The sequence below is a fragment of the Dromaius novaehollandiae genome, chromosome 2 (genome assembly GCF_036370855.1).
Source record: "Dromaius novaehollandiae isolate bDroNov1 chromosome 2, bDroNov1.hap1, whole genome shotgun sequence".
NCBI lineage: Eukaryota > Metazoa > Chordata > Aves > Casuariiformes > Dromaiidae > Dromaius > Dromaius novaehollandiae.
In genome coordinates this window covers 118,462,868-118,523,089 of record NC_088099.1, presented here as the reverse complement: position 1 = coordinate 118,523,089, position 60,222 = coordinate 118,462,868, and the positions used below count along the sequence as shown (strand labels likewise).

Below are 60,222 nucleotides of genomic sequence, written 5' to 3'. Positions count from 1 at the left end.
CGCACCCTTCCTGGGGCAGGCTCTGGCCTCCCGTTTGGGCTGCAGCCTGGCGAAGCCCTTAGCTGCCTGGGCCTGGTGCAAGACATTTGCACTGGTGCAGTTACGAAATGTGTGAATGTGCCGGTGGAGGAGTCTGCAGGTCTGGTTAGGATGTAGATAATCTTTCAGGGAAGCAAAGTTCCAAAAGGGGGTTCATTGAAGAAAACTTTTAAATGTCTTAAGTAATACACTGTCTATCAAGCCATACCACAGCTAATTTTCTCTGCAGAGTAGGCCTGTATCTATCATATGGGAGGCTACAAAATAAGAATGTTCTGGGAGTTGCCATTAGTTTTCAGCTTAACTAAAAATAGTCCTTGAAGTCCCTGAAGTCTATTTACAATATTCTAATGAGTTTATCTTGCTGTTTTCAAACTTTGCCTGGGAATTAAAGCCCGATCTGTGAAATCAGGACCCCTTTAGTATTTCTGTTTCACCTCTTAGAGCTGAATTCTGTGGGGTGCTAAATTCCCTCACTTCCTACACCCATCACCATCAGCTAGGACTAGCCTCTAAATGGACAAGAGTAGATGAAAAAAGTATGCATAAGCAATACTTCACACCAGATGTGTCAGAACGGGAGGCAAAAAAGAGACAGAAAATCATGTTGTTAAAACATGTTGCAGGGCATTGCTCAAACTCATCTGAAAGAAAAAAAGGGTCAGTGAAAGAGACAGCAGATTTTCTTACAGATTTACAGATTTATATTTACTTGATAAGCTAGGTAGAGTCTTGCTAAAACATTAAAGACATTTTTGTACTCAGTGTTCACATAATGATGTGGAAACAGATGCCAGAAACAGTCTCAAGGGAGGAAAAAGAAACAGTGAACTAGGAAACTAGGCTCCTGTTAGGGCAGATAATTAGAATATCTGAAGAGTGACAAAATTCCAGTGCCAAAACAGCTCCATTTCAGATCATGAAGGAGGTACCAAGAAGATGGGATATAACAAAGACCCCACAAAAATGCCAGTTTCTGTTAAGCTTGTTGTGAAATCTGCTTCACAAACATACTCTCCCTTTTTGTCTTTCCTCTTTATTTAGTTTGTGCTTTCTTTAGTTTATTATCTGTCCTTTCAAACATTTATAATTTTTTTTTCAAAAATTTTACAATCCCTGTCTATCACAGGGATTTACAACACCTCCAGCAAATGAGGGTTTAGGTGCACCAGAACTAAACTACACACAAGAACCAGAACAAGAACAGCACCAGGACTAACCATAGACAACTGGATTCCTGCGTGGCTGGGACCTGCAGGAGATCCACTCCTACAAGTTTGCTGTATTTTGCATCTGGGAGGGCTGAGTGCAACAGTTACCCTGCATGTAATTCCCCTTCAGGACAGGAGAAGCCTGCTGGTGCACATACTCTTTACACGGGGTTGTATAAGGGAAGAGGAAGGAGGAGGCATCTGGCAGCAAGGAGCAAAAAAGCAGGAAAGAACGGATGGGGCGGGGGGGGGGGGGGCTATTTTGCTCTGCTCCATCGAGTAGCCCTGCCCTGGTCCATTTGTTGTGCGATTTAAAACTGCCTGTCAGCAACATTATTTATGGCAACGCACAGGCTGAGTCTCAGAATCAGGAAGCCACAACCAGCTTCCCTGATGTCATTCTCCACCCAGGCTATTATTTTTAGCCTGATTTCCTAAGAAAATGAATCTTACACGATTTTTGCAATCTGTTTGTACACCCATCTGTCTTCTATCAGTCTCTTCCTAATAACTTTGTAATGCAATTCACCAATTTCAGTCAGATTTGACAGAAGAGCACAGGGCTCAAAGTTGTTTCGTTCCCAAACACTTGATTGAAATATTTGTCTAAACTGAGACGAGACCTAAAGTATCCGTTCCTCAAGGCAATGCAGACTGAGCTCAGCCTTTGCTCATCCTTAGACTGGCCAACTGACCAGTCCTCATGTGTGCCCTAGCTGGCATATATGCCAGTCCAAGCCAGCCACAGCTTGTGCTGCCAAAAAGACTTAGGGGCACCATAGGACATTTGGGGGAGTTATGTGTATTGCAATGACGGAAAGCATGGGGAATGTGAGAGGAGGCATGGGGCAAAATGGCATGTTCATGAAGTCACAAAGAAGAAGAAACAGGATGATTCACTGAGATACATATAGGAGATGGAACACAAGTCTGTGGTGACCCAGGTCCAGCCCTTATAGAACAACTTGGCCACTACAAGGCTCCTGGACCCAGGAGAGTCTCGCATACATCCAGCTGAAGCCAGAGAGTAGTACTGATACATCAAGAGCAAAACTGAGCACACTTCATGACATTCTCTTTATTTCTTTGCTGGTGGGATATCAGACAAAGACAAAGAGCACTGGAGATAAACCAGATGGTGCATAAATTCATAGATCTTATTTTAAAAAGATTAAAGAAATAAGGCTTTTGACTTTACTAAAGAATATATTCAAAGGAACCTTAGGGATGGAAATAGGAATAAGAAGGGACCAGAGACATGCCAATAGCAGAGGTGATTGCATTCCTAATAATAAAACAAGGGGCTCTGACTTAATCTATGGAATGACCAGACACAAAAGGAATTCAAATGGAATTTTCCTGCCTGCAGAGCAGTAGATTGAGCATGCAGAATAAACTGCTGAGCAAGAAGAGCATAAGCATTTTGAAAAAGGTGTGGTATGCAAGTATGGGCTAAAAAGTATTATGGAATTTATCTAGAAATGCTGAGAGAGGCATGCTTAATTAGAAAGGACTCCTAGTTTCCTTTGGTCCTAAAATGTCTCTCGTTTGCTATTAGCAACTCAGCAGGGGTTGTATGATACAATTACTCATTAGGTAAAGGAATTTCAAACCTTTGCCCTAAGAGGAGCCTAAACTTGTCACTCAAACTCAATCTTGCATCCTTTTCATGAGCTTGAGCAGTCCTTAAATGAGGATCATAGAGCCAGGCTCGGTTTTTGTGTTGTCTGTGAGTGCTCAGAGTTTGAAATCAAGAGTTTGCCTCTAGTTCTATATGCTGTGCTATAATACAGCTCTTGCGCACACACAATCCTCCTGCTACATAAGGCTGAGACAGACTAATTTTATTTGTGTAAGCTCATTTCCCTTGTGAGATACATTAGCTACAGCCTCTCCTTTTCTAACAAAATCACTAACTGTGATTCAGTAGCCGTATTTTATACTCTGGGTAGAGGGAAAGATGCAGACAATCAAGTTACATAGCTTTGTGGCCATGTCGCCACTGATGATTAATCTGTATTGTCATACTGTTGTTGCTGCAGCTTTTATGGTTTAAGGGTACAAGAAAGGTACTACTTTTTATTGGATCAATTGACTTAACTGGAAAAATGGGTGAAGCTTTTAGATTTGTGTCCTTTTTTCAACTCTGTCGGCTGGACTAATAAAAGATACTTCCTCCTTCTACAAATCTTGCTTTTCTGATTAAATCTCTACAGACTAAGTACTGCACTGACTTACAACACTTTCAACATTATTCCTGTGTCACTCTTCAATAACTAATAAATAGAAATATCAAGTTAATGTACATCAAAGGTCTTTAGAATAAAATCTTCACATTAAACAGGAACATATGTAGCTCACATATCTTTATTTGAATAAAGAATATGAAAAAACTAACAAAGTGTACTATTTCAGCCAATCTGTTTTCCTCAGAACACTTTGCTGAGTAAGATACTGAAATGTTAAACTTTGTTGCTCTTTCCATTTCTGTTGCTTAAGGAATTTTCTACAATACTGTTGAATGTGAGTTGGGAAAATAACACCGTCTTAACAGGTCTTTTGTAAATGACTTTGGTTCTCTTTTGTTATGCCAGAGATTTAATGTTTCTTTTGACATCATAAGGGGTGCTTTTGCAAGGACTGCCTGGGACAGCAGGCAAAGTCATCTTGCTCACTTCCATTCTCATATACAGAACAAAATCTAATGGATACCAAAAAGTTCTGACATATCTTAGGTAGATAACGAGGAACTAGCAAAATCCCACAAATTCTCAGAAAGAGACTGAAAAAAGGAAGCAAAGTTATCCAGAAATAACACCGTTTAATCTGTGAACAAATCAAAGAGCAGCTTCTTAGGTTTCTCTGAAGCCACTTCGTGGGCTCAGGTGCTCCTATGGGGCATATTCTGCAAACCAAGCTTTTCCATGAGGCTTGTGTGTGGGAGTCTCTTTGTTTTCCTCAGTGGAAATACCACCTAACCTATCAAAGGACTGGTTATTGCCTTTGATTTTTCAGGGATTCTTCAATGGGCAAGGGAGCTATTTCCCCTAAGAAAGTGGATTATCTGTCAGTAAGTGAGCCATTCCCCTGCAGAACACCAGCTCTTTTACAACAGGACCCACTTTTGTGGAATCCTGTCATTTCAAATGATTTCCACAGAAATCCCCACAGTAGATACCTGAAGAGCTGACTGATAAAGTTCTTTACTCAAAATATCAAAACCCAAGGCTGAGTCTGGAGATAGGTACTTTCCACCCCTAAATACTTTCGTCTGTACAACTGGTTACAGAGGTGTTAGGATTTAACTCCCTCGTGACTTCCTTACAAGATTACTCTAGTTAAAGAGATGTACACTAAAAAACTGAAAATCAGATTTTGCTCTTTGGAAAAGAGGTTCAAAAGTTTTCTGCCAAAATGTACTATCTCTGTAGTCCAAGTAGATAGAAAAAAAGCACATTTAGAAAATATGCTGAAGAAAACAGTCAAGCTGGTGGCCAGAAGAGTTCCACTGGGGTTATGGAAAACATGACAAGGGGCAGAAATATCTTTACTTCAGGCAGTGTATAGGCAGTGTAAATTCTTCTATCCTAACCAACCTGAAAGAAGCTAAAATTCAAGCAGTTATTGCTGCATTATGGCAAAGCTGAACAGGCCAAGGTTTTGCAGATACTCTGGGTTACTTGAATGACATACCTACTATGAAGAAACTAAACAGTAAGGTGAATGCCTCTGTTCTTCTCCAATTATAGACTTGGTATGTTTTCAGACAAGAAGAGGTGTTTACTTTTAATTGGCTCTTACTGCTGGGATAAATCCTCTAGTCCTTACTCAGATTTGTTGTGCATGGTGTTTTGCTGGCCTAGGATTAAATAAAAACAAAATGCATCCTGTGCCAAGTGCTTTAGAGAAACAGAAGACATCAACCTTACTGTGATCACATCTCCTTATTCAGCAATGCTATGTGGCCCTTGTCACTTGCTAGCATCACAGTGCAAGCATTTATAGGCAGGACATAGGAGAAAACATGTTGTCCAGTTAAAGAAAAAAGAACACTTAGACAAGAAAGATGTGTTTACCTGTATAACAGCATTTGGTCAAAACTCATCTCTTGTGAAAACGGACTGCTCCTGCATGGGTGAGTGCACAGTATGGTCTCTCATCCTATGGCTAATATTGCTGGCAGCCCAACAAAACTCATACCATATTGACCTCTTGACTCAAAGGGATTAATAAAGGCTATAAAAGGTCTGATAACTCACGAGCACTTCTCCCAAACCTGAGATTTCTCCAGGGAAATCTCCCTCCCCAGACAGTCCTATCTACGCCATGCAGACAGGATCAGCACAGCTTCCTCTGGCTTGGAAGCATTAGCTGCAGCTCTCAGCAAAGAAGTGAATCACCCCAACAGTTCTCTGCCAGTGAAACTGGAAGATGATTTAGAGAGAACATTTGAGGAACTTCTGATCGCCTAGGCTATGAGAATGTCTTGCAAAATCTGCATTGGCAAACACAGCCACATAACTGAATTCCTAATATAATTGCCTCCAGTTGCATATGCAAATACAGTTTTCATAAACTCACAAAATGGAAGCTTTCTGTCAGCATCTCTCTTTCATTTTAGTATCGGTTTCTTGGCTACTTGGAGCACAATGAATAAGAAATGGAAGAGCAAGACCTTAGAGGACCCAGCTGATAAGTAAGAAATAGACAGATTATGTGTTAAGGATATAGACTTGGTATTTCTGGCAAACATCTGCATTTAAGCAGACTGTTCACATGATATGGATAAATGCTGTGAGCTGTTGACAAAATTAATTTTTTCTTTTTTCTCCGTGACATGAAAAATCCCTTTTCTATTTCTGCAGTAAGTCCAAACACTAAGCTTACACTTAGCAGCTAATGCCATGTAATTGCAAGCAAACATTACAAACATAAGTTGAGTGAAGTTTACATGGTGATTTTATTTATGAAAAGAAACTGCTTTAAATGCACATTACAGAGTGAATGCAACAGCTCAGCTGCCCCCACTTCGAAAAATGTTGATATATATTTCTTCTTAATATTGACCAATGTTGAAATAAGTAGATTATGAGGCTTTATTCTCTAAACTGCTCCCTGCTCTGACAACAGTTATAAGTCAAGATACACAAAGGATCAGTGAACACTTTGCATGACTATCTCAGTCCTAAATAATATTTGCTGGATTGCCAAAAGCACAGCCTTTTGATGGGGTTACACTGGCAAGGATTCACCTAGTACAGAGCACAAACCCTGATGATAAACCATGATTGATTGCCCATGGCCTTTAGGCAGAAGATAAATCATTTTGTTGAAGTGGCTTCTGTCAAAATGTCTCTACATTCACTTCTCTGAACAGAAAAGAAATTTTGTCTATTAGCTCTGAAGCTAGGACAGGAGAAGGTCTTCTTTTAGCTGAAGGGAATAGAAAGAGAACTTTCACATGTACACTTAAAAGAAGGAGCAAATGAGGTACATATCTTTCATTTCTACTTCTGTTATTCAAGAAAACTGGAAGTGGGTTTTGGGCACAATCTGACATTAAAACAACTCATATTTTCTAATATTGTCATGTGTCACAGGGCATGATTTTTTATTAAATTTTTTTCAGTAGATGTTCCACTCTGAATTTCATTTAAGTATGTACATTTCTTCAGATCTTAAATCTGTTCCTATATATGTGAAATGAAGCCTGACCTAGATGCTACTATACTTGTCATGTGTAGTAAGAACAGAGAGGTTATATGTGGTTTTACAGGTGGTAAGTCCTTTGTTAACACAGTGACATGCAAAGTGAAGTAGGGAGCCTGCACTACTTAAGTGATGACATCTCTCCTATGAACCCAGTATTTACTTACCCATGCAGCTATTTTAGCAGAAGCATTTTAAATAGATGGGGATTTTTTTTTCTCTCATTAATATGCATGTAAACTGTATGCGTGATACAGAAGAAACAGCTCTGATCTGCTTGACGTCTCAAGTCATGGAAACGTACAGCTGTAAGAAACTTGCAGTAAGACAACATGCTACCAAAAGAAATGTATAGATGTTATGAGACTGCAACAAGGAACTGTGGCAAAGATTAATAATGATTTTACTGAAAAAGTGAGATCTGAGTGCTCTATAGCTCTACAGCATTATGTCATTTGTTGGGGAGATAGGGAACTGGCATCATTTATCCCTTTGAGGCTTTCGTGTTCCTAACGTGAGAAAGTGTTTCCCATGTAAAGATTTCAGCCAGTGACAGAGTGAACATCTTTGAGCTATGCAGGCTGAAACACAGACTTTTCTCCTCTGCTCCCCCCCACTGGATGGTTTACACAGCTGCTTACCTAGCTCCTGGTTATTGGGGACCCTGGCATGCTTGCCCCAGTTGCTTGTCTGTTTGATTTCAATAGAATAAAGAGAGTATCTCTCACCTGCAGTTTGTTGCCTCCACTAGCAGCTAAGGAGAATGCCTAAATCTGGACTTTTAGGTAAAGATTTTGTTAGCAAAGTATTCTTTAAAATGTGTTCGACACCTTTGAACTATTCATTGCTTTTCACTGCCACTGAAGAATATGTGAAGAATATGGTTTCATACTTAATAAACATCAATTAAGAGCTTTCCATTCTTGTTTAAATAGAAGTAAACTTGAAGACCTTGTCAAAAGAAGTAGGTTAAGCTTGACTAATCAGCCTGGACTCATTCTATTAATAGTGAAGGCAGCATCATTATTCCATTAATCTTTGGCTGAAATATTGGGGGCAGGTACATGTTTCCACACATGGGAGGTTAAACCAGTGAACTTTTCCAAAGTATCAGTGAACTTTTCCCCAAATAGCCACTCCATGAAATGTCAGGAAGAGATCCAGCATCAAATTCTTTTGTTAGGAGATGAGCAAGAAATATTATTTTGTGCATTTATTAGTCAAAAGAATGGGTATTATTTCCTTATAAACAATGGCATAAGCATCATTTAATGGAAGGCGCTACTTTACTATCAGGAAACTATAAGTTGCAATTCTGTATAGTAAATATTAATTAAATGTTGCTTGATCTTGAAGAAAGGAAACCTAAATTTTGAATTTTATTTTAGGTAAGATGCGTACAAGATATTTAAGAATTTCAAGCCCTTTTATCTATTGAATTAAATATACTGGCTAGATACTTTGTTTTCCATCAGGTTTCCCAAGAAAGACCCTTTCTTCACTAAAGCCTCCTCCTTTAGACAGTGACAGCTAAGGAGACAATTAAGTCCAGGGCAGAATCTCACGGACGCAAGCCAGAACAGGAGGTCTTTTATTTGATAACGCAGAACAGTGGCTAGTGGAACGACAGTTCACCCTGGAGCTATGGCTCTTAAACTAAAACTACAGATGAGTTCCTGTGCAGTTTCTACAAGTGTCCCTTGGGTTCATCACCCAGTTAGTGAAAGTTTTTGTTTTGAGTATCACAATATGGTATATCATGCCATGTCTGTTTTAGCGTGCATCGAAACACACCTCCTAGACTCCCGGTCTCCTGATCATGCAGGCTGAGGACCTGAAGACCCCTGCCAGGGTTCAGTGGACAGAGTGAGATGGCTAGTTGATGTGGGGATCTAATGGGTTTAATGTCAAACTGAACGCAGTCTGGACCCAGAAATTGGAAGTGATAGCTTGCACATTGCCCGAGCATCCTCATCTGCAATGAAAACAATACTTCTCGATCTGAAAAGACATGCAACTCCATAGTGATCTAATTCTCTTTCAACCACAGCTCTGAACTATCAGGCTGAAGCTTATCTGTCCTGACTTGTAATAACAACCAGTCTGGTAGAGTGGCACCAAGGACCACAGAGGACTGGCTCGCAGGTCTGGGACTGGGAGGGGGGCAGAAGAGAAGCTGTCTGCACAGCCGACCACAGGCGACTCAGCTCCTAGGAGAAGCTTGCTGGAGGCAATTTCTAACATCTGGTTTGAGAAACAGCTGTGATTTGCTGATTTACGTAATTGAGATGCCTCCCTGGAATGAAGTGTCTCCAGGGAAAAATCAGCATCTGGGCAAATAAGACAATCAGGAAGGATGTGGTATTGTGCTATACGGAATACCTGATATATACATATCAAGTTTCCCATCTCTCTCTCCGTGTGCTAAACATCTTTCTTGAGTGCCTCATTTTTTCACAGGAGATTTACAATGGGCAGTGTCAGTACTGCAGCCTCCTGGGATCGCCGTGTGGAAGTTAGTAGCTTGTGACTAATCCTGTGTCTCTAGTCATGGAATTTGAGCTGACAGACATGCATCCATCTCTCTGTCGGTGCAGAATCCTTGCCCAGGACGTGTTTTCCAGTCCTTTGTCCAGTCTGTGTCTTCAGAAACAAAAATTTCCCTTTGGACTCTATTCCAGTCCAACAGTGCCAGGATATTTTCCCTTATGCTTAGGCTAGTTTTTCTCTGCATTGATCTCTTTGCACTATACTGCACAGTCCTGCTCTGTTCTCTGCTGCCAAGCCCAATGGCGTTGTTCCAACATTTCATTCTACACTCTTGTATCAAATGCTCAATTTCTCTGGCAAAGCTTTTCCTTGAAAAAGGCTGTTTCCTGGCCCCTAATCAATATATATTTTTGAATGGACTCTATGTGAAAGCTTTTTATATGTATTCCTGATAAATGCTTTTCCAGTCCTAAATGTTGTTTTGAGTAGTGAGAGGAACAGGAGAGACAGAAGAAGCAATAATCAGGAGAAAGGAAAGAAACAATACTAGAAATATTTTACATTCCTCAAAATGCATGAAACTGTGCCTATTATTTCACAATTAAAAGTGGGATTCACCTATCTATCCCCAGAGCATTTTGAAATGACAGGCATAGTTTTTGCAGGTTGGTGAATATTAAGACATTTCTAAAATATATCATAGAGCAAAGTCAGCCTTCTCTGGAATTTTTTACCAAGATAATTTGCCTTGCAGCTTATTTCCTATTAAAAAGAAAACGTATCACTTCTAATGGTCTTGTGTGCATACCTGACATACATGAAAACTGGCTTTCAATCCTATGTGCCAAAGATGTATATTTTAAGAAAAGGGAACAGTTACCAATAATATAATTGAAAACAAATACAAACAAAGCAAAACTCACAGACACGCGGGGGAAAAATTCCCTGACTTATGAAAGCAGGATTTTTTCTTAGCCACAGGTAAATTTTCCAGAACAGTCATCTCTCTCAAACACACACAGCCCTGCTATTGGATCAGCTATAGCATTTTAAGTTCATGTATGTGAACTTAAAGCACTCGGTGCTTCACGTTTTCCACTGCTCGTTCACTCAAGCATATCCAAGTGCCATGAATGTGGTCTCCTCTGCTTGCTAGTGCAAGAGGCTGAGTGAGACCTTCAGTTCTGTGTGCTAAATGGTCTTATAAACCCCACAAGTAATTTTAGGTTACTCATCTTCACCTTCTGTTTGGCCCAGGCTAGGTAGCAGAAGACAATCCTGGGTACATCTCTGCTAAGCACCTATTAATTCAGGGGTCCAGCTTGTGCTCAAGCCTGAATACCAGATTGTCCGCACTGCCTGCTTTACTGTTCAAGCTCCGGTTAATGACCAAAGCAAGCTGGTAGGCTCACAACTAGAAAAATTCAGGAACACGGGAGGAAATGGCCCTCTCCTCCAGACAGTGTAGAAACAAGCCTTTTGAGCCACACAGATCAGCAAATTAAAGTCCAAATTTTGGCACGACTAACAAAGACAGAAAAGATTGAGCCAAGGAGACCTAGGCTCTGGAAAGGAAATTTTGGGTGGTTAGCACATCCGAAAAACAGGCCCTTTGTCATCATGCCTAATTAACCATGTTCCTCCCTAGCTTAATAAACCCATATAGAGAAAATTGACCCTAATCCTTATACACTTTAAAATTTTTGATCTCGCCTATGGAAATTTTGAATTGCCAAGTAGAGTGAAGTTTTATCTCAAATTACTTGTGCCTCATAAAGTCCTGAGCATTTATATTCAAAGGATGGAAAGTGCAGAAGACAAATCTGCTCACAAAGACACAAAATCATTATATGCAAATCTCGCTGCTTCTGACTATGCATAAAGATAATAATATTGCAAAAGGAAGTTGTCTAGATGTTTATGTTATTGAAAATTGTAAAAAAGTGAAATATTACTCATTCATCAACTAACTTTCCTAAACATCTTATTATTTAAATGGGGATATTTAAATGCCAACCACATAAATTCTACCACATAAACCACATTGTCCTATTACAATGCTGACTTATTACATATGCAAATATGCATCTATTTATCATTGATCAAATATCATTTCATAAACAAGGACAGAAAAATTGCAGCTTAGTATTTAGCAAAAAGCTTAAAATTTAAACTAGGATCACCTCAGGGTTATGAATGACATGGGCATCTTAAACTGTGATAATTTTGGGAAAGTGCACACTTAATTGCTCCCAGCATTCTGTTGTGAGTTGGGGCTAAAACTAAGAGCTGTCATACTGAAATTTGCAGGAGCTCTGGCTTAAAACTACAGAAAAATATTACTGCAATGAACTGGATCGTTGGGGTTACACCAGCTGTGCTTCTGGCCCTAAACATGTTTTTTTTCTCATTCAAAATCTTGCCAATACACATGTAAACTATGTGGGCTGATCTCAGTTTTGTTTCAGGAAATGGACACACTGTGGTGAAATAGCTTTTCTCCAGTGCTTTACTTCTGCAGGGGCCAAACCCATGGTAAACATCTCTCCTATAAGTAACTTTCAACACTTTTACCTTTAACAGGCTTTTCATAGAGAAAGCTGAGAAGAATATATCATGAAGATATATTTATCTAATTGAGTGTTCACACATTTAATTCCTGTGAAGTCCTTACCAGTCCCTTTTGAATAGCTCTATTTGTGATCACATAGGTATAGGTACTTACTGCAAGCTGAGCTGCATTCTTCTTATATTCCTGTTGACTCTGACGTATGCTGTAGATTGATTTGAAGTCCCATCCTTGCATAGTGAAGTCAACAGGAGCATTTCCAGTAACTCTGATGGGCCTTGATGGGCCCAAGCCTAGGACAAGAGTATAGTGTTTAAAGCCAGCAAAAACTGAATGAGATCATCTAGTCTGATCTCCAATTAAATACAAGACATGCAAGTTTTGCCCAGATATGCCAGTACTGAAGGAACACTGCATCCCTCAGGAGACTATCAAGCGTGTGCCACAGAGAGGGGAAACTGAGGTGCCTTCGTCACTGCAGGGTACCTGGACTGCTGGGACCCGATTAGGTGAGCTATTCCCAGATGATTCTAGCAAAAAACACTATTCTGTTCAGCCCAGAAGGAAAATAAAATCAGAATAGCCTAAGGTTCTTGTCACCAAATCTAGGGGAGGATTTCTTCTGGACCGTCAAGAAGGCTGCTGTGTATCTAAGCAGGTTATCTGCCACCTGACGGCACAGGCCCACTTTCTTCCCGCTCCATTGCCAGTCACGGCCGAGTGGCTGACTGCCAAGTGCTATACAAATTCGCTTCCTCAGTCCTGAAAGAAATTCACAGAAACACAGAAGGGTGAGGCTTGATCATAACCATTACCTTGATGCAAAACTGCATATATCATAGGACTGCTGAAGGAAAATTAATCCATGCTATCCATCCTATCAAACTTACAAACAAGTAACAAGCAGAAGTCAGGCTGACATCTTTTACAGCCACAGAACACTAAAATCATTGCCCAACCTAACTATGTATGTAACTATGTGTGTGGACACATAACATACTATGAAAAATAAGAATAGCTGTTGTTGGTTAAGTCAAAGATATGTCTAGCCCAGTAATGCTTCCAATAGCAGCAGATGCTTTCGAAGAAAAAAAAAAAATCCTAGGGCAATACAAAACCACTCTTCTCATAATCAGTGGATTACAGTCTCTTGAACTGAGGTTGGAATTAGATCATTACACTGTATAATAATCTGTGGAGCGGTCTCTCCTCCGGTAACTGCCTACTTTCTTCTGAACCTATTGAGTTTGCTCCCAGAATCTGGATTAACCCCCTTTTTCTTTTAATATATTTAATCTCATTATAAAGACTCTGTGTGAGGGTAAGTCCACTTCCTTCTCATAAGCTGTCTCAATATTTTCCTCACAGCTATGAGGATATGTCTTATTTCAAGGTTGGATTTTTCCAACTCTAACTTCCCAGTGCTAGATCTTATCATGCCTTTGTCTGCACACTTGAAACAGAGGATGGAAAACAGATTTTTCTCATTCCATTCCCTCGTTGTACTGTATCCATTTTTAAGTAATAGCCACTCAGATTTTTAAAATCCTGATCCAGAGGACAATTTAAGTGCATGATTTACTTTAAGTATGTAAGTAATCCCATTGACTTCAATGGGACTATTCTCAGGCTAAAAGTTAAACGTGTGGTTAAGTGCTTTGCTTGAATAATATTTAAATTCTTCTTAATTTCTCATTTACTTTCATTCCTTGCTCATGATACTTGAGCTGTACAGTGTGTTGGAAGCACAGCATTTCAAGTAAATTGCTCAGCATTCACGTAGGTTACAAGACAGCAATTTTCACTGCAGCTTTTGTCTAGAGCTAAAGGCATCCTGACTGATGAATACCAATGGCTTTTTTGATATTATTTTCTTTGAGGACCTAATGCTCTTCATTTTTGCTAATTCCCTCTGCTGCCTAGTTTATTTGTTCAGCAGTGCCCTAAACAAGAAAGGTTTCCCTCAAACAATAGCCTGCTTTGCACTCTGTGTGTGTGTGGTTTACTGAATCCAGACCTAGGGAAAATGTACTCGTCTTCAGCTGGTATGAATCAGTGTTGTTTGCAGAAACGAGGGAGCTATGCTTATTTACATCAGCTAAGGATCTGACCTGTTGTCTACTTTGTTTATACATAAATGTGCATATATGTGCAGTTAAACATATAAGGCCTAGATAGATGAATAGGCCTTCAACAACCTGTTTGTGGGATATGAGATAACTTATTAGAAATGCAAGGGCAAAAGAGTGAAATTAAAGCTTATTTCTTCTTAAGGTCAAGTATAGAAGAACTCGAGATTCACAGTAAAAAAATTAGTAAGATATGTCTCCCACCATCAACAGTGGTGGGAGATATAGTTAAGATACGTTTATAACATTATCACATCTGTATTATGTTCCTTCTACAGCTTTCTAGGACTTAGGTGTTTCAAATAATTTGCTTTATTTCTGTATTTTTAGTATTAAGCAATGATCATTCCTAAGTCTCATATATTCATGACCAAGCGGTCTGGCTCCTCTTGCAGAAAATGTGAAGTGACCATTTCAGATCAACTGAGTTAAGAAGTTAAGTACTGTCTAACTCTTATGCTTTCAGTTACTTTCTGAAGGTTTCTATACCTCTCTGTTGACCAGATGGGAGCCTAATCCTGTCTATAAGGTACCCAGAATATACAATGAAAGTACTCCTTAACATATAGTACTGCCCCAATATTCCAGATTTTTGTCAATATTCCAGAGTAAAACATTTTTTTCATAAAATCACCTAGTAGTAATTTTTATATCCTAACTATATTTTACATAACAGACCCAATTCTTAAAGTAAATAAAACTCAACAGGAATGAGCAAACAGTTCAATATTTTTTCCCCAATTTCCAGTTTGAGCAGAAGTGAAGTTTTTATTTTACACCTTCAAATTTTATGAAAGTTTTAAATCTCAAGGTAGAGGTGCAAAACAGCCTTAATTTGCACAGAAGGCAGCTTCGTTTTCCAAAAGTCGAGTAAAGGCAAGACTCTACTATAATGAAAGCCTCTAAGAGTGAAGAGGGTCACTCCAGCAGTCTCCAGAATAACAGCCTGATGCAAGTGCTGGATCAGACAAGCAAAGTCATAAAAAATATTTATACCACTGAAAAACAGTGAAGCATCTTTCTCTAGCATTTTTCTGAGAAAACAAGTGCCTTCCATGTAAATGCATAAATAGGAGCCTACCCTGAAGCGTAGAAGTGTATGGATTTCTTGAGCTAGAGACAGCATTTTTCCCATTGTGTTAATTAACCACAATGAGCCTGTCCTCGAAGAATTTTTTTTATATCCTTTATCTGAAGGAAATAGAAAAAAAAATCAGCATCAGGAATCCCTACTAACCATTGCACAGAAATTAGGATGTGTGATCCTGTGCTGCACACTAGTTTATGTAGCTAACCCAAAATGTAAGTGAAAAATCTAGCAAGATTTTGATGTGTCAGAGTCTAATCTTGAGGCAAATTATTGCGCTATGCTGTGCTCTGGAGGAGTTTTCCTTCATCTTTTATGACTTTAACATTTTGATTCAAGTTTTCAGGAAGATAATGATTTAGACGTAGTAGCTGCCATCTTGGCAGATTGTGCTAGGAAATGGTAGACAGGATTCTCTACAGCCTGAAGTAATTTCTAATTTGGTTGTCCTTTGAGTGTGCATGATGCTCAGAATCTGCCAGCTGCCATGCATGCTAGAAGCTGCACGTATCCATATTTGGCAAACTCTATGACTGCTGTTTTGGCCTGTGTATTACAAGTGTAAACACAAACAAGCCAAGTCATGCTGAAATTGCGTGTCATATCACTGGGATTCAGCTATTCCAGTTTTAGACATCTACAGGGTAGACACTTACATTTAGGTTAGTCTTCTGTGCTCACTTTCTAGTTAGGGAAATAAAACAGGGTCTTCCAAAGCGTGAATCATCTAATTTTGAGGTCAAGGTCTACAGCAGGTCAGTTAAATTGCAGCTTAGACTATAGCTCTCCATTGGCTACTAAGAAAACCATGATCACTTGCTCAGGTGACCACATCATGTGCACTTAAATCTGAATTAGTAAATCTGAGCTTTGCGTCCATACTCTTTTCTTAGTGCTTAGTATTTCATAGTGTTTGCAGATGTATTAAGCAACTCGAAGCTCATGGAACTCCCCTGATGTTGCCAGAATGGCTTCATACCAGAACGGAAGGAAACAGGAGGACAGCGAAAGGATTTCAAGGGTTATGGAGTTGTCCTGTTCTGCCATATGTGCATCTTCGTGGGCTTCCTACATTGTGGTTTTTTTGAACTAATTATCTGTCGATAAGTGATACGGAAGTGTCCTTCATATACTTCCAGTTGGAGCGACTGCTCTCATCAGTATCTCCTCTGATGTTTCGGTATTTTGTGGTCTTTCATATCTTTCCTTCATTTCCCTTCCTTCCTTTGCTGTCTCATTTCTAGTTCTCATTTGCTCTTTACTCAGTATTTCTTTTTTATTCTCCTCCCATTTGTCAGGTCTCCGTAACTAATGTTGTTGTTGTTTTTTCACAGAGCTCTAAAAGCTTCAAATACTGAGGCAGAGGCACTGGGCAGTGTACTAGTTATATAAATAGACAGCTGTAAAAACATGTGTGATGGCAATTAAGCAAGAACTTTTAGAAGCATGAAGTCATTAATTCTAATTGCAGTAATGCTCTTCTCAGAAATTGTTCCTAATATTTGAAATAGTGGAAAAGTCAGCTTTAGGCAGCTTCCTGAAACAATTCCATTTCCGTGCTACCACAAGCAAGGGGTCTTCTTACTGGCTGTATTGAGGAAGCTTTATCTTCAGACATCCCTCTTTGAGCTTTCTAGCCCTCAGGCACTCGAGCAGGTTCCACTTTAAATGCAGCAGAAGCCAGAGGCTAAGTTTCTAGCCAGAGGATTATTCCCTCTCTCTCCCAAAGCAATTTCCAGTTTCTTTATTGAATATTATCAAGGCCCTATCCTGAATGCCTTCAGTTACCTTTTAGGAAAACAGCCGATAAGGGTAGTTAACAGCATCTTCAAGAATTGTTAAGCACCTCAGAGACTGTGCACTAATATTCAGTCATCTTAATTTCATTAAACTGCAGAGTTGTTTCCAATAAGCAACCACTCTTTAACTAGCTGATCTAGAACTGAATGATGAAGATATGTTTAAGCAAAGTAGATGAAAACACATAAGAAAACCTGTTCCTTTCAGTGTCAGGCTGAAAGCTGATATATTACATGTCTGCATGCAGTAAAACTTTTTTGTTTTAATGTTCCTAGGGAAGCTTGAAACTAAATCCTTGCAAAACATCTGATTGAAAACTTCAGCATTTTAATATTAAATGCTTCCTGAAACCTGTTTGTGTAACTGTACCATGCAGATTTGCTTCGTAGCTTTATAATAAATTGTTTCTAACTCATTTTGTTATCCTTGCACTGACTTTGATATCTCCTGCTGATAACACAACATCAGTAATAGTGCTACTCCAAGTTCAATAGTTAGCTGATATCCCAAGCACAAATTCTGAAGATGGCTGCTTAGTTTTCAGGTTTCAGCTTCACATTGTCTTACATTCAAATTCTAAAGTTTTAATTCTCTGCTCCTTAAAATTATTTAAACACCTTTACTTTATAGATTTGCTTTCCCGAATATGGTGTGCAGTATTTCGCTACCACTTACAGGCACAATGGGTCCCTTCTTTTCATGTAACAGCTTTGGATGAGACATTAAGAATCTTTGCATACCTTGGTGAGTAACAGTTGTCACTTTACTGCTGGGACTGGTATTTAAAATAGCATGTCAAAGCCCTGAGGGGCTCAGGGAAGTTCAGCAGAGAAGTGGAAGATTTTTTTCCACACCTAACAGTCTTCCTGAGTGTCCATGCATGAGACACCCATGAATGAGACAAGCAAAAGGAAATCAGAATAGGTTCATACATTTTAAAGCATGTTAAGCCTTGTGAAGATAGCTTCTCTAACCTCGAAAGCTGTAGCTTAATCGTTCCAGATAAAGGCATGCTAAATCTCAGCGTGATGCTGTAAGTTAGGCACACTGGTTTCATGACTTCAGTTGGTTTCAGGTTTACATGGAGCACAGTGCAGACAACCCTGATCTGGCATTGCCTGACCTACCTCCAGACTGTATGGTTGTATCGCCTTGGCACTGAGCTGTAGGGCTTGGGAACTTTGGTATGCTGTCACCCTAACACAGCTGTGCTACTTTTGAGACCTCAGCTGTTATCTTTGCATGCTGCTGCACAACTCTCTGTGAATGTACCAGCCCAGTTACAATTAGTTTTCTCTCTTTCGTATGGTATGTAGCTTAGACTAACTCCAGCTAGCTAACTTAGGTTACCTAAGCTCCTTAGTCATAGGTCTTCCAGCATGATTCAGAGCATTTTTGGAGCTTGCCTCTCCGGACTAAAGAAGGAGCCTTGGTTCCTAACTTCTGCTACTCAGGTAAAGCTCAGAGACAGACAGAATACAAACTGAAGGAGGGCTCCAACAGCCTTTGAAATACAGAAAGAGAAAGTGGAAACCACTCAAGGGTTTCCGCTCAAGAGGAACATAACTTCAATTCCTATAGCCTTAAGAATCATACTAATTGTTAGCAAAATTTTATGCAAGCTTAAGATTAGCCATAAACCCCCACACAGTAAGTCCCCACTAGGATCTAATTTCAATTGAAAGCAGAGGAACTAACGATGTGCTTACAAATAAAGCTAATTAAGATTCTGTAGAACTGGGGACTATTTCATAAAATAGTAAGAGATTTAATGTCAATATATAGCACTGCATGACTCATAGAGACTAATAGGTATAGGTATTTTCAACCTCATCATTATATGACTAGCCTATATCAGATAGAAATGTGAAAATATGTAGTAGGAAACAACTCTTTCGAACAGCAAATAATTATATAAACATATAGCTGGAAAAAATCCTTCAGCTGATGTATAACACAGGAAATTCCATTTCAACATACTTCTTGATTCTTAATCCTGCCAGGTGGAATGGATCAACAAAAAGGGAGAAGTCACAGTATAAAAAAAAAGTTATACACTTGGGGAGGTCAACAAACGGGATGGCAGGAAACTCCACAGTCCAGATACAACTCCCATCACTAAAGTTCAGTTAGGTTAAAAGCTTAATGTGTATCTGAATCATTACAATTATTTCAGTTTGAATTTATCAATATCTTGCCAAAAGCCTATTTTACTGAAACTATTTTGAAACTGTTTCCACAGTTTTTTCCCAATATATACATTCACTTGCAGTGAAAGACTGAAGTCTTTGTTAGGATTCATTACACATGCAGGCTAATCATATGCATTTCAGAAGTATCTGTTCCAGATTCTCTCCTTTTGTACAAATATATTTTCCATTTACTGTCTATCTTGAGCCAAGCATAAGGCCCAGGCAGTGTCAGCAAGAGAGCTTTCCCCTTTTATTTCAGCCAAAGCCCCAGAGTTGCTTAACAGATAGGTCTGTTGGGGCTACTCCTGGTCAATGGACTTGCAAAGTCTGCAAGGGCTTTCTTGGTATTCTCACAAAAGAGAACTTGAAAGGTTTTGTGCAGTAATAAATCTCGGTCAAGAAGCTGGCAAGATTTCAGTAAACCAGCAAATCATATGTATCAAAACAAAAAACATATTCCCCCTCAACCCCATCATTTTCAGAAAATGAGAGTGGAGCTATCTTAATTTGTATCTGTCAAACTGGATTTTCAAAGGAGTTGAGGGCTTGCAGTTCCCATTAGTTACAGGTTCTGAACTCTTCCTGATATGTGTCTAAAAACAAACCCCCCAAAGCTCTTGCCTAAGCAACATTAATCGTTCTGGATTTTAACCATCAATAATCAATCAGTTCTTATGAACTATGAGTTAAACAAAAAAAAAATTAGGATATTTTAAAATTAATGTTACACAACAGGAGCTACAGACATCTTCCCTTTGACCTCAAGGGAGTATTATTGCTGAACATTACAAGGTGGGATATGGCCTAATAACAATACTGTGTATATTTTACATCAGGCAACTGTTATTATTTAAATATTTCATTTTTCAGCATCTAAAATGCCATGCACGTTCAGATTCCAGACATATTGCATGCACACACATGGATTAACTGAAGAGAATCATTAAGGGGGCAAAACCCCAAAACATTAACAAGTTTAATGATGTACAAAGTACCAAGATTTCCTTATCTCATTTCAGACTCTATACAGATCCAGGCCTGTATCTGGGTTGCTGAATTCTTTTGATTTCTGTATCTTCAGAAGGTACATGAAGAAGGTTGTTATGTAATCCAGTGTTTTTTATAGCAAATTAAAATTACACTGAAGAGATTAAATGTTGGAAGCTAATTTTAGACAAACTAATTGTAATAATTTCCCTAAGAACATAAGCTGCAGATGTCTCCTAAGGTAAAAATCAAGACGATTGAAGAGCTATTAAGAAAAAAAGCTTCTGACTACAGAAAAAAACCAAATCTATATTACATTCTATTATGTAATAATGTCCAACACTCCCCCTAGTGGTTTTGCTTATATGGATGAGTATGAAGACCCATACACTCAGAAATCCTCTAGCCTAATGGCAAAATGTCCCGTTAATAGGATTAAGTACCTTGTCATCAGATAAGTAGAACATGGTAAAATCCCTGACACTCACAGCAATTAGATCAGAACACAGTCTGATTCCTTCCTGACGCTGGGAACAATTTTACAGAGGAGGTGTTTCAGTATTAATGGTAAATATGTTGTTTTTTACTTTTCTTTGGTAATTCGTTTGTATTTCTTGATGAAGTTAATTAGTCGTTTGCTATACATATACAATGTGCAAGTAAATCTAGAAGTAAATCCAGTTTACAAATAAACCCAGGCTCTTAATTTGCATATACATTTGCAACTGATAACTATGTCTTCAAGAAGACTATACTAGCTAATGAATAGGAATGTAAATACTGTGTTCACTTAATCAGATGAGAATTATAAAGCGCAGTTCTGTGATTTCTAAAATACAAAGCTCTCTCATCTAACTGCTCTTGAGAGGGAAATAAAGCAAACGGCATTTATTTCCTTGATTTTGTAGGAATTTCTTCCAATTGCTGACGTGTATATTTATAAAATTGATTTATTTTCCAATTTCTTGGCACACCTATTGTTGTCTTTACTATATTAAGTATTGTTCTGAAAAACAATGAAGGGAGTCACATGTTTGGAGACACAGAAAGGAACTACATTCTAGAAATTTTCTTTTGTAAATTTGGCAATAATGTCTAGTACGTATACATTTATATCATGAACTATCAGAAAGAGTGAAAGTTATTTAGTATGAGATCAGTATTTATGTGCATTTCACAAGGTAGAAAGGAAGTAGATTAAGCTGCAAAAGCTCTCAGTTTTATAGATATATATCTTGATTCTATTATACCACTGTGTAGTACAGTGGTAATTATCTAGTTAGTCCAAACTGATACACTAGAAATTATGTCAGGCTTCTTCTTCATTTGTTTTCACTAGCAGTAGCTTTTAGGTGCATATTATAGATCACAGAAACCATAATAAAAGTTGAAACCAATGACACCTGTATTATACTTAGTAGCTATTACACCTAGGCATTTGAAACTCATTATGAAAATGCTGACATGTAATTGCATCAACCCACTTTTTTAACAGAGAGAACATGAAGTCCTGTTGGTTATTTCTAATACACATGCTATGGCTGAGTGGTCATCAGTGTGCACCGACAAAGCAGGAGGAAATGAATATCCGGGAAAACCTGAAGAGTACGTATGCTTTTCTTATCAGCGGGGTGCTGGGAGCTCCTGGGCCCAGGTCTGTGGTCAGGCTTGCTGCAGCGTGCTGAGTTCCACACAGGTGCCTCAATGGAGCCAAGAGGATCTACTGCCATGTGTGATGTGTGAAGCTTAGAAACTATGGCCAATTTTTGCTGAAGCAAAGCATCCACACACAACAGGGAGATTAGAAAAACCAAGACAAGAATGTCAAAGGATTAACAGATAAGCTTCCCTCTACAAAAAAGTATTTACAGCATTTTCATATATCATTTGGTCCTTCATAGGTTGTAGAGTATAAACTGAAAACAAAATATAATCCAACAGATTTTGAGTTCTTTTGCTCATTTAAGTAACTTTTACAAATGCTTATTTTAGAATTGTATGCTTAGCTGGAAAAGGTGGTTATTACAAATAATTGAAATAAAATGACTCAAGTTAGAGAAAGCAGCTATTTTGCGTTTACTCACCTTTGAGCATGGCTTTATTTTGTAGTAGGTATCCCAAGAGGATCAGCATGAAATACTCTTTTGCTTCGGTCTACTTTATAGTATTTCTGTGGCAAACAAAAAGTTACGGGAGAGGAAGAAAGATATGAGTAGAGAAATGAATGACACACGAAATGCTTTCGGAGATCTTGTGGTGACGTATTTTTCACTTCTTTTGTACAGTTCCAGTGATATTCATGGTACTTCTGTGCAGGAAATAAATGCAGATAAAGGATATGCAGAGCTACAAAGTGCAAAGCGTGGCTGAACTTAGCTTTTCACCAAAAATCTATGGTCATTGCCACATAGGAAGTCTAGAAATTACATTTTTATGAAAGAAAGCTGAAGGCTCCTGTATTCTCAAAGCATTAAGGGAAACTGACATAGTTTGCTTTCAGATTGAAGATCAATATATAAGATATGTCATTAGGAAGCTGAAGAGTAACCCTCGGAGATATTCGAAACCCAACCAGATGAGGTCCTGAGCAACCTGCTCTAGTTGACCCTGCATTGAGCAGAGAGGTTGGACAAGATGGTCTGCAGGGGTCCTTTCCAACTTCAACTGTTCTGTGATCCTGTAATCTGAAGCAGGGCAGTTGAGGGTTAGTATGCACAGCTGATCACTGGTGAAGGCTCTGGACCAGATTCTTATCTGATAGAAATTGTCTTGGCTCCATGTTACAACATTCACTGTCTCAAGATATTGCTCTGTAACTGTAGGAAAACACAGCTGTTTCATTTTCCTTTGTTATCAGTGCATGACAATTTGTGCCACTTTCAAAGTCTGATTAAGTCACTTTGTAATTTGGCTTTTTTCAGTACTATCTGAAGTTGGAGAGAAATATGTAGACGAAGAGGTAAAGAAAGCTTTGACTGGTATTAAGCAGATGAAAATTATGATGGAAAGAAATGAAGATAAACATGTAGATCTGATGAAAACCTTGAAGAAGAGCAGTGAAGAAAAAAAGGTAACTGAAGTGCATCTGAGTTTCTTTTATTAAGTTGTGACTATTTTTAATACAAAATTAAACACCGTTGTGCTTAGGCCGATAAGCAATCTAGAAGAAAACTCTTGGAGTCTCCCCTTTTCAGCAAAAATGTAAAACATTGCATGTACACTCTGAGCAACATACATCTCTTTAGGTGGTTGTATAGCAAAGTCAGGAGTTACACGAAATCTTTCTTTGCTTCTGCCCTTTTCTGTAACTAGCATAGAAACCTCCTGCAGCAGCTCTGTGCATCTTCTCAGTCTCTGTGTCCTAGAAGCAGAAGTTGAGCCAACAGCCATCCTATCTGGCCTATCAGGAACCTGGATGTTTACATTTCAGAAGTTAAACTATTAGTTAATATTTGTCAGTTTCTTAAGAAAGAGCATGTGTTTGCAAAGAACCTTGAGGCATACTGAGGCACTGAACAGCAGCACTGCTTACTCCATGGTTACCTTTTCCAAATTGCACACTGTTCTTTCAAAAGCTAGAGATGAAGAGTTTCCATCTTTGCTCGAAAACATAACTTTCTAACCAAGACACGTGCTGACAATTTCTCCCTGTGGTCTAATGTCTAAACAAATACAACTAGACAGCGAGCGCTTGACAAAACACAGTTGAGTTACCCTGGGTTAACATTTATGTTCCCTCAGCTCCTCCCAGCTGGGAGGTAGAACATGTTATCTGACATCATCCTCCTTGATCTGAGCTTTCCCATTTTATCCTGCAATTGTGAAGTAACCAGGAAAAGCCTAGACATAGTCAAGCTGATGGTGACCACCAAGTAGAAATAACGAAGATCTGCAGTAAAAGGAGCCATTAAATTCTGCATGTGGATTTGAACCTTACTCTGGAGAGAGAACTTCAGTTTGTGACATCCACAAGCCAGAGCTGCTGTGACAGCACTATGCTGAATGAAGCAGCACATTTTACTCATTTCTCACCTGCTTCACTGAATTCAGACTCAGGCAACTGCAAGTAACTGTATAGAAAGTGTTTAGTGCAGAAGGTCCAGCTGCTCAGCTCCACATGCCCTTTGCACCACAGGCCACAGAACACTTTCCAGCTTACTTTACAAACTTCAGACCTTCTGAAAAAAGATCAAAACGCACAAATTATCAAGTGCTGCAGAAAAAGTACAGGGGATCAAGGGAATTGCTAATGTCTTACTGCAATGCAATGTGTTCCAGTGATCCTGAGAAGTAGAGCATAGGGTATATTTCAAAAAAAAAAAAAAAAAAAAGAGGGAAGAGCCTAACAATTACTTTCAACAAACTTGATGGAAAATTCCACCTTGAGCCCAGATCTTTAAACTATATGTATTAGCAAGCCAAAAAAAGATCTGGTAGCTTTCTAACATCTTTACTTCTCCTTCTCTTCTTCACTTGTTAGTTCTGACTGGATGATTTTATTTACACAGAACTTATTCCCTACCACGAGGGTTCATAAAACACTCAATATATCTAGAAAGACCAAAAAATAATTAAACTTGGACTATGAATACCAAAATTACTATCGCCACTAAGCACACACTGACAGCAGTTTTTTATGTAAGCCTTTTCTCCATTGAAATGACATGCTGACAGAAAGGAACAAGACAGAACAATTAAAAGGTTTCTGTCATACTCAGGAAAGTTTGGAAACTTAAAAGTATTAAAACATGTCATACTTGGAGAAAGAAGCTCATCGTGTCCAATCTACTTCAATGTGAAGAACTTTTCTGTCTTTTACATTCTCAAGTTTATTCTAATGCCTCTTCTAATCACGGCTTGGCTTCGTGCCCTACCCAGTGAAGAATAACCCAGTAATTGGAGGAAGCACTGTAAAATGCAGCCAGTCCCCCTTTAGTGTGGGACTGCCTCACACTCCCACACAACTGGAAAGAAAAGTCCTCACTACAGTCTTTTGTTTAGTATAATCCAAAACAAGGGAAATTTTTGCATATTTCTGAATTAGAGAAAGAATTCGTGTACGGTAAGGAAAAGAGAATTTCATTGCCTCATGAAATAGTGGCCCATTTAAAAAATGGAGAAAAGCAGCAAAAGAGGAGTATTTGTGGAATAGATGAATGCCGCAGATATGATATAGGGAAAAAGATATCAGTTGTGCACATGATCTTGTGAGGGACTAAATGCTTCTTCAACAGAAAGCCTTGTGGTCTTCTCATAACCTTAAAGATCCAGGTACGCTCTAGAGATCTGTTTGCTTTTTTAGGCTGTCCTCTCTGAGAAAGACATCAGAAAAACTATACAAGGAGTAATTTTTCGATTTTCAGTTGCCTCCATATGAGATTGCAGCTGAGGAAATAACCTATCCATGGATAGGGATTAAAAGAAAAGGAACTATGAATAGCCAAAACGGGTGATCAGCACTGAGGTAAGTAATTAGAGTACTAATCTGAAAAATGCCATCAACTGAATTTTTTTCTTATTTAGGAAGCTCTGCGACTTATGGATGAAGTAAAGGAAAGATTAGAAGAAGAAGAAAAACAATGTCAAATATCCTTGAAAAATGTATGGGATGAATGTAAATCCTGTTTAGAAAGTACCTGCATGAGATTTTATACAACTTGCAGACAAGGTTTATCAACATTTAAAAGAAAGGTAGGAAGAAATTTTCTATTTGGGAAATACTCTGGAATTCATCTAGTAGTTTTACAGAAAGAAAGCACATCTGATTTTCTCGATAGCCAGCTCCACCATTTATATGATGTTATCAAAATGAATTTGATTTGTCAGTCTGGAAATGTGAAGTTATATGGAACAGATTACATTTGACTTCATTCATTGAACACTGAGCCAAAATCAGTTCTGTTGCACCCTGCTGTGACTCCTTGGAAACTGATTATTCCCCTGACTCCAGCAGAGCCTCTCCAGATATACAATGATGCATCTCACAGTACGACTTGCATTAAGATGCTCAATAACTATTTGTGAAAAATATCACACAGATTCTTTATGTTCCTTCCGAAAAACGGCAGTTAGAAGTGTAGCTATAGTTAGCAAAATTCCATGGAAAAAAATTCACCTACGTATACAACATCAGTCTTTCCTCTATTTATTTTATTTCATATTTACTGTTTAAACAACAAAACAGCTTTAACATGTTTAAGTGCTGTTAACAGAGGAAACTGTTAACAGAAGAGATACCTCCAATTCTGCCAGAAAGAAAATATGCTTTCCTGGCTTGTGCATTTTTACTAAAAGATTTAACAAAATTGTAATCGCATTGGGGGGGGGGGCATATGCTTTCACTGCAGCTTATCTACAGATCTTGCACAATTACTCTTACTGAAATTTTATCCTGACTACCTAGCTTTCACATCCTCAGGCAAGTTTACAGTACTACTCTTTACTATTTCCTGGCTAAAATAAATAAGCAAATTTGGTGTCATTGGCACTGAAAAATAAGATAAGCACTTAGAGCTTAAACATGGTATATTTCATAAATGACAAGCCTTGGAATAAAGGTGCTTAACATTCGTGCATATTCCTAAAATTATTCAAATAAAAGTGTGAAATGTATTACATTTAAGCCTATGGGTGATACTTTTGGCTTTTTAGTTACCTCTCATGCAAGCCTCAGAAGTATCTCTTGAATTTTCAGGGGCCTGTGGATGTCAGGTTGAAATCATTGCAGAAACGCGCATATACTGCACTGCCTTTGACCCTCTTAATAATTTTGTCAATGAGCTACATGGTTTAATTGAAGCACTCATTTTTTCAGTTTGAAGTGAGAAATGTTTGGACCTAAATTGTTTAAAAAAAAAAAAAAGCGGACAAAGAGAATAGCTGTGGCTGATGACACAGAGGCATCAGGGCAATACTGGTGTAAGCTGTTCCTGCAGCGTAGCTTCCCCTTAGTTCTGCCAAAATATCTGTCAATGTGGGCACTGGACTAAGGATCAGATCAAGTACATGATCTGATTTATTTAATTTTTGTAAATACACACACACACACGCTTATGTATTTGGCAGTGTGTTTCTTGATGCTTACCAATTTCCTAATGCCACAAACGGCGTGCCTCCACAAAGCATCGTCGTATATGCTCAGGTGTAGGTAGTGCGTTAAAGCATGAAGCAGGGAACGAGTGGCTCAGATCCAAGGAAGGGGAACTCCAAAAAGCAGAATTGTCACTAAATCTCTTGCATCATCAAACCATGGACTCAGAGCCGCTGTTTCATGGATTTTAATTGGTTTCAGTTTGCACAAGAATTTGAGCATGTGGCCATTGGTGAGAGAGGCCGGGGTGTTTACAGATTAGAGCGAGAACAATTGCCTTCTGTTCTCTACATTACCACATAATTACCGCAGAAATGTTTCCAAGATAAAGTCCAAATTGTTTGTCAGATAAAACCCGTATGCCAATACTAACTTTGAGGCTCAACAGATTAAAGGCCAACTGGCAACCCTTTTACTCCAGATCTGATTTGGAGCTAAAGATTTAGATCAAATGTACTTCCACTCTTTTAGAGTCTAATGTCTTAAGTTACTTTAGAGAACATGTTGTGATTTGTACTTCGGGTATTGAAAGTGCATTACTTTTATACGTATTTGAAAAAAATATATTTAGAGCCACTTCCCTGAGAGATGAAAAACTGATACATTGTCTGGCAGCTGATCTCTCTCTTTCTTACACACAGGTTGAAGATTTTTTGAGGAAAATACCTACATTCATATTTACATTTCATGAGGATAAAGGAAAAGATATACAGTCTAATGAAAAGCCTGAGAAAGAGGATACTCAGCTAGTAAAAATGGAAGATTTATTTAGCCAGTTATTATCGGACGTGGGCTCCATATTTGACAGAAGTTTTGCTTTTTTCAAGCAGATGCAAAAAGAATTTGACCAGTCTTTCCAAACATATTTCATGTCTGATCTGGATTTGAATGAGTCCGCCAGCATGCCTGCTTTCCCTGAGGATACTAATAGAAATGTTGGCCTACAGAAAGCCTGGGGTATACCTGGCTTCTTACAGATAGTTTTTGATTTCAGTAAGACAGTATTCGAAGGTGTCAGTGAGGTGATTACTGAAGTGTTCGATGGATACACAGATAACAGAAGAGATTTGCCAGAACAAGCCAAAGGCAAGTGTCAGAAGACATGAAAATAAACCTGTCAATGACATCAAACTTTACAGGGTTGCTAAACTATGGTTAATGACTTGGTTTGTGGAATATTAGTGTAAGATATGTTGTGGAACCTCTGGAGGCTTTCTTGGTTAAACAGGCATGGGTCAGGCATAACCTTATTAGTTAAATTGAAAGGTAGAAATGTCTCAGAAATCTCCTAGAAATATCACACTGAGACTTACTGGTCCTACACAGCCTGATTCTCACAACAACTCCCAATGCATTTTTAGGAGTTCCTCAAAAGCTCTTGAATTCATGACAGATGTAGGTTTTCATAAGGTTGACTGACAGATCTGATGTCAGCATTTGTCAGGAAGACTCCTATCACATCATATTGGCATGTCTCCAATTTAAAAAAATTAGGATAATTCTGTGAGATGCCCTTGTCCTTGCCAAATGACATTAAGCTCTGCCAGACAGCTGCAAGCCTCGGTCTAAGCTATTGCATCGAAGTCATGTATCAATCGCTAGATTTTTCAATAACCAGACAAATTCTGGGCATAACTTTGGTTTCAGGTGATAATTATCAATGGATGGAAGAAACACTTACTCCTTGGCCAGCTTTTAGAATACATATAAGCTTTATCCTTCATATCTTACTAATGAAAATGGAGAAACAATCATTATTCAAATATATGCTGGTGCCTGATATGCAATAATTCTGAGTGGTAGGTGATATAATCTATCTATATGGTAGTCAGGAAATAAAGAGCTAAGCTGTTCTACAACAGTGATTTTTAATTATTCTGGTATCATGACTGATGTTACCTCAGAAATGAGCTTTGGTACTGTGCTCTCATCTAGCTGTACATGACTGAAACATCTTGACTTCTAAGGGTCAAAAAGGTCTCATTAGAACCTCTCAACATCAGAATGTTGTGGAAATAATGTGTAATAATATTAGTAATCATTTGGCTATTAGTGGGGAATACTCTAGTATGCCTTTAAAAGGGAATACACTATAGCAACATGAATTCCTTGAAAGAAAACATGATTGGTATCTTCTCTTGATTTCTACTTTTCAACATTTTATTTGTATTATTTTGGATTTATGCAAGATATTTTTGATTTAGGGCAAGAAGTTATATTCTAATACAAAGAGTAGACAACAAACAAGTAAATTTAGCAAGACCTTAAGCTTAGTGTCATTCTAAAAATACTGTAGCTTCATTCTAGATTCTGACAGAAGTGGCATGTTCTCAAAAATTGTATCTGGGCGTCAAAGAACTTTGTGCAAAGAGTTTCGTGAGAATTCATCAGGATGCCTACAGTTCCATGAGAGATGTCAGAAATGTCAAGATAATCTTCTGCATGGTAAATAGTTATTTTCTCCCTTATTTCTGTAATGTGTTGGCCACTCATTTGTAGATTTTGATGCTCTCGTTTTGCACTGTGCTGTTTCCATATTTTGGGAATTAACTTTCAGTTGCTGAGTTTTACTGTAACTGTGGATTCAAACACTATTAGTCATTCCAAATGATTTCAATTACCTTTTCCCACTGTCTCCACACAGTGTCAGTATAACTCAGTTGTTAACATATTCCTGTAGGCCCAAAGAGAGAAGTTCTAGACTCCATAAGAAAGTATCTATATATTTTGTTAGAGATGCCATCCTACAGAGAAGTAGGAGATCAGATAGTAATGAATCCTGCCTGGTGCAGAAGTGCTGAGCAGAAAGTGAGGAGAAGCTAGAACTCCTGAGGTGTTCCTGCAGAAAACCAGACCTAATGTCAGAGAGCATTCAGCTCCTCAAAAGGAAAGCAAGGGCTGCATAGCCTGTAATATCTCTTTATTGAACCATGCCAACAAATAGGGTTGACTGAAGAGCAAAAAGGGGAGTGCTAGTCGGTATGTACAACGAAGGCAAAGCTCTGGCATACACTCTCCGTGGGAACCTGGGAAGAATTCAAACTGCATCACCTAGAACTCCTCTCGGGACTCCTGCTACAGCACAGGGCATCTGCTGCTTTCAGAATTATTTATGTCTCCAAAGCCACAGTGTATCCTTACCAAATACCTTCAGTATATCCCCAGTGTGGCAAATGTTAATGATCCAATGACACATTTTGAAAAGAGTATCAGATCATTTCCATCTCACCAAAAACGTCTTTTTTATATAGCTCTGGATTACACATACCAGTTTTATCTGCAGTCACTGTGCTATCAACCTGAAAGTGTCCCTTGATAATGCTATTTGAGAGAGAGTTAAATTGAATGTGTCTATGACAATTTGCCTATAAGGATAACATACTGTTCTTCTTTAAACCCATATTTTGGTAAAGAAATACCAGAAATCTTCAATTCCAAATTCACAGCAGATGTTGCTGGGCATACACTAATGTCTAGTCAGATTAAGTAAAATTAAGCCTTAGCACTCAACTGCAATGCTAACAGCATACACTACTGGCTTTCTTGTAAGACTTATATACTTGGGATGAACTGATAAAGGAATATCAGCAATAAAAAGAAAAAAAAGATACTGTATAAAGAGATTAAGAAGTCGCTATATGTAACAACCACCAGTTCTTATTTAGCATACCAGAAAATCAATTGCCATGAAATATGACATAAACCTCAAATTACTTGGTAAATCATCATAATACAGCAAATGGGATAATTAATCCATTTAGTCATTATGACCTAAACTAAATCCACCAAAATGGGTCAGTAAGAACTACTCTTTTTTTTTTTTGTTGTTAGCATTATTTAAACACCAAACCAAAAATACACTCCCTTGCTATATTTAAAAAAAAATGTTCTTAGGTTTCTGTGCTTCAGATAGAAAAGACCGAGTGCAAGACATAACGCTTTCCTATAATTGTCATGCTGGTTGTCTTTCTAAACAGATTGCCCAAACGTTCCTGAACTGCACATAAAGTTTGATGAAGCCTTTAAGCTGGTTAATCTCTCGGGTGAGCAGTATGAGCAGATTCTCCACATGGTTCAGCGTCATACAGAAGACACTTCCTACTTGCTGAACAAAATGAAAGAAAGATTTGGGTGGGTGTCTGAATTATCCAATATGACCATCGGACCCGAAAACATTTTCAATATAGTTAAGGTAAAGGTTATCTACCAAAAGGATCTATTGCACAATGCTGTCCTTAATACGTGCTTTGCTCATACTTATGCTCTTGTAGATTGTGAATTTTTGTGTATGTGTAATTTTTGGTCTTTAGAACATAAAGTTCCTACGCAGGTTGAATTTACGTATGCTTGATAATCCCTCGATGAGCTGAAACTCCAGAGATTAGAAACTATTTTCCTATAAATCCTTTTAGTCTGATGATGTCTGATAGGCTAACCTGAATCATTGTCTAACCTAAGTAAATTGACACTAGCAGGTTTAACTGGCCTCAGATTACCTTCCCTGATAAATTGCACCGTGCCAATCAGTAATATATCTTTATTGGAACGCTGAACATATACCTATATGCCTATGTATGTACCTATATATTCCAGAGCTCCAAGAAAGCAAATGTTATGCAGGTTATCGCAGTGGAAGCTGCATATCATAAACAGCATCTGTCAATATTCCAGTAAATACATCATGACTAACTATATCTCACACACAAGAATACATCCAAGGTAAATTCAATTAATTTTACTGGAGTAGAGACAAATCTTATTCTTGAATCCGACTCAGAAATCCGGTTTAGTGCTATTACTACAAGAACTTTATATGAAATGATTGTGCAAGCCACCAAAAAAGCACTGCAAATTCAGGAATACAGGGACAGGCAATATTTAAGCACAATTTCCCAACTGAATCCAAGTTATCTGCTTTGGAAAAATAAAGATACAGAACTAAGATTGGTTTAGAAAAACACAAAGAATCATTAACTTAAACTGCACAACCTTGCTCTTGAAAATAGTGTGAAAACTCACAAACAAGTTTTCATTAAGAGATCAGAAACTCTTTATAAATGTAGTTTGTGGTATAAATATTAACATGAAGATCTTTAATACGGTCTTACAGTGCTACGTCACCTCTTCCCACAGCCTATGATAAATTTTAGCATGAATTCAGACACGTGCTGTCTTCTCAGAACAAAGTAATTTAAAGAAAGTAGACAAGTTTAAAATATTCTTCTATGTAATTTTTCCTCATTAAAAATGGTAGGCACAGCAGATGTAAACAAAACTGATACAACATCAGATTCTAGCGTCTGAAGTACTAATTTGTTGTCTTCCAGGTGGTACCTGGGGATCTCTCTGGTACAAACGAAACAGTGGTAGACGTCAATATTCTGACTTCGCCTACTTTTACCATTAAAGTTCCTCCCAATTTAGACCCAAAGAGTGCTGAATTTATTGAATACATAGCTGGGAAAGCATTGCAACTTTATAAACAGAATTTTTAAGTGGTAAGTTAGTTATCTCTTCTTTCATACAGAACATAATTCTTCATAAGAGATGTATACGTTGCAATAAACTTTAGTTGGAACAGGATTCAGTCACAGTATATTCAAGATTGTCTCTTCATAAATGACACATAGATTGATAGAGAGATAGATAAAAGTGTTACAGAAGACAAAAACAAATGCTCAATGTTCTAGCCTGCAAAATAACAGACACGATAATATTAAAAGACTCTACTTTTTTAAATGTGAAACCATCAATCTTTAAGTAACATCTGGGGTGAGATAATGCAAAGACAAAAATTCCATGAGAAAAGAATTGCCTCACAACCACAGACCAGACCTTTGGTACTGGATACCATGTCTTTGTGTTCATTAATCAAATATGGTCTGGAATTACCACTATTCATTATGTTTTTATTTTAGGTGATGTTTAATGGTATGCTCCACATTATCTTCAACCATGAAGGAGTAAAAGGTCAAAATCAGCACCATTACTCCAAAGAGCTCAGTTTTACCATAAAATGTTCAGATTAGTAGTGCTCTGCTCAGATTAAGTGCTCTGTTACCACATTCTGTGTAGTGTAACTTGTAGATACATGCATAAAAGGGATCCTTCTTATACACTTCTAACCGTTTCTGTAGAAGGAGCTCATATAGGCCTGTCTCCGTGCTCAGAGATCTCCACATGGCAAGGAATGGGAAGACTAGGGAAGAACCAGACAGAGCAGCAGGGAAAAACAATACCTTGTATTTTCTAACCCCATGGAGAATCTCCAGGAAAGACGGGGCTGTTCCAGGTTGTATTCCTCTGCTGTGGGGCTAGCCAGCCACCCTGGGAAAAAAGGGGGCTCCCAGAAACACAGCTCCAGTGGCTTCAGATTCTCACAGAAGGGGCCAAAGCTGTAACAGGCACAAGATGTACAGGCAAATCATGGCAGTGTCCCACTGGTCTTCTGAGGAGTCACTGCATTTGAAGAAAGGCTCCTTTTTAGGTCATGGGTGTCTGACATTCTTATCTCAGCAAATAAAGCTGAGAAACATGACCTGGAGGGACACAAAAGCCTCAGAAGACATGTAAAACAGATTCAACATTAACAAAATAAATGAATAAAAGAAAATGTCTTTAATCTTCTGAGGTCAGACTCACGATCTTTGGACAGATGAGAAAAATCTCTCCCACAAGACAGGACCAGAGAATACAGGCCTCATCATGAACTTTGGTTAGGTTTATATTGGTGAAATTATATGTATATTAAAAAATACAAATATTTTTAATATTATATGCATATAAAATAAAATGCTTAGCAGAGTCTCTACAGTTTTCCTTCAAAATTCTTTGCAATCCATACACAGTTGTCAGCAACATATATTCTTTTGGTTCACATAAGATTAATCTTCCAGGCCTAATGATAACAATATTAATGGCCTTAGTCCAATTATGATTTTTAGCCTGAATCTCCATCTGATTCTCCTGTGCAGCCTACCTTTTGCAGCCATCTTACACCAGAGAAAAGTAAATTGCATTAATTTGCAAATCACCATACCATTATATGTTCAGTTTGCACAAGGGTCAGGCTACATGAATGTATGATGAAAGCAGTAAGTAAAAAACTGACAGGAATATTTTGTACAAAAGGGAAAAAAGAGAAAAATAATTGCTTCAGTCTGTTTTATATGTTGTGTGTATTTCTTTAGCAGGACAGTGATAGCTTCCCTGTATACTTGTTTTTCTAACATTTTTTTCTCAGTACAAAACCAAAATGTTTAATCAAAAATCTTTTTTTCCCCTAGGGAAGACATGTGAAGTCTTTCTGCCTGAAATCCATTATACCCTCCTTAGATGAAGTGCTGCTAAGTTCAATGTATGACTAATTGTTAAATGTCTACAGTTAAAACAGTTGCATATAAATAAAATTTTGCTTAATAAATATTGTGATGTATGAGCTAGCGACTCAAGACTGTAGCAATCTTTTAACTGAAAAACAAATTCGAACCCACTGTAATATCCATCTGTTTAAATAAAATGTTATGCACGTTGTATCTTACCTAATCTTTGATAGCCAGCTATGGCCCTGGTTTTACAGAGATTTAAGGAAATAATCAACTATAAGCATACAAATAATTCCTATTTGTATATTTAAACTCAAGCACATTCTTAAGCCTTTTCAAGATTGGTCCCTATAGATGCTGCATATTAGCTAAGCCTGAGTCAACCAGATATCAATATGCATGCAATATAGTATTTTCCAAAGAAAATGTTCCATTGCTTCTTCCAGTTGCTTTTGATATTTATCATGTACATTAAATGATTTTTCTCAATATGCAGTAATCTTCTGCCTTTGGTATTTCTTACTCGTTTGCATCTAGAGTCATGTTAACAGGGCACCCTTTATCAGGAAAGATGTGTGTTTTTCCTAAATTGTACACATTAGCTTTAATGATAGCTGCAAATTATAATATAGATAAGGACTGATATATCTCTGAGTGATAAGCAGAATTCTAGGTGTTCTTGGTTTCGCTTGCTGTGCCTGGCACCTCAAAGTATGAACTTCTGTAGCCACATCCGCTGTCAGAAAGCTGGGTCTGAGAGCTAAGTGTCTCTTACAAAATTTGCAGACGGCAGCAAGTTGGGAGCAGTTGCAAGCGCTTCAGAAGATACAGGCCAGAACTGAAAATGGCCTCAAAAAATTGGAGAGGCAGGATGAGATCAACAACATGAAACTCAACAAAAGCAAGCGCCAAGCACCACCCTTAGGCAGAGAGCAAATGTGTAAATAAAAATCCCAGACGGGGTGTACGTGAGGAGGCACCACCTGACAGGACCTTCGAGCTGGAGAGAGCCCTCCAGATAGTACGCGGCCTTCCCGAGGGCTTTTGATTTGTTTGGTTTAGCAAAGGGAAGCTCGAGGTGGCGGAAGTTAGGAAGAGGATAAACACCACCACCAGCAGCAACAGCAGCTTCCAGTAGTGCCTGCTGCGAAGGGCCCAGAAATGAATTATTTCGCCCTTAGGGAAGGAGAGTGAGGATCACCACAGTCCGGAGCGCGGCCTCAGGTTAGGGAAAGCTCCCCGTCGGGGGCACCGCCGGGCCGGGGGGCGGGACGGCGGCCGCTCTCGTCGCGGCGGAGGGGAGGGAAGAGGAGGAGGAGGAGGGAGGCGGTGGCACCGCGCTCCGCCCGCCCCTCGGCGCCGCTTGGCGGGAAGGGAAGGGCTTTGGCGGGGGCGGGGAAGCGGCGCCGGGCGCGGAGCGGGCAGCGGCGGCAGCGGCGGCAGCGCGGTCCCGCGCCCCGAGGAGCGGCGGCAGCGCGGCCCCGAGCCCCTTCCCGTGCCGCCATGCCGGCCGAGGGGGAGCTGCCGGGCGCCGCCGCCGCCAGCGCGGAGCTCGGCGAGCCGCAGTACCTGCGGCAGGTCCGGCACATCCTGCAGCACGGGCACCGGAAGGAGGATCGCACCGGCACCGGCACCATCTCCGTCTTCGGCATGCAGGCGCGCTACTGCCTCAGAGGTCGGCACCGCCGGGCCGGGCCGGGCCCCCCGCCCGCGACACGGGCTCCCGCCGCCCGCCGGCGCCGCCAACCACTCGCGGCCCTGGGGGCGGCAACCGCCATCTTCCCTGCCGGGCGGGCGCGGCGCTGCCCGCGGCGGGTTTCCCGCGCCATCCCTTCAGCTTCGTCGCCCCCTTCCCGCTTTCCACCCTGTGACAGCTTAGAAATCCCCCCCCCCCACACACACACACACCCCGAGGCCTTTTTCCTTTTTTTTTCCCCTTTTTTTTTTATTCCTGCCATTTTCGGGGCTGGGCGACTCGCGTGTCCGGGCCTGGCCTGGCCCCTTCGCCGTTACCCTTGGGGTGACATTTCCAGGCTCTTCCTGCCATGCCTGTCCAGAGGGCACAGTAGCAAAGGTATTTGTAAAACGGCCTTGGATAGACTTTCATCTGAAGCCTCCAGTTTCCAAGTTCCCCACGCGTATGCCTACAGCTACACGGCGCACCGCACTGTCCTCGTGGCGGGGTAGTACAGTATCCTCATTTGTAATTCAGCTGCCTCCATCTGTCACTGTACTTGGCTCCAGGAAAAGGAAGTTGGGTCCTTGCCTTGCTTAATCTGAATGAGAGCACAGCCCGTCTTTTCTCGACTTCTTTCTTCATGTCCCAACTGCTGAGTGCCAGATCACAGCGTTCTCCGCTGTGTAGAGTAAAACGTAGCTCGGTTCACGCTAGCGAAATATCACTAATCGTCTCTGACGCTTGTGCACTGTTTTTCAGATCAGTTTCCACTGCTGACAACAAAGAGAGTGTTCTGGAAGGGAGTGCTGGAGGAGCTGCTGTGGTTTATCAAGGTTCAATATTTGGATGTCTCTTAGCCATGCCTGAGATACATGTATGCCCAAGATTAATATCTAAAGAGTGGGTTAGCATGGAATGGGTTTCAAAACTTGAGACAGCTGCAGATGCCTCTGTTCATACAGCAAAACAGAAGAAGGCACAACAACCTAAAATCATTAAGGCATGCGGAAGCCCATTAGCTTCAAGGCATTCCATCCACTCTGTTGAAGACTCTCATGTTGTTACAAATCAGGATGATTCTTATTCTGCTTTTTTTTTTTTTAAGGGAACTACTCTGAAATAGTAAGGATTTTTACTGTTTTAACTATATCCCATAGATACGAAGCCTAATAAAGTCTCTTTTATTAATGTTTGAATATCAAATAATAATATGAAGTAGATTGTAGGAAATTTAATTGTCTGCTTTTTAATATTGAGATAGCTTGTATTGATTTGAACCACAACTGGCAGTGAGGAGCCACAGATGCAGCAGGACTGATGTAAACAGTAGGCTTTTTAGTGGCAAAAAATTTCATACCTCATAGCTGTAGTTAGAGTAGTAAAATTCAAATATATGTGTCCCTTGATATGCTGTGACAAGTACTGGTATGGGTAGTATGGGAAGGGTATAGCTAAACATTTGCTAGATAGCAAGGCTCAAATGCACATATTTTTTTAAGTATCTGTTTTTTAAAGATAAAGGGGTAGGTGTTCCCCAAGACTGAACACTTTTCATGTTGGATTTCTGAGTCTGCTGATTTGGACTTGGAGCAGAACTAAATGAAATTTCTCTGGCTTATTTTTCATTTTATCAAAAGGATTTTTTAAAAACATTCACTTAAAACTTATTACAGGTGGCTTGGGAAAGATAATATCTAGGCCGTAAGTTTTTTGTTTTTCTACTTTTATTCATCTGAAAAATAAAATCTTGTTCTCTCTAGATGTGTGTACAAAGTGATACACCACAGTTGACCTTGAGACCGTACTGTTGTTGAGTGCACAAGGTTAGAAGAACCTTGAGTTAAATAACAGGAGCATGGCACTTCAAATCTTAGCCTAATCTTAGCTCGTGATAAGTTGTATTCTGTCCACGTGCAAGAACAAGCAGACTGTTCATCCTTTATGTTATAAGTGGAGAAATACCTTAGCTACTAAAGTGTAATTCATCTATTTCAAACAATGTCCTCTGTCTTGTGATTAGGAAGTAGACTTCTTACTCTATTTTGTAGGGTTCTACAAATGCCAAAGAACTCTCTGCAAAGGGTGTGAAGATTTGGGATGCCAATGGGTCACGTGAGTTCCTGGACAAGCAGGGTTTCTGCAACAGAGAAGAGGGGGATTTGGGACCTGTTTATGGTTTCCAGTGGAGGCACTTTGGGGCAGAATACAAAGATATGCATACAGGTGAGGACATAAAGATAGCACCTTTGATGCTTAGTCAGATGACTGTAACCCTCTCTTTCAGAGGTCCGAGGGTGGGATGTCCAATTGTTGAAGGTACTGTTCACAGTATGAACTGAAAGCCAGAATAAATTATCTGTTTGAGAGGCTGAATTTCATTTTTTTTTTTAAACTGAGCCTAATTATCCTGGAAGATTTGGCTTTGTATATTGTAGCTTTGCATTTGTAGGACAGCTGAATCATAAGCCATGCATTATTTTACTTTAATCTAGAGCTGGTATGGTCACTGATAGATGGAAAGACGTGTCTGTATTGCCTTCCAGAACCATGAGCTTGCTCAGTTTTGATAGTAGTGGAACCCAGACCGCAATCTCTGAATACCAACTCAGGATCCTGATTCCATGATGCAATTGTGCTAGCAGGAACTGATGTTAGTGCACTACATTCATTGGGAATTGTGGAAGAGAAAGGTATTCCACTCTGCAATTGGAACAAAGTAGGATGTATCCATAGCAGATGATGCTGTGGACAGTAGCTGTAATAAATTAGGCTGTGATGCAGAATCTGTTGGTACCATTTTCAGTTGAACTAGCCCACTAGGTTTACTCTCGGATGTCTTGGCGACTCTTTTGTAAATCACTGAGGGAGAGGATGTATAAAAATTTTAGAGGACTGTCATTAAAAAAAAAAAAGTCTAGAAAAGATTGTTCCTGTCTGATTGGTGTGATTTTTAAGTCAGGTGGATTGATAGCATGGTTAATCGTATTTTTTCCTCTTGTTCTTTGTCAATATGGTCTCAAATTTGACAGTAGTTACGGATGTTGGACTTTATACCAGCATGTTAACAGCTACCAGAATATAGTTTTATGCTAACACAAATGGAGAACTGACAGGTCTAAAAAATTTTAGCATTCCTGAATTTAAAACAGTCTGAGGCATAACATAGCTTGGCAAAAATGAACCAAGATAAATTACCTTAAGTCGCATTAGTAATGGATAGGTAATTAGCTTCAGGGGCTAACGTAACCATCTGAAAAGGCTTTCTGGCACAATGCTACTGGCAGAAGAAATCCCTGAGATGGTAATTATATATCACCACCTTATTTGCCAGCTTGGGTCTCTCCCTGTAACCATAATTTGCTTTTGCTTTGCAACAAGAGTTACTAGTGAAAATTGTTTTACCAAGCATGCTGATTCACTGGCATGAGTCAGAATAATGAATAACAAGTAATGACTCTTTTACTCTCAAATTTATTCTACCTGTTCTGGTAATTCCAGTGAATTTTTGATATAATTAATATTGGGCCTAAAAATCAGCCTATGGGGATCATTGTGGGAAATGTAATATGCTGTGCCAAATGTGATTAAAGTTCCCTTCTGGCATTGAACTCCGCAGGAACTTAGTTTTCATAAATGACCTTGTGAATGCTATATGGATGTGTATATTCATCTGTCGGAAACTTTCTCCTGTTGAGCATAAAAGATTTGTGGCACCCCATGTTACTGGCACCCCATAATTTTTTTTTTTTTTTAATGAAGCAGCACTGTAGCATATAAATATCTTGTTGCCCATTCCAGCACAACTTTTGTCCTGTTTGGATAGTAAGTCCTTATGAGTGATGAAGTGATGTCCTTGTTCCAGTTAGTTTTTTGTATTTCAAGCTTTGTTTCCTGGGATGCAATTTTTACTCAGATTTCTTATTTGGTCTTAAAAGATCTCTAGTTGTTGAGGCTGGGAAGAAGGTGTCCTAGATGGGAACAGTCCCATTTCAGTGAGTGCTAAGAGTACTCAAAGCCCACCGAAGAGACGGGGATATACTGTAAATACCATCATTACCATTTTGCAAACCTAAGAGCACCCTAAGGAAGAGCAGCAAAGAATAGCTCACATTTGGAGAGTGTCAACTGATAAATTTATCACATTCAAAATTATGATAAAATTTTCAGAGGATGTCATTTGGGTATCACATTTCAGTGAGTAAACGGCTGGGCTTTAAAAAAGAAATTAATGACTTGAATCTGTCTGACTCAGATCTTACTTGGTATCTTTCTTCAGATTACTCCAACCAAGGAGTTGATCAGTTACAAAAAGTGATTGAAATGATCCGAAACAATCCAGATGACAGAAGAATCATTATGTGTGCTTGGAATCCAAAAGGTATTGAACAGCACACTTCAAGTGAATGTGGTTGCATGTTGTCTTGCTGTATGCTGGACTATGTGATTTCTAAATCCATTGTCAGTAGTCAGTTCCATGTTGGTGGCTCTGCTTATTCTTTAGAAAACTACCAGGACTGTAGCTCTTTGCCTGCAGTAAAAATGGCCATGGGCTATAAGCTTGATTCTCCCTTCTGTTTAATTCTTGTGTTCAGACCTCAAAGTTTTTGGACTATTGCTTCAAAGTTTTTCTTTCTAGGTTAAAGTGAGGAATGTATGTGCCTACCACTGTCTTTGACATGCAATCTCTGTTGAAAGACAGTAGATTCAGCTTCCATTCACCTTCTTATTTTAGAAAGGTTAAAAAAAAAAACAACAAAAAGCATACAAAACAGTGCACATCTGTTTTTAACCATATATGAAATTACGAACTTACAAAAAAACTTGTAACTAGAGAACAAAAATGTTATTTGTGTTGTAATCATTTTCCGTGATTAACATAAGCTGTCTAAATATCTGTTCAGTCTATAGGCTACCTCTAGTCGAGAGCTAGTGCCAGAAAATGTTTGACTTCAGCAGCATTAGTAGAACTGTGCACAAACAAGATGCCCCAGCATTTTCCAGTAATGTCTCTAAAAGGAGATGCCACATGCTATTACAGCTATTGTAAGGTTAAACATTCTCAAATATCAGCAGCTGGTTAAAGGGTTACCTACCTAGCTGTGAAGGCACTTGTAGATAAACACTCAGATCTTTTGTTTTCTGGTTTTGGGTTTTTTTTAACTGACCATTAGTTAGTTTTATATCTCATGAAGCAGTAAAGGTATATTACAGTAGGAAGAGATTAAGATGAAACAGTCAGAAATGCTTTAGGGTACATGCTTAATTTTACTCTTAACATCTTCCTTTAGGGAAATGAACTGGTTCACCTAGCTGAGTAAAACTAAGCTGTGCAGCATTATGGCATAAATCTGTTTTGTTCAGTATCTGCTTATGGCTCTTCTGGTTCTACAGCTCAGGAGACAGCTTGTCACGACCCAGTCTTAATTGCTGAGGCATCAGGTGCTTTTAAAAAGTAGAGAAAAAGCAACAGAAAGATAGTGCAGTTTGATTTTGGTGTCTGCTGTATCTCATATAATGCTTATCCACTTTTATGTTTATGACACACTAATGCTCTTTTGTTTTTTTTATTTCTCTTTCTTCCTGTATTACGATTCTTCAGATATTTCTCTGATGGCTTTGCCTCCTTGCCATGCTCTTTGTCAGTTCTATGTTCTAAATGGTGAATTGTCCTGCCAACTCTATCAGAGGTCTGGAGATATGGGACTGGGAGTGCCCTTCAATATTGCCAGCTATTCTCTGCTCACGTACATGATAGCCCATGTCACAGGGCTGAAGGTAGGTGGGCTATTTAATCATTTTACTTAATCTTGTCTGAACAATGAGGGACTAAAAAACAGACTCTCATATCATGCATAGGAAGAACTGTAATCAACATAGTGTTCAACATATTTACTGAAATACATGCAAGAAGGGGCCCCATGAATTTAGCATGAGTTGTTTCCTGTCTATATTGGCAGTTGGGATCAGCAATGTAAGAATTCTTAAATTCAGGGCAAACAGGCAGGAGATCCACCAGATCTTTTTAACTGAGCATGTCAAAACTGACCTATTTCACTAGTTTACTTCTCAAAAGTCTGAACTGAGCACTTGTCATTATGGTGATAGTAACATACAAGTTAATAAAAATTCCGTAGCATGTGTTTTTTACTGGAAGTGAACATTAGCTCAGTGGTTGCTTTCAAGATTGTAATTTGGATATTCTGCCCACCTAACTTTCTGCTGTAATTTCAGTTGGGTATTTTTTTCATTTCCTATTGTAAATGGTTATGTGGAGTGGCAGTATGTGCTCAGACAGCTGCTGCCCTGTCTCTAGAGAGCTATATTTTATAATTTGGCAGAGTAATTTACATGCAGTGCAATCTTATACAAGTGAAAAACCCTTTTCTTCAGAGCATTTAAAAATTATATTAGCAAGGCCGTTTGGGCCTGATCCTGCTGCTGTTAGCAGCAACATGAAGAACTTGGATAAAATTGAAAAGTGGGGAAGAATCAAACTTCAGAGCAAGCACAGATATAGTTACAAAACTTAGGCCAAGGGATCAAAGAAAATGAAGTTTAACGTTGTGTCTATAATGTAGCTGTTCCCCTGCCCCCAGCCATTTCCTCTCACAGCTTTGGTGGTTCCCCCTCCCCCCTCCCATGGAGAGATCCACAGATCTTTTGCTTTTAAGATCCAGCATCCATGAGAAATGCTATCTGATATAGAGCTCTGAATTAGTATGGTTTGTGTAAAATCACGAATTAGGTATTTCATATATATTTATATTGGGTAGTGATAATTTTTACACTGTTTTGTGTGTTTTTTGCACTAAATGACATTAGCTGAGAAGAAATGCAGCCTCTGAAGACACTTAGACCACTCAAGGTAGATGTCTAAAGTAAATTCAAGGAATATTCTCCTAACCCCTTCTGTACTGTAGCAGTCCAATCTTTGAGTGTCAGGTGTACATCATTTTAGCATGGTATATCCAAGGGCTGGTATACCCTTTGGTCAGAGATGTACTTACAGCTGATAAAACTTATCTAAGCTGGCTTTAAATTTTTCAGGGGTTGCTCAGTAGCAGAACTTGCAAGCTTGCAAAACCCATTTGGATGCTAGATAAATGCCTTGGGGTCTAACCTGTGACTGAGAGTTGCACGGCTACAAACTATGTTGTTTATTAGTGGTCAAGGTAGTTAGTTTAAGCCAGCTTTGGCAAGTCCTACTTAATAGATGTGGAGTGGAAAAGTTGTACTCGCCATTGCCACATCTGTTTCCATCTGTGTTAGCTCCTTAGTAGTGCTCCATTCAGTCACAGTCACTATTATCCTACCAGGATTTCAAAGGTACTTACTTCTGTAAGTTAGAAAATTTAATATATTATCCATTAATTATGCCTTAGTCTAGGAAGAGAGAGTGCTTGGAAGCTTGCAAGGATGTCTTGATGAGCCAAGTCAATACAGAAGTTGCAGTTCTGCAATAGATGCTAAGAATCTATACTCTAAGCATTGTAATGTTTTGCTTTCTTGAAAACTGACTATTTGAAGACCACATGTATTCTCCTTTCTCTTCAGCCTGGAGAGTTCATACACACATTAGGAGATGCTCACATATATCTGAATCATGTGGAACCTCTGAAAGTGCAAGTACGTACTTTCTCTATATGCTTGTATCCTTTTATCTTCCACTGTGCTCATTCAATACGCAGTTATCTTTTGCAGCCAGACTTCATACTCTAAGTATTATTTTGCAAATATTAGTTCATTTGTCTTCTCATTTCTCCCTTAATGATCGTAGTACTTGAAGTGGGTAATGTATTAGCTTTTAACCTATGTCTAACCCTGGTTACAAACAGAAATGTAGTAGAAATGTAACAGAAATGTAACAGAAATGTAATATGATTGAATTATATATTGAATTAGAGACAGATTGCTACTGTTCTAGGTCTAAGTCAGAGATCCAGAATCTGTACCCTTTTACTTCATCATTACAAAACCTTAGAAAACCATTCTGCATAATACAGGTAAAAGAAAATACCTTTGGGGTGTATTAGTAAAGGATAGCCTCAATTGACAATAGTTAATCAGAACTACTATTTGACTAAATATGGCTATATTTTCTTCAGGAAGTAATTTGATGCAGTAGAAGCAAATCAGAATTCTATTTGACTAGACTTAGGTTGGACTGAATATCCTCACCATGCATATGGTTCAAAACCACCCAAAGTACCAGTCATTGGTTTGGGCCCTAACATCCCCATTAGGAACTGCAGCACATTTGGTGCATATCTGAGTCACATCTGGGTCAGAGTTTCCAATTTAGTTTCCTCTGGAAGGAATCTGATTTGCAACCACCAGAATTGCTCTGCAAAACTGAAACTGCTTGCAGTGTGTTTGGATGATCACGGAATCAGCTTCAAAATTGTGCTCCTGCTCTCAGTCAGAACCCTGAAGTATGTTCCACCTAGCTCTGTTATACTTTTTTTTTCCTTTGAGTATAAGTCTTCCTGGGGAGGAAGGAGAATCTACGTAGTGTAATCCGAATTGAGGTTAATGAGATCCAACTGTAGTTGTGAAATTACAGAAGGAGCACACCCTTAATCTCAGCCTCTGAATATTAGCTTTGTACAGTAAACCTGGGACATGTTTTTATTTCAGCTTCAGAGGGAACCGAGACCTTTCCCCAAACTCAGAATTCTTCGTAAAATTGAAGACATCAGTGACTTTAAGGCAGAAGACTTTCAGATTGAAGATTATAATCCCCATCCACCTATTAAAATGCAGATGGCTGTTTAATACTATAAAACAGCTTCTATTAACATGGAAATCTAGCTAAGCTATCTAGCTTTCTCAGTACTTCAAGTTACGCTTTTCTTCTTTAATAGAAAACCTTATCTAATTTATATGGAGAAGGTCCTGTTCTAGAAAGCAACTACTTCAAAAGAAACAAATTTTATTATTGAAAAAGTAGATACTGATAGAGCGATGTTGCCTTCTGTATCAAGCTGTCATACAGAACTGGTTTCTACGCATGGAAAGTGGTGCTGTTTTTTCCATCCTTAACAAAGCAGGGCAGACTTTAGTTTCTGTGTGTTGGAAGGTGAGTTTGGATTATTTATTCCTGTTTTGTAGGCAGTACATATACTATGCAGATGCTAACATAGTTTTAAGTTGTTAGTGAGATAATCTCCTACACCTTGCATCAGTTACCAGTGGCTGCTTCAGTTACCACCATAGTGAAATGCAAACTTCGTGTGTGTAGTACTTGTTTACATGCTTTATTTTGTACTGAAAATTAGAAAGTTTATGTATAATAGAGGACTCTTTCAAGGTTGAAAAGCTCTTTAAAATGCATATAATGTTTAATAAAGCTTTTTTTAAAAAAGTCTTTTGAAAGGGATGATGCATATTTAATTTTAGTACGATGTTTGTTTATAGCTAGTAATAAATTAAGAGTTGGAAAGCAAAGGTAAATTCTGTTTTACTTTAGGACATTGGAAAGTGAGATTTAGCAAGGAAAAACAAATGCAAACTTACCGTGGTCTTGGTAGGTGAACCAAGCAGGAAGACAAAAGGTCTTAATGGAACTGTGTCTGAAACAGAGTCTCCTCATAAGATCTATGTATCAGCATTTTTCATTCCCTAACCCTACATGAATGATGAATTTGATACAAATCAAACAGAGCTGTAGTTAAACCTAGGTTACAGGTAGCATTAGCAACAATCTGTCTGCCTTGCAGCAAACCATCTGTATGTATATGAATGATAAATAAGCCACATCACTCATCATTCAAGTCCAGATCCCATAAACATACAAACTAGTTTTACATCCTGGAGCAGTAAAAGTTTAGCAGTAGAAGCGCTTGTAGGATTTGAGCCTATGGATTAAATCTTAGCAGAATTCAGCTTTTGTCTCTTCTTGTCCTTGCAACTTTTCCAGTAACTTCAGTCCATACAAAATTCTTCTTCAGAAATTCAGTTGTGGATAGGTTACAGTTAATATTCAGACATGACATATTCAGTATATATTTTAACACACAGAGGAATGTATGGTAATTTTTATTCAAAATAGCTGTTGATAAATTTTTAGAGTCAGTAGATAATGGTAAATATGGCAAAATTGTTTGATTTGAGTGAATTCTAAGAATTTAATAAACAGTGGGATTTGATTCAGTTCATTCAGGGGCCTGAGTATAAGAGGATTGTTGCATTTTTCTAAACTGATCATAACTTTCAGAAACATATTTTGCATCAAAGTTATTTGCAAATCCTTCACTATACAGAAGCACTCATCTTCAGATGAAACTTTTTGTAGCACCACCTTGTGTGATTCTGCATGCTCTAAAAGTAAGTTTGAAGAGTTTACCTTTCAACTAAAATCTTGTGAGGTTAAGTAAGTCAATGCTGCTGTGCCTTTTGGATTGAAAGGTGCTTCTGCCAGACTTCTCCCTCTGGAAACTGATAGTTTCTTGCAGAATGTTTTTTCATTTCAGTGGAATAGCCAGTACCCTTTACAGATCAGAATGTTTTTTTGACATTGGGTAGAAAGTGAAAATATATTTTGCAACTGGGTAACAATTTTCTTTCGTTGCTCAGGATTGAAGTATGAATTTGTATCCTCCTTTGAGCCTATGGAAAAGGCCAGTGGGAGTCATCTTCTCCGTCTTACCCTATCCTTATTGTCTGGTTAGAGTTATAGGCATAACAGATGTTGAGGGCACACTCTTAATACCTTTATGTTTGCTATGTAAGTGAGCAACATAAACTATTAGACAGACCTGGAGACATTCCTAGGACTAAATTCTGACTAGGTTATGCTCCTTTCATTCAGTTTTACACTTTGCATTTAGAAGGTATAATTAATAAGCCTACCACTTTGTTCAGTGTAATAATGCATCCACCATCCCTTTTTTCAGTGTTAGTGTACTGAAGAGCATGTGAAACATTTGCTTTATATTTTAAGATTTTCAAAATCTTTCATTGTTTGTGATGGAGATACTTTCCTTTGTGTGTACGGTTAAGACAGCATACCTGAGGCGGCATGTAGGAAGCATTCTTGATTACGGTAGGATATTTGAAGTGTTTATGAAGGTGATCTACAAATTCACACATCCTGGGAAAAAAAAATGGAGCTCAAGTATGTCACAACTAAAGGATGCTCTTCAGGCACCAGTCTAATCCCTGCTACCCAGGCAACAGTTTCCTATACCTCCTTACATAGAGCAATCAACCTTTACTGTAGAACTAATGTCTTTCTGCCCTTGGATACTACCGAAAACGTACTCATGAAATTAATCCTAGAAGACAAATTTTATTCTGAATTCTAACCAGTAGGACTTTTAAAGCTTAAATTGTTGTTCCAACATTTAGTCCAGCACAAGAAAATTGCAGAAAGAGGCTATCGTTACCTTCTCTAAGTACATCAAACGTAAATAAGCTACTGCTTATTAGACAGGTTCTCCTCAGTACCTGCTCAGTTCATCTTCCTTTAACAGAGATGATGAGACTGTACATGCTGTTTCCGCTGAGATAATACCAGAACCTTGCTTGATACCTGAAAGATCAAACCTACATCTTTTTTCTGAGGCTGCATTAAATGGATGCTCAGGAGCCAACGTGTAATTAAGTAACAAACTCATGTCTTGTTTTCTTTCAAATACTGAGCTCACAGACAGTAGCAAATGTTCTTGTTACTAGACCTGAAAACCAGGTCGTATGTTCCTTACAGTAAGAATTTACCCCATCTCTAGTAGTCTATCCCATCTCTAGTAGTCTATCTTTTTAGGTCATCTAGTTCTGATATTCCAGGTGCCATCTGTATTAATGATATTTCCCAGCTTTAGGTTGACAGCAACCTTATTATCATGTGTGCATTTCTGTAAGTTAAAGATTGTTTTGCATATTTACAGACCTTTAAGGTACAAGAAAACAGATTAGGTTGCAAATTCACCTAACAATTGTTCCTGCATTTAGCAAGTTAAGTTCCTTTTATTGGAAACCACTTTATGTAACACTTCAGATAAGCTGGAGTCTGCAGGGCATTTTAGCAAGTGTAGATAGAGAGGACAAGAAACAAAGTGGTGGTCTCAAGGTTTGGCTAATGAGAATTAGCAGTCTCAAAGAAATTAACCAGCACAGGAATATTTACCACCAAAGAGAAAGAAGTTAGAAGGGGAATCATTTACTTCTTTTCATAAAATAAGAGAGTTAGTCCAATTATAAGGAAAATTAAAAAAAAAAAAAACCCTTTTTAAGTATTGCCCTTATGCAATGTGACAAATGGTCCAGTCTCAAATTAGTCTATGGGCATACAGAGCATACTTAATCATGGTAAGCAATAGAGTAATATATATAGCTCTGGAGGGGCTGCTGCTTTTCAGTATATGAATTAACTAAACATAATTGTTCCCCTGTATCAGCACAATTTACTACTGACAGCAGTGGTAGAAATGAAGTTTGTAACTTAACAAGTCCAAGACAGTTTATTATTTATTTATCTCTCTGCTTGAGAGATCGGAAAGATTTAAAAGAGTAGAAGCAGTTTATTATACAGCAGACATTAATGTGAGCAAAGTTGGAAGTCCACATATTTAACATCTATAGGTATGAGACTTCTATGTTTTCAAACAAAAAAATCTGAATATGCAGGATGTGAAAAGATCGTTCACTGATGGCAAAGATGACTAGTAGGACTGCAGGCTGACTGTATTCAGAGCAACATTTTAAACAAAACATGTTAGGGACATTGTTAGATCCTTATGGGTATAAGGAACGCATAAGCCAATTGAAAGAAGGGGGTGTTCTTGGACTTACTGCCTGATGACTAAGTTGTCCCAGCATTTTCTTGTCCCTCGTGCTTCCCAGATGATGACTGGAGGAGCTTTACAGGTAACAGTAAAGTCTCAGTTCCTTACTAGCTCTGCATATCTATAATGTTTTGCCCTGCTGGCTGCTGCACTTATTCTGCCTCACAATTTGGCCTTGTGGAGTTTCTCCTCATCTGTCATTCCTCCTCCAAATGCATGCTTCTACCACTTTTTTCCCTCCTTCCTAAAGGAAATTCAATCAGCTAGCAAAGATAAATTTCTTATCACTTTGCTTAGATACTAACTCCATGTTCTACTTTCTTAGACAAACTTTTATAACCCACATTATTTTTATGTGTTACAGTATGTTGCAAAATTGGCCTTACTTCAATGTCACTGAGAATATGAGTCATCATCATAATAGATGAGGGGTCAGAAGAGAAGGAACTGTTTCTGAATTTTGAGACAAGCACTTGATCTGCCATCCAAATCTATAGCCTGTTTGTTAATATGGCTTGCTGAGTTTGCCACTCTAGTGACTGGGAGCTGTGAAATGTCTGGGGAGAGAACACAGCCCAGTTCTCAAGTAGCTTTTTCAAAAACACTGCTGACTGTTCACTTTTACCTGCTTGAACTTTAATGCACACTTCTAACTTCCTTTTGTAGCCCACTGGGATAACAAGGCAAATGCATGCTGGATGCACCATGTAGCAACGTCAGAAAAAAAGATGACCATCACCATAGTCAATTGCTATGGTAGTATTCTGTATAACTAACCTGCTTTCACGACTGCCAGATACTGAGATATAATCAAATATTTTCAAGTGGTGGACTAATTCACAAGGCCAATTCCCCCAGCATGAGGGCAAACAGGAATTGAAAACAGAGCAATGCCTGTACTTAATTAAGTTAAGAACACGGGGGAAATGACTAAATGATTAAGATCAATGATGTCTCCATTGTTTCATGGCATTTTAACAATGCTCCTGACAAACAGTCACAGCAACTCTTCCCCCCCCCGCCACGTTCACTTTAGAGAAAGACAGTGCCCAGTGCTGAGAGATCAAAGGTGTTCTGGTGCAGCCCTATAGCACAACACCAAACAAAGGGAATTACAGCAGTGTATGCAAACTTTTGCCCAGAAATGAAAAGCATGAAGAAACTAATCAGACTAGTTGGGGGGGGGGGGGGGGGGAGAGAGATTTTCTCACTCCTGCAGCGTTTTGTAGAGCCTTACTCTGGAACTTTTTGGCCATCAGCAACACAAGTTTTCATTCACGCTTGCTGGTCTGCAGCTGTCAATTTGGAGATAAGTCAGGGACTTAGCTTGTAGGAGCTGTTTAAATATCACTCTGTTTTGGCACTGTAAGGGAAAAATAAAAAGTTAAGACCTGAAGTCTCTAGAATTAACATACTACAAGAGCTGCCAGCAACTAACATCAAAACATTTGTACAGTGTCCCTCCTGTGTTTCTCAATAAATCCAAATTATTTTAATTATTTACATGAAATATTGCACGAGAATTTGTATGAAGAGAAGTTCAAGGATGCTGCCAATATTAAAAAAATAGAAGAATTAGCCTACGCTTGTAAAGTTAAACTACTAAGAGGGTTATGTCTGACCTAAGTGTGGATGAACAGAGGCACACTGAAAAAATCACTCTGTGCCTAACAGCCCAGTCTTCCTGGAGTGAGTTTAGAAATTACTACCCCTTAACTGGATGTTGACCCACATAAGTGAAAGTGAAGCAAAAATACCAAGGGAAAGTGGTTCTTCCAGTCTACGAACAAAGTTAGTGAGCTTAACCTGAGCAAACATGGCTCACTTTTGTGGTAGAAGTGTTACGTGAAGCTGATGTGGCAGCTATCTGGGACCAGAAACTTGCTGCACCATGCAAACTTTCAGAGCATTTTGCCTCATAATCTTTTTTGGAGTGAGGCTCCTTTACGAGCCAACTCAACCCCTTCTGGTTACCTAACTAACTGCAGCAGCCTCTGTATTCACAGGCAGGGAGGGACTTCAGGTGGCACAGGGGACTGGACTGTCTTGACCGCAGCTAAGCATGCTCACTCAAGCACTGTCCCTTTGGGGTGTCCGTGTGAATGAACAGCTATTCCTATTTGGAGGCAGCTGAAGTGTATATAGCAGTGAGTCTGCTGCCATTTTCTATCATTCCTTCTCCTGGAGACCAGCACAGCCAGATGAGGGATAGCCTTGTAGACAAGACGCTTGGATAAGAGTCAGGATTGCATTTCTAGCTGTGCTGCAGATTTTCTGCTTGGATCTCGGGTACGTTGTTCAATCAGTTCAGGCCTCACATGAATTTCCCATGTCTGAAGTAAAGATAACACCACTCACGTTATTCACAGAGGAGTTCTGCAGATAAATACATTAGATGCCTCTGTGGTTCTTAGAGATTAGAGTGAAAAGAAGAAAAAGGTTTTACAAACCCTAAAGTAAAGCCTACATTCAGGAATTGGCCTTTATAAAGCAGGGCTATTCTAATGGGTAATTGAAACCCATCTGAATAGATGCTCACTGTACAACGCCCCCTCCTCCAGACTGAGTGTACTATCTACTGGCAGACAACAGCTGAAAGCAAGAAGTGCTATGAAATATGTAGATAGCAGGGCTTGGCGTGAGAAACTGGCAGCAGACAAACTATGCTAATGCAGTATTTCTCTCCAGTTGCTCCAGAGAACCGAGAGTTTGTTAATTCACATTGCTTGGCTTTGTAGATTTAGTGTCAAGACTTGGCAGGAAGATGGGTGCAATAAAAAACAACCTACTTTAGGTTGTAGACTGGTATTCTAAAAGGTACCGTTCTGTTTGTTGACACCTCACTATTGATGATGTATCCAGGAAGTAGTTTTGGAAATAGGTCTTTGGACTCATTAAAAGTATTTAATGGGAAAAGTATTTAAATACAGCTGATGGCAGTGACTTGCTACTAATGCTAGTAGGGAGTTTTGTTGGCAGAAAGGAAAGGTTACTTAAAACCTTTAAAATAGCTGTATATGTAACATCCAAAAATGGAGCAGAACAACTTCCCTCTGAAAAGATCCTACAAGGGCCCCAAGTGCACTAGCAAGTCTCACTCCCACCAGTCCCACCTGGAACCACACGCTCCCCCACGGGCCTTCAGTCCCTGCCCGAGCTATGCCGTAGGTGCAACCTGGTGTTGCAGCCATGCCTGTGCCTAGCCACGGGCCCATGGATGACTTCTTGGCCTGACCTTGCCTTGCCTCATTACTGCGGACCTGCCTGCTGATCACTGGACTGTGTCTGACCCCGGTAACCATCACTGGGCCTCATCCTGACCCTGACTCACTGGCTGGTGCTCCCAGCTTGACCTTACACCTGTCTCTCCACCACAGAGGTGGTGGATCCATACCCTGTCCTGCCCTGGCTCTGGGTCCCCCACAGCAACTAAAACCCTCCACGTCTGAGCACAGCTCTGTAAGGTGTGAGAATGCACCTCGCTGGAGGGGAGGCTGCTCTCAGGGCCCTCAGGGCACTGACAGGCCTTACCGGCCCCAACCAACCCGGGAGCTGGCTGTGCCCAGCAGCCCCCTTTCAGTTTGGCCCAGGGCCTGCAGTCCTGCCTGGAGCTATGTCCCAGGCATGCCTGTCTCCAGCTGTGCTGCAGCTGTGCCTGGCCATGGTCTTCCCTGTGTTGATCCAGACCCTGACCAGTGCCACCAGGTGCTGCCCATGCCTGAGGGAAGGGCAGGCATGGTGGGTTGGGAGCCAGCGTGAGGTCACAGGGCCCGTCTGTTGAAGCCCTCTGCGCTGCTAGGCCTCCCCTGAGCAAAAGCAGGCAGAGAAGCCAAATGGGGGATGTGACAGCTGGTGGAAAAATCTCAACCCCTGCATCTGTTTTGAGCAGTGAGCATGAGTCGAACCTATGGGTTGTGCTGGCCAGGTTAGATTTCTTTGGGGTCTTCAAGAGACTTGAGTCTGCCCAGGTGACACCAGCTGAAGACGGAGTCTGTAGTTTTTCCAAAAGTGCTGGATATTGAGGACACCCTAGGACTGGGCCCCTAATAATGACTGAGCTGAGACCTAAACAGAAAGAACCTGAAATAACTTCCTATTTCCAAGGTTTGAGTTGTTTATTTGTGAATATTTCTCAGAGAAATACTGTACAGATCCCTGTCAGAAATAGGAGGATAAACTACAACTTGCTAACAGAATAATCTTCAGAGATTGTAATCCTTACAGTTGAGTTAGTGTAGCACAAATAGTGGTGATACGGGAATAGGAGCCAGGAACCTTTTCATTCTAATAAACACTCTGTCATGTAGTCGCAGGGAGGTAATATCTACACACGCAGAGCAGTACTGAGCAAAACACATCGACTCCAGAGCCACAGAGCGCACTCGGAGCTGTGCTAGTTACCCTCGGGCTAAAGGGGATATCATGGATCAGGAGCCCTGCAGCTCTGCACAGACCATATTTGTCCAGACTTGTGCTGCACCGAGCTTCCAGGTGACTTTTACGTTGTCTCACGTAGCGACAGCACGTTCCATTGAGCAGCATGGACTTACTCTCTGTAAGAGAGTTCCTTCTCTAGTTGTTATATGGACAATCATGACCACAGATGCATTTGTTCATATTGCTCACTGCTCAGAGAATACAAAATGTTAGCAGTTACTCTCCTAATAAAAATAATTAAAAAACCCAGCAGGTATTTGCAGGTGGTTCACAGAAATTGTGTATGGGAAGAAAAGAATCAGGGGGAGAAGTTGAAGGCAGGGACCCTTGTTAGGGAACAGCTGAAACAGATATCAAGTAATTTTAATTTGTAGTATTTAATTCCCTAGTGAGAGATGCAAGGGAGTTTTGGCACCAGCTCTCAAAAGTTATGTAGTAGTCACATTAAATAAACAGTAATTAGGAAAAAGCCAAAAACACTTAAACACATGTTCACATGTTCTGCTGTTGCCACACTAATTCCTAGCAGTGCTAAGGCCTGCAAGGAAATAGTAAACATTCAAGACTTGCTTCTGGTTTTTAATTCCCAATAGAGTTACTCAGTAACATGAAGGATGGAATAACAATTGATTCAGCATAACGTTTGCTATTCATTTTATAGAAAATGTTACGCACTCTATAAAATTGTTATTGATATTCTTCTGCTTTTTCTGCTGCACAAACACGTAAAGAATTATAGAGCAAGGTGTGTGGAGCACCAAAGAAATGCACATGCTGTACGTGTGGGGCTTTAACAGTGCTGCTAAGTACATCACATTGTGAGTGCAATCTCTGAACCGATATACTTCCAACTTCATTGAAATATTAAGTTATGCATTTTAGAACAAGTCCATGCACATTTTAAACTAAATGTTGGCTGCCTTCCTCATGCAGGCATGACAGTCCTTGTTTTAGCAACAAACTGTTCCTTTAAACTTAAGGGAATACAGGTGCAGAATGTGTGTCAAGGTCCTGTAACAAATATATTCAATGAGACTCTAAATAACTAGTTCAACCTGAACTCTGAGTATGTCAAGGAACAGTATAAACAATATATTACAGTTTTCTAGACTAGAGTCACTACGTCATTATTGAAATAAAAAAAAATAAGCCTTCCAACCTTTGCAATGATTGCATGTCCCAAAATATCATCTGGAGAAGTTGGCTCCTCAATCCATAAGGGTTTAAATTGAGGTAGTTCAGTGACCAACTCTACTGCTTTCTTTATTTCCCCTTGCTGGTTTGCATCCAGCATCTGGGGGTAAGGAAAATAAAAATCAAATGCACTTCAGGATTCTATTGACTTTTTTGGTCAGACTCTAATAAAAGGAACTGAAAAATTGACATGAACTGATGAAAATCCAGGAAATTAAAAGCTGGGCTTCACATTCTGTCTGAATCATACGCTTTTGGCTATGTTTATGCTAGGAGCTTGCAATGACTATAGCAATACCCAAGCTAGGTTTGAACAAGACAGATCAGGAGCTGTTAGCAAGGACAGAAGGGTCTTCTGAGGGAACTAAATGTCTTGTCAGCATATACTGGAGTAAAACACCCTAAACATGGACATGGCTGTCTGAAATTTTCAGCAGAAAACCTTTTTGACAGAAAACGTAATATTTAAGTAAGACATGTTTCACAAGCAGCAGTTCGCTCCAAAAGAAGGCCAATTCCCCCCTCCCCCAACCCTTCAAAAAATGGAACATGTGAAAATTATTAATTTTGGTCTGGAAATGACACCATGGTTCCTTTTCAGGTTCTTAGGTCCCTGCCATCCTGTGTTCACAGAGTTCCTGATTAGGCATTTCATGATATATGGCACCCATGGAAGTCCCATGCTGCACTGCAGTATCCAGAGCAGATGGACAACCGTGGCATGTCACGGAAAACATGAGGCAAAGGATCCAGCATATAGCAGTTAATGAAGTCAAGCAGACATTTCTAAATCTAAATGCATGACTTGCATTGAATTATTTCTTTTCATTCAAATGGTTTTAGTTAGAAATTTTTGTTTTCTAGCTTACCTTTGGCCAAACACTGGAGAAAAAGTATTAACGAGCTCTCCTCTGGAAGCCTTCCTGGATACAAAAGGCACTCTAAATCTTTTAGAAGGCAATGCTTCAAGCAGGGTTCCCCTCCAGAGTTGAATGGAAGTTCTGGCACATAAAATATAGGATGAAATTCTGAGTCATAGATACACTTGATCATGTATAGCGCTCTTTGCCGGTGTACGTCAGCATTTGTTGGCATCATTATTCAGGATTTCAGGAAGGAAAGGAACTCTTTGCCAATAAGTGTACATAATGGGAGATCTTTCGTCTCAGAGTTTTAAATATAAAATGACTTCATACAGTAACAGAAAGTGATATTCATCATTATTTTGTCAGGGCCAATCATTTTTTGTATAAATCTGCATCTATGAATATCATCCTGCAGATCTGCACCCACCTTTACTTTGAACCTAGATGCACATTTGGAACAAGATATAGATCATTTCTGAAAGATTAATGCATCAGTAGACAGGAATGCATAAACTAGATTTTACAATTTCAGCATCACTATCTTATAGAAAGATTTTTTTTAAATTACTTCTCTTCCCTTACAAGCAGGCTTCATCCTACTGTGAAAATAACAGACAAAATGTTTTTTTCATAAATCAATGGAAACATAGTTATTTTCATTTGCCATCAGCCCCCAGCTTTGCCATACCATTACTCTTTCCCTGCAATGCAGTTTTATGCAGCAGTAGAAGGGGGGGATGTGTCCAAGAGGTATACAGAAGCAAAGACATGACTGTCCATATCATAAACATGAAATAGTTAGCCAAAATATAGTCTATCTGTTCATCAAAGCATAAAACACAGAAGAGTAACATTCAGGACAAGTATTTACTGTACCTTGTCCAGCCCTCTTTCAAAGCCTCTGTGCATGACCACAAGTAAAATTACACCTATTATAAATCTCCAAATAACTTTACTACAATTAATCTATAATAATATTAATTTATACATTTTCAAAATCAGAATAAACTTTCAGTTTCTTCCTAGGAAGTAGCAGAAACTCATCAGGAAAATGAGATCAGACATATGAATAACATCCAGCTGAAAAAAGGGAACGAAACTCCTCAACCTAGCTAAACCGTAATGTATGATAACTTTTTCTAATCCAACTATGAACATTCCACGACTCTGCAGTGCTACTTCTAGATTCACTAAGGGATACATTTCCTGGAATATAAACCCCAATTGCATTAGCTAAATCTGGCACCCATAAACTGTCAAAAGCTTTCACAGTATTTCACAAAAAGACAAGTCCATTGCACAGGCAACTCTCTCTGGCAGAAAGAATGCTGCTCTGAAAATGAAACTGAGGGCATTTCTCCTGCTGTTGACAGTTGCAAAGTATCCCTCAAAGCCCAGGCAACCAGATGTTCCAGAAGAAACCAACCATTATCAAACTTCTGAGATTCATGTTACCTGCAAAGGACACATCCTTATTCCTCAGAGATGGAGTTACTGCAGGTTACGGTCACTGGGCTTCTGGACATAGCCATTCAGGCACAGATTTAATGTGTTTTTATTAATGCTCTTAAGGATCACTCTTTTGGTTAATCCATATCAGTTTCCTGAGTATTGCTATGTGCATAAGCTCCTTGTTTAAATTGACCCAGCTACAACCATGCAAGCTCTTTGTTCGACACAACATACCCACATAAATATACTTCTGTTACCTTAATTACCTTACCTTGTTCTCAGTACTCACATACCTTGGGTGTACCTACCCTTGATGATAGACAAGACTGTAGCACTCTGCCTTACTGGGAGAATTATGGCATTGGGCCTGCTTTCAACCCCCAAAATGTATCTGCAAAGTTAGATTTTCACTCAGTCTAGCAAAAACTTCTAAGTGTTTAGAAGCAAGCACTGAGCATTGATCACTGTCTGTTAACATTTCCCCACTGCGCAAACCATTTAAAAACCTTGGTATTTGAGAGATCAAACATTCAAACTTGTTTTAACAGTTGGTCTGAGTAGCACAGCCCGGCACAGGATGTTGTGTAAGCAGGATATCCATGCTTTAACATTTGCTCTTCTGAAACATGAGGATTTTCTCGAGTCAGGCTGTTTTTTAGTGGACAAAAGGTTATTTTGTTAAATAGTCTGTCAAAGACTGTTCTTTGTGGAAACTGAAGGAGTCGAGGTGTTTTGACTTCTTTTTTCCTTAAAAGCCATAATTTTAATCAAGTAGATCAGTTTTGCTGAATAAGCCCCCTCCCTCTTCTCCCTGGCTATTTTAGTGAAAAAGAATTGCAACGCAGAAAATTCCTTGGAAGAAAACAGCACAATCTCCTTGCTAGCCTGACACAAACAGTTATATGGTAAAAAGTCACCAGTGTAGCATAAGCTGTATGCCCGACTTTGCAGTCCTGGAGAAGGATGAGAAGATCCTGGTAAACAACATGTCACCTCACACAGTCCCTTTCCCATTCTCTAAGACATGCAGAGTAATGCTTTTAATCAGGTACAGATCAGTTTAAGCTCATCCCTTTCCTTTTTCCCAAGCAGCCATTTTGGTGTATTTCTGGAGGGGAACAAGCACAAATATGAAATTACAGTGAAGAACAATTTCTCCTCTTCCTTCAGATTTCATCACTAGGGTTGCCCCTCTGACCTGTCTTAGTCCTGCAGACTGATGGCGTATTTCTGAGTTACTGCTGAAGCTGATGAGGCAACTCAAGGATTAGGTAGGAGGAGAGCCCAGCTTTGAAAGGAAGAAGAATTAAATAAGCTGCTGCTTCTGTTAGCACATCAGTAACATATTTGAATTCTATGCAGGATAGCAATTTCTTGAGCTCCTCATTCAAGAATAAGCCATAAAATAAAAAGCATAGCATAATAAAACAGTATGATGACAAAAGATTAAGTAATGCTAGCTGCATGAGGCATGGCTATCAATCTTTTCTCCATTTCTCTTAAGCGAGTAGGGAACTGAGACACAGCACATATTCTAGACGCTCCCCACCAACCACCTCATCAGAGCCTACGTTGCACTGGCAAAGATGTAAGCAAGTGCCTAAGTTCATGGCTGTCAGTAATAGATAATAAGCCCTTTTCAGCTTTCTTTTAAATTCTATCCAGGCAGGAGTAAAAAATTAAACAGGAAAGCCACGTCTCACATTCCAGATGTCAAATTAACTTAGAGGTGCATCCCTGGTGGCACACTTCTGCTCTCAGAAAAAAACAGGTTCTTTTAGAGCATCTTAAAACTAAACAGAGTTCTCCAGAGTTTGGACACAAGCTAAAACATGTTCTTTTTTAATACAGTCAGAAACAAGAGTGTCAGATTACCTTTATATTGGAAATATAACAAGATTTCCTTACCATGTCACTAGTAACTTCCACAGAGGCTGGAAAACAAAATGAATTAAATAATAGTTAGAACCAGATGGATGCTATAAAGGAGGTAACATGAACGAGGTTTTTGCTTCTTGATGAAGTGTCAGAATGTGCAAACATGTTTCCATTTGACACTCAGAATTAATTACTGACACTAAAGTAATGTGGTTCTCAACCCCAAGCAAGAACATTCAGCACCTTTCCCTTTAAATAATTAAGACTGGAGCATCCCTCTTACCTTGGTTTCATTATGCATGCAATATTGTCAGTGTGATTTTTATACTAAAAAGAAAAAGGTGAGCCTCATACTAGCTATCTGAAATGCTGGTCTACCCCCCTTGCTGAAACTTATCACTATACAAAATGTCCTTCCTATATTTAAGATATCTGTGCTGTGAATTTTTTGATGATGTGCTTTTTGGAACAGTAATATGCTCTTGGATTTTGGCAAGCTGAAGGATATCTGGAAGGATCAGTCCAAGGGAGCAGAAGTGAGAGAGGGTGGAGGCGGGCAGACCCAAGGCAGTGGGACACAAGCTGGCTCTCCCCTGCAGGCTGTGCAGTCAGGATAGTGCAGTGGGATGCCCCGAGGTGCATGGTGTATGAGTGTGCACGTGGCAGCTCCACCGCTAGCTACAGCTTTTTGCTGCTTCTGTCCCATTAGATCAGAAGGTCTGCAGAGATCAAGCATGTCTGACTGTGGCCATCAAAATATGGCCACAGCAACGTTGTACCTGGTATTATCTACCCTTCTGCAGCAGTCTGAATTTCTGGACTAGGACTCCACCATACCAAGGTTTTTATGCTCAGAGAGCAAACAGCCAATTTCTGTGCAAATAGCAAGTTTTTTTTTTTAATATCCAGTAATGTGCTAAGTATACATGATTTGGCTCCTGGATCAACAGCATATATGATAGGTAAGTGGTTGAAAGATTAAAATCTCAGACTAAAATCTACAAAGAAGAAAGACAAAATCAAGAGAAGAGCATACACAGAGACAGCTGATAAGCAAGGCTAGCCAAAAATCTTCTCTCAGAAATATTAGAGCTCCCACAAAGTGATTCTGAAATGTTCAGATCAACTTCAGTGCTAAGCAATGTGCCGTTGTTATAGTTTTCCATCCTGCAAAAATTAAGCACGTGCACAGTCTCCAAGAAGTCAGTGGCGCCTGTACTTCATGTGATATTTTAAAGCTAAGCATATGTATGTATTACTGCAGAATCAAGACCAGATGTGCAAAAGAGGGCAACCAGGAGCAG

At 39.3% G+C, this 60,222-nt stretch overlaps 3 protein-coding genes across 3 annotated transcripts; 2 read left to right on the top strand and 1 right to left on the bottom strand.

Annotated features, from left to right (window-relative positions):
• The first annotated feature begins 21,715 nt into the window (after positions 1 to 21,715).
• CLUL1 (clusterin like 1) lies at positions 21,716 to 32,810 on the top strand. Its single transcript, XM_026122830.2, has 7 exons — positions 21,716 to 21,818; positions 23,135 to 23,283; positions 25,737 to 25,904; positions 27,945 to 28,395; positions 29,611 to 29,748; positions 31,281 to 31,495; positions 32,631 to 32,810. The coding sequence occupies exons 1-7, from the start codon at positions 21,716 to 21,718 to the stop codon at positions 32,796 to 32,798; spliced, it is 1,392 nt and encodes a 463-aa protein (XP_025978615.2). The 3' UTR covers positions 32,799 to 32,810.
• A 3,163-nt stretch (positions 32,811 to 35,973) lies between these two features.
• On the top strand, positions 35,974 to 45,673 carry TYMS (thymidylate synthetase). Its single transcript, XM_026122829.2, has 7 exons — positions 35,974 to 36,303; positions 37,066 to 37,139; positions 38,355 to 38,529; positions 40,583 to 40,684; positions 41,906 to 42,081; positions 43,861 to 43,932; positions 44,944 to 45,673. The coding sequence occupies exons 1-7, from the start codon at positions 36,132 to 36,134 to the stop codon at positions 45,079 to 45,081; spliced, it is 909 nt and encodes a 302-aa protein (XP_025978614.1). The 5' UTR covers positions 35,974 to 36,131; the 3' UTR covers positions 45,082 to 45,673.
• A 1,010-nt stretch (positions 45,674 to 46,683) lies between these two features.
• ENOSF1 (enolase superfamily member 1) lies at positions 46,684 to 57,651 on the bottom strand. Its single transcript, XM_026122800.2, is given in 10 exon segments — positions 46,684 to 46,794; positions 47,317 to 47,398; positions 49,869 to 49,935; positions 49,938 to 49,985; positions 50,355 to 50,454; positions 54,025 to 54,066; positions 54,688 to 54,828; positions 55,947 to 56,028; positions 56,465 to 56,517; positions 57,577 to 57,651. Coding segments are annotated over 10 exon segments (801 nt in total).
• Positions 57,652 to 60,222: the final 2,571 nt, after the last annotated feature.

Excerpts from the sequence above, each read along its gene's own strand:
- CLUL1 (XM_026122830.2), top strand. The coding sequence starts at position 21,716 with ATGAAGTCCTGTTGGTTATTTCTAATACACATGCTATGGCTGAGTGGT. Across the intron at positions 21,819-23,134 it reads TATCCGGGAAAACCTGAAGA|TACTATCTGAAGTTGGAGAG; the intron begins GTACGTATGCTT and ends GGCTTTTTTCAG. Across the intron at positions 28,396-29,610 it reads AGAACAAGCCAAAGGCAAGT|ATTCTGACAGAAGTGGCATG; the intron begins GTCAGAAGACAT and ends GCTTCATTCTAG.
- TYMS (XM_026122829.2), top strand. The coding sequence starts at position 36,132 with ATGCCGGCCGAGGGGGAGCTGCCGGGCGCCGCCGCCGCCAGCGCGGAG. Across the intron at positions 36,304-37,065 it reads GGCGCGCTACTGCCTCAGAG|ATCAGTTTCCACTGCTGACA; the intron begins GTCGGCACCGCC and ends ACTGTTTTTCAG. Across the intron at positions 42,082-43,860 it reads CCCATGTCACAGGGCTGAAG|CCTGGAGAGTTCATACACAC; the intron begins GTAGGTGGGCTA and ends CTTTCTCTTCAG.